At 38.4% G+C, this 65213-nt stretch overlaps 1 protein-coding gene and 1 non-coding gene across 2 annotated transcripts; one reads left to right on the forward strand and one right to left on the reverse strand.

The window, feature by feature from the left end:
• Nucleotides 1–22044: 22044 nt before the first annotated feature.
• cpox (coproporphyrinogen oxidase) lies at nt 22045–48642 on the reverse strand. The gene is made up of 7 exons (XM_028799724.2): nt 47984–48642; nt 45856–45999; nt 44822–44932; nt 32660–32801; nt 28077–28295; nt 24602–24706; nt 22045–22263 (listed from the first exon to the last, which is right to left on the reverse strand). Exons 1-7 carry the CDS (start codon nt 48483–48485, stop codon nt 22179–22181), a joined length of 1308 nt encoding a protein of 435 aa, XP_028655557.1. The 5' UTR covers nt 48486–48642; the 3' UTR covers nt 22045–22178.
• On the forward strand, nt 46572–46643 carry trnaq-cug (transfer RNA glutamine (anticodon CUG)). Its single transcript has one exon. It is a non-coding gene; the product is annotated as a tRNA-Gln (tRNA).
• Nucleotides 48643–65213: the final 16571 nt, after the last annotated feature.

Here is a 65213-nt window from a genome sequence, read left to right on the forward strand (position 1 = left end):
TTCTGCACATGTCCAAACCACCGCAATCTCACCTCTCTGACTTTGTCTCCCAATCGCCCAACTTGAGCTGACCCTCTAATGTACTCATTTCTAATCCTGTCCATCCTCGTCACACCCAATGCAAATCTTAGCATCTTTAACTCTGCTGCCTCCAGCTCTGTCTCCTGCTTTCTGGTCAGTGCCAGCGTCTCCAACCCATATAACATAGCTGGTCTCACTATTGTCCTTATGACCTTTCCTTTCACTCTTCCTGATACGTCTATCACAATCATTCCTGACATTCTTCTTCACCCATTCCACCCTGCCTGTACTCTCTTTTTCAACTCTCTTCCGCAATCCCTGTTGCTCTGAATTGTTCATCCCAAGAATTTAAACTCATCCACCAACTCTACTACCTGCATCTTCACCATTCCACTGACCTCCCTCTCATTCCCATACATGTATTCTGTCTTGTTCCTACTAACCTTCATTCCTCTCCTCTCTAGAGCAAACCTCTAACTCTCCAGGGTCTCCTCGACCTGCTCCCTACTCTCGCTACAGATCACAATGTCATCAGCAAACATCATAGTCCATGGGGACTCCTGTCTAATCTCGTACTAACATAATAATAATAATAATAACATAATGTAATAATAATAATAGTGAGAAACAAGAGTAGGTAAATGTTGCAATATAAATATGTAATTGTAAGGAGGAGGAGGTTGGGTGCATGCGCTGATACAGTGCATTGCCGCACCCACCACACCACAAGCCACCTGGATTGGGACCCCTAAGTTAGGCTATAAATTAGAACAAAAAGGTCTCTTTGTATTTTAAACATATGTAGACAATTAAGTACATAATGAGCTAACCAATCAAACTTGCCATGTAATCAGTCACATTGTTTAAAGTGGGAAGGTGAATCACTCCTTAGTAATGGCACTGGCACTAGCAGGCTATCCAGAGAATTGTGCAACTTCAACTGGAGATACCATTTGAGACAGCACTGTCCAAGAAGATAAGTCACTAGTGTAAATGCTTTTTTGTGGGTAGACATGAATCTCTTGGGCCAAATCAGTAAGTAGCATTTGATAGACAAATAAAAGCTGCCTTGGAGTGAAATAATGAGTCTACTTGGTCCAGGACAAATTGGAAAGAAGAACACTTTGGAATTTTACCCTCCGTCCCGCTGTGCATCTTCTGACAGCCCTCCGTTTTTATGCCACCAGAAGATTCCTGCAGACCATCACTGATGCACATGGCCTTGGCAAGGCTGCTGTGTCCAAACCTGTGTGTGCTGTGACCAGATTAGTATGGCACCATGCATGTAACTTCAGTTTCCAGCAGGAGGAGATCCCTTACATGAGACTAATGTTGGTAAATATTAATCCCTTTTCATACTCTCAGCCTGTTGTATCCCAGCTGCACCTGCCAAAAAGTGTTTTGGGTGCTAAATGTTTAGGTGATTTGCAACTATAATGGACTATTTCACAGAAATTATGACTAATTGGCCTTGAAGTACACATGATGATTATATCTGGTCCAAATCTGGAGTGTGTCAAATGTCAAGTCTGGTCCCTGGTTACCGTGAGACAGTGGGTATCCTTTATGGAAAATTTATTTTAATTCTCAAACCATGACTGAGTGGATGTACCCCACAGCACACCAAAAAACTTGCACTGTCATAGAGCGTACCCTGAGCATTTGCAAGATGCGATGTCAGTGCTTACACAAGTCCTCAGGGGGTCTATTATTCCCTCCTGAATGTTGCTGTGCTGCACAACATTGCAGAACATGTTGGCATTCCACTTCTTCAAGAGCAAGAAGACATTGAGAAGGCGGGGAGGACAATAACTAACTGGTGGAAGAGAGTAGGGAGGAACACCAAGCTGGATTGGAAGTCAGAGGACATATCATAAGAAATGTGTTTGCCTGATCTATTTTTTTAAATGTTTGCAGTGATTGTAATGTTTGATATTGTGAGTTTTTTGTGTTGCAACATCGGATGCACATACTGTATTCTAACAATTTAAACTTTGTCTTCATATTTAATGTGCAGAAAATACTACAAAAAGTGTCTGAAAGGATCAGTAAAATATGTAAATAAGACAAAAAAAAACACAGGGCCTGGTTGATCTGGTGCATGTGTATCTGCAAAGAGAGAACATAAATCATTGACACAGCCACAACATACATTTGTTTAATGGATGCTGAACTTGGTGTGACATCTTCACATGTTGTTCATTTCAATTTAAATGAATAACTTTCCTTCTCAGGGTAATATAATGGGAACTGGAATGGAGAGCCTGCATCATTGTGCCTCAGCCAGTGCATGCTGCTGATGATGTCCAGCTTTGATTTCTTGAGCAGGACTAGTTCCTGATGGTGCCTCCTCCTTTGCTGCAGCTCTTCCTTTTACTCTTTCCAGCCTAAGTCTGTCTTTCTTCAGTGCAATCAACTCCTAATTTCACCCACGTGTATTAAACTGAATGTTTGCAGGAACAGCCTTCTGAGGGCCCTGGAGATGGGAAAGCATTGAAGCAGGGAGAAGGATGCACTGGAGAGGCAGGTTGGGGTGAGGTGGATGCAAACACATTTCAGCACACATCCACCCCTCCAGGTATTCTTCCAGTCATAGTATACACAGGTCCTGCTCTTCTTCTAAAGTAAGAATAAACTGCCTGTGACCGCAGTTCTTGTTTACTCACCTCAAGCCTTTTCTTTTCTGAATTGTCAGATCTTCTTTGGGCACTACAAGCACTTATTCTTTTTGCAATCTTGTTCCATTTTTTTTCTTCTCAGTGTTGCTAAGGGATCCATGAGCCTTGGAAAATAAAATAGCTTTATTTTTTTCAACCTCTGCCATAAGTTGCTTCAATTCTTCTTCTGTGAACCATTGCTTCCTTTTCCTATTGCTGCTTGCTGTTCTTTTTTGCATGTAAGACTGGTCACATTTTGAGCCTATTAATAGATTTTTTTTTTATTTTTTATGTGCGCTTTTGCATGGTTTAATTGATTTTTATTACTTTTTTATATTTGCAAATCTGGTGTGACAATATATTATACTTAGTGAGCTGCCCATCTAAAATGGTTTTAAATCTAGGTAATCACTTTAGACCTTAGCAGTTGTAGTGCACTGTGCAAAGCATATGTCTCTGTTATATGCTATTTGGTATGGGATTCGTAAAAGCGGTGTAAATGTTTATAATGCACCATCTGTTGGAATGAAAGAGACATAGCAACCAGAAGGACATACAGACTGAAACACACTGTTTATTATGTAGATATTTGACAAGTGAAATATGTTGGGTCAATGTTCCTAGCGTTGACAATCTACTTTTATGATGTGGATGCTGGGGAGAAGCCAAACAAAGAAGTATTTTAAACTCATTACCAAAGAGTTGAGGAAACACTTGTAAAATTCACTTGTTCTTTACTTACATCATTCATTATTCACTAACATTGATCATTTTCAGGAAAAGCACCCTAAAACCCTTAATTGCCTATTTTAGTATAAAACAGATGTATGAAGATTTTAAAAGTTGCATGTTTTCTTAACCAGCCATCACGTAATAATGAGGCGCAAATCACAAAGAAACCACCAGCTCTCAAGCTAACATGCTTCCTTTTAAATCTGTGTATATTCACCATGAAGTATCTGTGTCAATACAATGTTTTGAGATAAATTGGAGAGAAGGAAAGGATCAAGAGGTGCAAATTTGTTCCAGAACACAAAACATATGGATAATGCTGTAAAAAGGGAAAGGTCTACAATGTTGTTAAGATTTGTCATGGAAGAATGAAAGCACTAACAAGCCATATAATTTAATTTAATCTTTCATTATCCGTTAGGCCTGACATCTAATTACAAAACTGGTTGCAACAAATACCTACAGCCACTGCAACCCTCCCAGACCCTGAGGACCCCCGACTTAAGGTATTTGACCCTTTAAGTAGCTTTTGTGTCTCAGGGCTACATAGATTGTTGGGGCCTTAGGACTTATTGAAAATATGTAAGTAGCCCCAGGCATGAGCGTAAAGAGTTTAAAGCCACTTTAAAAATCTCGGAGTGTGGAGTGGCTGTTTCAGATTTGTTGTTAGCTTTGTAATGCTCCAAACATCACAACACGGGTTTCATGGCTATTTTCTGTATCCGGTCTAAATATCTGCATTTCAGGAAAACCATATTTTGGTTGGACAACGTCTACCATCTGTGATGAAAGGTTTCAGACCAATGAATAAGTTTTGTTGCTGTTTCATACCCCCTTAACTGTCACCAGAATTATTTATTTATTTTGTTTTAAATGAAGTTAACTCTGCAGAGCTCTGCTATGGCCAGGTGGTGTTTTTCCTTTTAGTTAGTGGGCTGGATAAAATTTTACTCAATGTCCTAAACCACAATTAAACACCTCATTCAAAAGAGAGTTTTTAAAAGAAACTGGGTGGTGAGAAAAGGCATGTTCATGCAAAGTAACAACAATACATACCATGAACTTCTGAACATATTAAGGTTTAATAAATAATTGATTATTAAAGCAATGATGTTATTCTTAGTGCCATGTACTTTAGAATTAATTGTAGACTTGGACATATGCATTTTAACCTACATGGAAATATACTTGACTGAAGTCTTATTTCTCTCTTGCTTCAGCTAATTTAGATGACCTCCCTCCTGACAATCCCCCACCTGGGTATATTTCAATGCATCAGTCCATCTAATTGGTGCTCATAGTAATCCTCTTTCAAGAAGATGGTGGGGATAATGTTCATAACGGTATTGTTTACAGAGTATGTAATTAATAAAGTATCTATCTATCTATCTATAATTGCTCTTATGGGGAAAGATGAAGGGACCAAGTGAAAGAAATAACCGGCCAGATCTGAATCCACATGACAAATTGGTGTTGGATGTTAGAATCGTCCATTAAGCATACATACATGCATACATAACATAAATAAATACATTAAAAAAAACACTGAAACCCAGCCACAGGGTATGAACAAACCAGTGTGTTTCTTCGCGCCAGTCCCAAGCCTGGATGAATGGGGAGGGCTGCATCAGGAAGGACATCCGGTGTAAAATTTTGGCAGATCACTATGCGGACAACAATACAGATTTCTATACTGGATCAATCAAGGCTGGGGTGAACAACAGCAGCCACCAGTACTGTTAGCCAACAGGGTGCTGGTGGAAATTGGGCTACTTTTGGCCGAAGAAGAGGGAGGACGTGTCTGGAGGCAGAGGGAGAAGAAGGTAAAGAGAGTGGAAGTGAGGGTAGGAACTTTGAATGATGGCAGTATGACTGGTAAGGGGAGAGAGTTAGCCAATTTGATGGAGAGAAGGAAGGTTGATAAATAGTGTGTGCAAGAGACTAAATGGAAATGGAGTAAGGCCAGATGTATTGGAGGAGGGTTCAAATTATTCTACCATGGTGAGATTGGGATGAGAAATGGGGTAGGAGTTATTCTGAAGGAACAGTATGTCAAGAATGTTTTGGAGGTGAAAAGAGTGTTGGACAGAGTGATGATTATGAAGCTGGAAATTGAAGGTGGGTGGCACGGTGGCGCAGTGGGTAGCGCTGCTGCCTCGCAGTTGGGAGACCTGGGGACCCGGGTTCGCTTCCCGGGTCCTCCCTGCGTGGAGTTTGCATGTTCTCCCCGTGTCTGCGTGGGTTTCCTCCGGGCGCTCCGGTTTCCTCCCACAGTCCAAAGACATGCAGTTTAGGTGGATTGGCGATTCTAAATTGGCCCTAGTGTGTGCTTGGTGTGTGGGTGTGTTTGTGTGTGTCCTGCGGTGGGTTGGCACCCTGCCCAGGATTGTTTCCTGCCTTGTGCCCTGTGTTGTCTGGGATTGGCTCCAGCAGACCCCCGTGACCCTGTGTTCGGATTCAGCGGGTTGGAAAATGGATGGATGGATGGATGGATGAAATTGAAGGTGTGATGATGAATGTTGTTAGTGCAAATGCCCCACAAGCTGTGTGTGCAATGGATGAGAAAGAAGATATCTGGAGTGAGCTGGATGAAGTGATGCATAATGTACCCAAGGCAGAGACAGCTGTGATTGGAGCAAATTTCAATGGACATGTTGGTGAAGGGAACAGAGGAGATAAGGAGGTGATGGGTAGGTAAAGGTGTCAAGGAGAGGAATGCAGAAGGTCAGATGATAGTGGATTTTGCAAAAAGGATGGACATGGCTGTGGTGAATACATCTTTTAAGAAGAGGGAGGAACACAGGGTGACATAAAAAAGTGGAGGAAGATGCACACAGATAGATTACATCATATGCAGGAGGGTCAATCTGAAGGAGATTGGAGACTGCAAAGTGTTGGCAGGGGAAAGTGTAGTTAGGCAGCATAGGATGGTGGTCTGTAGGATAACATTGGATATCAAAGAGAGGAGAAGAGTGAGGGCAGAGCCAAGGATGAAATGGTGAAAGTTGAAAAAGGAAGACTGCAATGTTGAGTTCAGGGAGGAGATAAGACAGGCACTGGGTGGCAGTGAAGAATTACCACTTAACTGGGCAACTACAGCAGAAGTAGTAAGGGTGACAGCTAGATGGGTGACTGGTATGACATCTGGGTAGAGGAAGAAGGAAAAGGAAACCTGGTGGTGGAAAGGGGAAGTACAGGAGAGTATACAGAGAAAGAGGATGGTGAAGAAGTGGGATAATCAGAGAGATGCGGTAAGTAGACAGGAGGACAAGGAGATAAGGCATAAGGAGAAGAGAGGGGTGGTGAAGGCCTGTACCGATTGGCTAAACAGAGGGACCGTGCTGGGAAAGATGTGTAGCAGATTAGGGTGATAAAGGATAATGATGGTAATGCACTCACAAGTGAGGAGAGTGTGTTGAGCAGATGGAAAGAGTTGGATGATGGGGAGATAGTGAATCGGGAAGTGCAATGGATTAGTAAGGAGGAAGTAAGGACAGCTATGAAGAGGATGAAGAATGGAAAGGCCATTGGTCCAGATGACATGGAAGTGTTTAGGAGAGATGACAGTGGAGTTTTTAACCAGATTGTTTACTGCAATCTTGGAAAGTGAGAGGATGCCCGAGGAGTGGAGAAGTGTACTGGAACTAATTTTTAAGAATAAGGGGGATGTGCTGAACTGTAGTAACTTAAAAATTAAATTTAAAATTGATGACCCACAGAATAAAGTTATGGGAAAGAGTAATGGAAACTAGGTTAAGAAGGGAGGTGATGATTAGTGAGCAACAGTATGGGTTCATTCCAGGAAAGAGCACCACAGATGCGATGTTTGCTCTGAGGGTGTTGATGGAGAAGTATAGAGAAGGCCAGAAGGAGTTGCATTGCGTCTTTGTGGACTCAGAGAAGGCATATGACAGGGTGCCTAGAGAAGAGTTGTGGTACTGTATAAGGAAGCCGAGATTGGCAGAGAAGTATATAAGAGTTGTACAGGATATGTACGATGGAAGTGTGATAGTTGTGAGGTCTGCAGTAGGAGTGACGGATGCATTCAAGGTAGAGGTGGGATTACATCAGGGATCAGCACTGAGACCTTTTTTATTTGCAATGGTGATGGACAGGTTGACAGACAAGATTTGACTAGAATCCCCATGGACTATGATGTTTGTGAATGACATTGTGAACTGTAGCAAGAGTAGGGAGCAGGTTGAGGAGACCATGGAGAGGTGGAGATATGCTCTAGAGAGGAGAGGAATGAAGGTCAGTAGAGAAGGTGAGGATGCAGAGAGTAGAGTTGGCAAAAGTGGGTGAGTTTAAATACTTGGGATCAACAGAGTAATGGGGAGTTTGGAAGAGAGGTGAAAAAGAGAGTGCAGGCAGGGTGGAGTGTGTTGGAAACAGTGGCACTGACCAAAAAACACGAGACAGAGCTGGAGGTGACAGAGTTAAAGATGTTAAGATTTGCATTGGGTGTGACAAGGATGGACAAGATTAGAAATAAGTACATTAGAGGGTCGGGTTAGGTTAGACGGTTGGGTGACAAAGTCAGAGAGGCGAGATTGTGTTGGTTTGGACATATACAGAGAAGAGATGCTGGGTATATTGGGAAAAGGATGTAAAGGATAGAGCAGCCAGGGAAGAGGAAGGCCTAAGAGAAGGTTTATGGATGTGGTGAGAGAAGAGCATGATGCAGAGGAAAGGAAAATATGGATAAAGTGGATCCACAGTGTCTACTCCTAATGGGAACAGCCAAAAGAAGAAGAATATAAAAAAACACTGAGCCCAAAGCACCTCAGGTCAAAAGTAAAATGCTTAATTGTGTTGTAGACATGTGGCATTCATTTGGCTCGGATGACTGTGGTGACAGACATGGGGCACAGGCTTCATGCGTGGTAGCATAGTTGTAATTGATACCACCAATCTTTGTGGCATATCCAAAACACCAAGTGGCAGACTAGCGGTAAGGAAAGCCTTCGATGTGCTGTTAGAAAGGGGGTCACTGGAGTTGACCACAAAGCTGAGTGGTTTACAGCTCTTACATTTTTTTACCAATAGCTATGGCATTTTATATTTGTGTCATTAATACAATTCCACCATATAAAACAAACTACTTCACTTTTATTCTCTGGCACATGGAAAGGTTACTGAACACTGTGAAAATGTGTCCGCTAACGGTACCTTTATAAGATTCAAACAGTTCGCTCAAAAATTGCAACATGTCAAAAAGGTTTTATACTGTATATCACCTGTAACTTTGCTTATTACACAATACCTCAGTTTCTAATTATGCCATCCTCAACAAAAACACAGGCTGCTATAAAAACAAAATCATTAATTAAGGACAAACCTTAACTCTTAATTAGTACTTGCAAATCAAAACAGAAAAACACAATGAGCAATGCCTTGGCCAGAGTCTTATGTAATGGGCTATAAACCAGTGTTTTAAAGAAAAGGCAGAATTTCTGGAAAATTCTGCTACAGGTTATTGCTGATGGCTATCTACAGGACACAAATATTTTACCTGTCTTGCTAAAGAGTCACCAGCTTTGAATAGTCAGACTGCTTTGATTTAGTATCTTATCTACACACAATGTGTAGATACAGAACTGTCTGCTTCCTTGGAAAATTAATGAGTTCTGGGGACATTGGTTTCTAATCAAGTACTCAAAGTAAATGTGTTTACACTATTTGTTATACAGAGTAAATTGGCTTGCACCATTGTTTTCACTGATTACCATGTTCATCTATGCAGAAATTGAAGCATATATATATTTCTGGGAAAAGGAGAATAAAGACAGAAGAGAACAGAGAAGTATGGTCTGAGACTTGGGACTGCTGTCCATTTCTTTTATGCTTTGCACCATATTGCTGTGGCTACACCCTGTAGCAACAGTGACTTGTACCTGGCCCAGGTTCCCCTAGGCCTGAGGTCGGTAACAATTGGGGGCTCGTCCGGGATCAGCACCCTGCCGTGGAGACAGTCATCAATACACCTGGGAATTCCTGTTGTGAAGCTTCAGGGAGGACTCTTTTCAGTGTGCCATCCAGAGAGCCTAGCTTCAGGTACGGAAGGAAGATGGCAACATCTGGACCACACAAGATGCTGATCTGGGATATCCGTAAGAAATCAATATAATAATAATAATAATACATTTTATTTATATAGCGCCTTTCCCATGCTCAAGGCACTTACAGAATATAATAAAGAACGGCAGAATATACAGTATATAGCATTGTACAAACCAGATAAATAAATAAAGAAGATTAAGACAGTAAATTCTGAAAAAAAAACAGACAACATAATTGATGGTCTAGCACACACACATACAGGTTACATGAGCATCTTGACAGAGAAGTAAACTGAGAGAAGGGTAATAAAGTCAAGTAGAGCTAAAAGCCTTCCTGAACAGATGAGTTTTGAGTTGTTTTTTAAAAGAATTCATGGAGTCAGCTGACCTGATTAATTTTGGTAGGTCATTCCAGAGTCTGGGCGCTATACAGCTGAAGGCCCTGTCACCCATAGAGTGTAGATTAGTGAGGGGCACAACAAGATTACCAGAATCAGAGGACCTTAGTGGGCGGGCAGGCACATAGTGATGGAGAAGGTCACTGATGTAGTTTGGCAAGAGGTTATTTAAGGCTTTGTAGGTTATTAGTAGGATTTTATATTCGATTCTGTAGGACACAGGGAGCCAGTGAAGACGGAGCAGGGTGGGTGTGATGTGCTCGCTGCTGCTGGTTCGAGTAAGGACTCTTGCAGCTGAGTTTTGAATAAGATGGAGCTGTGATATAAGATTAGAAGGGGCACCTGCCAGTAGGGAATTACAATAATCGATGCGGGATGTGATAAAAGCATGGACAAGTTTCTCAGCATTAGAGAAGGAGAGGAAGGAGCGAACACGGGATATGTTACGGAGGTGAAAGTAAGAAAGTTTCTTAATGTGATTTATATGGGCAAAATAAGTGAGGGAGGAATCAAAAATGACATCAAGATTTTTTACAGTAGAGGCAGATCTGATGAGATCACTGCCAAGATGGACTGGGAAGGAGCTCATTTTATTAAGTTGCATTTTAGTCCCAATTTGCAGGAGTTCAGTTTTATTGCAATTTAATTTTAAAGTTCTGCTCCATCCAGGTTTTAATTTCACTAAGGCAGGTTGTGAGCTGAGAAAGCTCTGATGAAGTTCCACTTTTAACATTGAAGTAGAGCTGAGTATCATCTGCATAAAAATGATAACCCAATCCATAACTACGGATAATATGGCCAAGGGGAAGCATATAAATACAGAAAAGCAGAGGACCGAGGATAGAGCCCTGAGGGACTCCTTGTGTGACTGGCACGGAGTTGGATCTACTGCTGCCAAGACTAACAAACTCTTGCCTATCAGTCAGATAGGACTTGAACCACTGGAGGGCAGTGCCAGAGATACCCAGCATGTTCTCCATTCTGGACAGTAGGATGTCATGTCTAACAGTGTCAAATGCTGCACTGAGGTCTAACAGAATTAATATTGCTGGATTACAATCAACTCAGCATTCTGGCTGCAAGTATAGGAGATGAAGGAGGAGATGAAACTGTAGAATTCTCACAACTAGGTGAACAAGAACTTTATTATTTCCTTTTTGATTATATTAAGAGTGAAAAGTTGAGAAATTTGGAGGACGAAGGCATGTCACACTTACTTCACTTCCAGGATATGATTTCACAACTCCTAACCAGAAAGGATTTCAACCCTGCGAGGAGTAAGGATTGTACAGGTGTTATCACAACAGGACTGGATGAAGATACTCAATCGAGCCAAGCTCAACATCTTGGCACAAACCTGGAAAATAGGAGGAACTCTGGGGACTTGGAGAAAGGATGCTTTCCTTATATGACGTTAGATCAAGTGGTAAGACTCACTGATGTTACTGCTTTTCTGCCTCGTAGGGAGTTCAAAGTCCATGGTGGGCAAATCTATGATGGGGGTTCTGAAATTTCATACAGTAACCTTTGCAAACAAATAGATGTAGGACTACATGAGGGATTTACTGAGTCTGAAATTGTTAAGTCTGTACTAAAAGTTGTTAAACCAGGCATCTTCAAAAATTTTCTCATGAGTTGAGATGATCTCACATTAGAAGAACTCAAAGGATTTCTTAGGCTACACATTAGGGATAAAAGCAGCACAGAACTGTTTCAGGAACTAAACAATACAAAGCAACAAGATAGGGAAACACCCGAACAATTTGTATATAGAATAATGGATCTTCGACAGTGTGTGCTGCTGGCATCAAAGCAGCATGGAGCTTAATTCAACTATGATAAAAAATTGGCACAGGGCATATTCCTTCATACCCTTTATCAAGGGTTGAATGAAAAAAATAACAAATCAGACAAGACATAAAACCATTTCTTACTGACTTGAAGGTGACTGAGGATATAATTCTAGAAAAGATAACTAAATCTACCAGGGAGGAAGCAGAGAGAATAAAGCGTCTTCACACTCCGAGTAAACATAGGTCAGTTTCTGTAAATTCAGTAGAACCAAAGGGCAGTTCACAGGCTGGTCAGACTGAACTGAGCCAAACAAATGATAGGATGCAAGTTGACAGTGCAGCAATCATGCAATTAACCACTAAAGTGTCCAAACTAGCAAAGAAATTTGACAAGATTGTGAACCAAAATGATAATGAAAATTTGAAAGCTGCCTGCGCACCTCAAGCTCATAATACAACCATTGAGCAGCTGACAGCTCAAGTGTCTAAACTAGAAAAAAATTTTGAAAAGATCACAAAGCATACTGGTAACAGTACTCGGACAGATGTCCATGCACTTCCACAATTGAGCACTCAGGTCTCAAGAGGCAATCCTAAAAGAAGATGTCGAGAGTGTACCCAGCAGGGAAAAGAATGGTGTACTCACTGTTTTCGCTGTGGGTTGATGGGACACAGAGCTGTTGGCTGTACTAAGAGGTGGGAATCGGGGAAACTGGGGACGGTCACTGGAGGGGGACGACCAGTGACTGACAGAAGTAACAGGTCCCCCCAGAATGAGGCCCTCACACTGCAAAACACTTATCTACAGCCCCCTAAAAGAAAACGTGCTGCCCAACTAATTGGGAGTTGCTGTATGGTTACGTGTGTAATTAATGGAATTCAAACACAGATGCTGTTAGACACAGAGGCACAGATTAGCATAGTGGGGAGAGAGTGGGTAAGGAAGGTGTTGCCTGATCTTAAGATTCAGTCAATTGAAAGTTTATTAACAGGAAGTCCACTCTGTATTACTGCAGCCAATGGCACTGAGATTCCATTTGACGGGTGGGTTGAAGTTTCACTTCAGATACTGAGCCCCAGGCATGGGCAAATAACCATTGATGTTCCTTTGTTAGTAAGTCAAAGTCATGTTAACTGTCCTCTATTAGGCTTCAATGTTATAGAGGAACTGATCCGAGAGAACTGTAATCAGACCGACACCACCATTCTTAGCGCACTGCTGAGTGAGGCATTAAATCTGAAAGGTGACACAGCAGATAATATTATCTCTGCTGTAAGAGTAAAACCTGTGGAAGCAATATCACCAGGTATTACAGTAAGGATGGGGAAAAAGGGGCTTGTGATCCCAGCTGGTCAAATATGTCAAGTAAGATGTAAAATTAGGGCTTTGCCTAGAGGAGTCACAATGTCTTTTGAGCCACTAGCATAGAATCATTGCCCAGAGGGCATTGAATTACTCCCGGCCATTGTTGACAGTCCAACTGGTACTTCAAAACTAATTATCATACCCCTCCAAAATTACACCTTACATGATATCTACCTTCCTAGTGGAACAATATTAGGCACTCCAGAAGAAATTATTGATATCTGGCCAGTCCTTCCCCCACCATCTGACCCACTAATACTCAGCCAGCTAATTGATGGCCAAGTCAATGCTGCACACCCAGAGTACAGTAGAGTTAAACAGGAAAACAACAAATACAAAGTTACTGCTAGAGAGAAATGGAACCCACCAGTAGATTTGTCCCACTTAAAAGAGGAAGAACAAGAGGTAGTCAAGTGCATGTATATGAAGAATCAGATGTATTTTCACGTGAAGATGGTGAAATTGGTTGCATTCCAGATTTGAAGCTAAAAATCCACTTGAAGGATGATACTCCTGTGCAGAAAAGGTGCAATACTATTCCAAAGCCCTTATACAAAGAGGTGAAAGAATACATCCAGAATCTTTTGGACTATGATTGGATAAAGAAGTCCACTTCGGCTTACTCTTCTCCAGTTGTCTGTGTCAGGAAAAAGGACTTAAGTTTACGTCTTTGTGTGGATTTTAGAGAGCTAAACTGTAAAACCATCCCTGACAAACACCCCCTGCCACACATTCAAGACCTACTGGATAACCTTGGGGGCTACTCATGGTTTTCAATCCTGGATCAAGGAAGTGCATATCATCAAGGTTTCATGGATGAGGACTCAAGATCTGTCACTGCTTTCAGTACACCATGGGGCTATATGAGTGGGTACGCATTCCTTTTGGCTTGAGCAACGCTCCTGTAGCATTTCAAAGATGCTTGGAAGGGGTACTGGAACAATTGAGAGATGAATGTTGCACTCCATATTTGGATGATGTACTTTGCTTTTCCAAAACATTTCATGACCATGTGGAAGACTTGAGACGGGTACTGTGTCGAATGAGAGAGCACGGAATAAAATTACGACCAGAGAAATGTGAGTTATTCAGTCAACAAATCCGGTACGTAGGTCGTCTAGCATCAGAAGAGGGGGTGCAGATTGACCCTAAGGATTTGGAAGCAGTCCCGACAGTTAGTGGAAAAGGAACCCAGAACAGTTGGAGAAGTCAGATCATTGCTGGGCTTCCTTAGTTATTACCGCTCCTTCATACAGGACTTTTCCAGGTTGGCATAACCTTTCTTTTGAACTTTTAAACGGTACTATTGGAAATACTGGAAAATCCAGCTTGGTGACTACAGCAAGAGGGAGGATAAAATCCAATGTACAGCTGCCTTCAAGGACACCAGTTCAATGGACTAATGAACATCGTACAGTCATTTCTAAATTTGTGGATATACTCACCAATCCACCCATACTGGCTTTTCCAAATTTTGAATTGCCCTTTGTTTTGCACACTGATGCATCAAACGAAGGACTAGGAGCAGTACTTTACCAACAGCAGGATGGTAAACTACGTGTAATTGGCTACGGATCGAGAACACTCACCCCAGCTGAAAGAAATTACCATCTCCACTCTGGCAAGTTAGAATTTTTGGCCCTGAAGTGGGCAATCTGTGAAAAATTTAGAGACTATCTATATTATGCACCCACCTTCACTGTATATACTGACAATAACCCTCTGACATATGTTCTGAGTACAGCAAAATTGAATGCAGTGGGTCATCGCTGGGTTGGAGAATTAACAGACTTTAACTTTGACATCAAATACCGCCCTGGGAAAGCAAATACAGATGCTGATACACTGTCCCGCTTCCCTTTAGACTTACAGGCCACTATCACTGAGTATAAGGAATCAATATCTCCAGAACTCCTCTCAGCTGTCTGGCAGGGGGACAAAGCAGCTAAAGATAAAGAAGTGCCATGGGTGGCTGCTCTACAGTTCACCTCAATGGATGATGGTGTGTTGCCAGGAAGTACCGATACAGTCACATTAAATGATATTAGGGTCACACAGCAAGAAGATGCTACCATCAGTGAAGTGATTAACCTCAAAAGCAGAGGATGGGGTCCAAATAAGAAGGACAAGGAACAAATGGGAATTGAAACAAAGAGACTAATACATAAATGGAACAAACTCACCATTTACAAGGGAGTACTGTACAGGCAAGTAGGAACAAGAAAGCAACTTGTTTTGCCACATAAGTTGAAACCAGTTGTCCTTAAAAGCCTCCATGATGATATGGGACATATCGGATCTGACAAGGTGATTCATTTGGCCAGAGAAAGATTTTATTGGCCTTACATGCAGCGAGAGATTGAAGATTATGTAATTCGACAATGCGCCTGCATCACACGGAAGCACCCTAGTAACCCAGACAGAGCACCTATGGGCACTATTACTACAAGCGAACCTTTTGAACTGCTCTCTGTGGACTTTCTGCATCTTGAGCCAAGTAAAGGAGGTTATGAATAGGTTCTGGTTCTGATGGATCACTTCGCTCGCTTTGCACAAGCATATGCAACCAAAAACAAATTTGGAAAAACCGCAGCTGAGAAGATTTTCCAAGACTTTATCCCTCGTTTTGGCTACCCTGCAAAGCTGCACCATGACCAGGGGCGTGAGTTTGAAAATAACTTATTTCAGAGGCTCCAACAACTATCTGGCATAACTCACTCCCTCACCACCCCCTATCATCCACAGGGGAATCCAGTAGAACGATTCAATCGAACTCTGCTTCAGATGCTCCGAACCTTGGAAGAAGAGAAAAAGTCAAAGTGGAAAGATTACCTACCACAAATTGTGCATGCATATAATTGTACAAGATACGAATCAACTGGCTATTCACCATTTTTCCTCTTATATGGCAGAGCTCCAAGATTACCTATCGATTTGTTGTTTAATCTTACAACTGACAATGAGGAAACAGACAGCCAGGACTTTGTGCAAAAATGGGCAACCAAGATGAAAGAAGCTTACCAGATTGTTGCAGATAACAGTCGGAAAGCATCGGCCAAGGGTAAGCAGTATTATGACCGTACAGTGAGGGGCGCCATTCTTCAACCAGGTGACAGAGTCTTAGTCAGAAACCTATCTGAGAGAGGAGGCTCAGGAAAACTCCGTGACGACTGGGAAAAAGAGGTATGTCGTATTGTGGAGAGAATTAAAGACAGCCTAGTGTACAAGGTACAGCCAGAAGTTGGTAGCAGAACACCCCGGATACTACACCGCAACCTCCTGCTCCCTGTCAATGACTTACCTCTTGAAAAAGACACTAAATTGAACACAGTGAAAAGGAAAATGCAAAGACCAGCAAAAACAAATAGTGAGACACCAGACTCAGCGTCTGATCACTCCGATGAGGAAGCAGAAACCTCATATGGCCCCCGTCGCTTGCCATGCTTTCCTGCACATGTCAAATCTGGGGTCATAAAATCTGAGTCACGCTCCAGGCTCAGAGCCAAGGTCCGAGAGGTCTACCCTGAACCACGACAACCTGACAGAAATCCTTTGCAAGGAACTTCAAGGGAATTAGGACTGGAAATGGAGACCAGTGTTGCTGAACCCCAGGTGGGGAATATTGATGAAGCAATGGAACCCACAAATGGTCAAGAAGACCTAGGAACAGAACACCTGAGTGACAGAGAAGGGGACACTTTAAGAAAATCGGCTCGCAGTCAGACCCAGAGAAGTATTTACATACCACAGACTGGGGCAGCCCTCATACCAGCCTTGGAATCCTGGTGTCCATGCAGTTCTACAGAATCCTAGGTATCTGTTACCAAGCCCCACAATGATGTATCCAGCATACCCAGGATTTGATTATTACCTAAGACCACTGGTTGAAACACAATAGACACTGAACTAAAGGCCGAGCCTTTGGAGCAAGATGTCAGGAGACATCTCAAAAAAAAAATTGGGGAGAGTGTAATGGGCTATAAACCATTGTTTTAAAGAAAAGGCAGAATTTCTGGAAAATTCTGCTACAGGTTATTGCTGATGGCTATCTACAGGACACAAATATTTACCTGTCTTGCTAAAGAGTCACCTGCTTTGAATAGTCAAGACTGCTTTGATTTAGTATCTTATCTACACTGTCTGCTTCCTTGGAAAATTAACGAGTTCTGGGGACATTGGTTTCTAATCAAGTACTCAAAGTAAATGTGTTTACACTATTTGTTATACAGAGTAAATTGGCTTGCACCACTGTTTTCACTGATTACCATGTTCATCTATGCAGAAATTGAAGCATATATATATTTCTGGGAAAAGGAGAATAAAGACAGAAGAGAACAGAGAAGTATGGTCTGAGACTTGGGACTGCTGTCTGTTTTTTTTTATGCTTTACACCATATTGCTGTGGCTACACCCTGTAGCAACAGTGACTTGTACCTGGCCCAGGTTCCCCTAGGCCTGAGGTCGGTAACACTTACAGTACATTTACAATCAGTTAAACAGAGATTTGAAAGCAGTTCTTCAAAAGAATAAAATCCTCTTCAATTTGTGCCAAGCATGGGTCAGGGCAACTGTGCATTGTATTCTCATTGCCAATCAAACAAGAACCCCAGATTTAAAACCAGTCCAAAAGAGATGAATCCAGGCACCAGTTTGCTTCATCAACATTTTGGCCTTGCTGTCTCACACAGCTAATTGAATTTCTATTTTTACTCTGATGCAGGGTAATTTTTTTCACTAGATTCTTGCAGTATTTCCTGAAGGATTGGAGTTCAAATAAAACTGGCCACAATTAGTTTCCTTTTGCAGAACCTCACAGTCGTGCCATTGCTTCCTTGGATTCAGATGAAGAATTTAATAAGAAGTGCCCTAGTGCACATCATTAGGATGTGTATGAGGTTGAACTCACTCAGGAAGACACAGATTAGCAAAAATGTGGTACAGAATCTGATTCTGACATTTGTAATATTCACATCTTATTACAATTTAAATGAGAACTGACCAGTATAAATTAGAATCACAATTTATAAAAATTACACTGCTCAAAAAAATTAAGGGAACACTTAATCATCTCAGTGTAACACCAAGTCAATTAAGTTTCAATAATATCACGTGACAGACGTGAACCATTTGCCATTTTGAACATTATATAGCCTGCAACATCATTCGGTATGACCGGTTTGATGGTGGGTCAGTGATGATCTGGGAAGGCATATCCTTGGAGGGTCACACAGACCCTCTGCATGTTACGTAATCAGGTACTGGGATGAAGTCCTCAGAGCCATTGTCAGACCTGGTGCCGTGTGCTCTGGGTTCTTCCTGGTGGAGGACAATGCCTTGCCTTATGTGGCCAAAGTGTGTAGGCAGTTCCTGGATGATGAAAGCATTGATGCCATTGAGTGGCCTGCACATTCCCCAGACCTGAATCCAAATGAGAACCTCTGGGACATCATGTATCAGTGCATCTGATGCTGCCAAGAAGCGACACAGTCTGTCTAGGAGCTCACTGATGTCCTGATCCAGGACACCATCCGCAGTCTCATCAGAGGCTCTCAGGAATATATACCCACATATGGGGGCCAAGCAAATCTCTGATTCACATTATGAGTTGCTGTGATGAAATTCACACAAGTTGGATCAGTCGGTGACTTCTATTTTTGAGTTTTATTATCGGTGTGATGTTGAATCCAGTCCTCTGTGGGTTGGTGATTTTGGTTTCCGTAGGGTGTTATCCGCTGTGGCAACCCCTAATGGGACCAGCCGAAAGAAGAAGAAGAGGCGGCTGTTGTTGCATCACTTTGTTCTCAAAGAATTACCCAGCATTATTCAGTAAAGATTCTCCACTTGTTTTTTTCAGCAGTGTATATAAAACTTACTAAATAGTACATAAACTGTTTTTCCTTCTTTAATTTTAACATGTACAGTAAAAAAATAAATAAATCAAGTACACAAAATGTGTACAAATTAGAGGTGAAAGTACAGCTTTTTTTAACCTAAAGTTTGGATTTGATATGTATCACAAGTTGACTTGAAAATGAAAAGCAAAACATTTACAGTAGACCCTTGACTTACAACCAGCCCTTGCGAACGAATTGAGTTCGTAAGTCAAGACTATTTTGCCCATAAGAAATAATGGAAATGCCCTTAATGTGTTCCGAACCTCCCACAGCAACACTTAACTTTTTTTTAATAAAAAAGGGTTGTATAATGTGCATAATTTACCAAAAACACCAATAATTTTTCTAATGTACTAACCAAAAAGTTATAAAAAGTGCCTAGCCTACCAGAAACAACAATTTCATATTGTACTCACCATTAAAGTTGACATCTTTGGATTGCAGGAAGGAAGGAGGAGGAGAATGAAATGGGAGGTGGTTATTGTTTGGAAGGAGCTTCCTTATACAAACCTTTTCTTTGTAAAATTGTCGAGATGGTGGATTTCGACATGCTGTACATATTAGCGAGATCGGTCACACGAACGCCACTCTCATATTTCCACACAATTTCCTTATTCGTTTCGATTGTGATCGCTTTCTTTACCTTCTCTTCCTTCCTTAACAATTATCGAAATAAATTATATAAATCACTGCACTGACCGAAATTATGTCCACAAACACATGTATCTGGGCTCCGACTGACGCTTTCAAACGCTCTTGGCAGTTTGTTTACAATTGCACAAGTGGATACACGTGACCGCATTCGGGTCGTAACGCAAGACGTTGGTCATAATTCAATACAAAACTTTTGGTTGTAAACTAAGCTGTTCGCATGTCAGGCCGGTCGTATATCAAGGGTCGACTGTAGAACAAAAGCAATGGTTCAATTTGCATGAGAATTAGGATATTAAATGACTATACAGGTAATTCAATTACAGGAACAGTTATGCTCAATATTACCATTAGAGGGCTTGGGAATCAGGGTCATCATTAGATAGATAGATAGATAGATAGATAGATGGATAGATATACTTTATTAATCCCAAGGGGAAATTCACATACTCCAGCAGCAAAAAATATTAAAGAGTAATAAAAAATGCAGGTAAAAAAAACAGACAATAACCTGAATAATGTTCAACGTTTACCCCCTCTGGTGGAATTGAAGAGACGCATAGTTTGGGGGAGGAATGATCTTCTCAGTCTGTCAGTGGACAAGGTAGACTAGAGCTACTTGCTTTACCACTACAGTATACCAAGAATTGATAAGTGCACCAGTTGCATGAACAACTAATTTTGAAAGGAACAATAGTGTTGGCCTTTATCTAGTCAGGTGGTCAGATCAATGCACACAATGTTCACATCACTTTGAGTGTTGTAAACTTCAGTGCCAGAATCCTACAAGAAAATGTTTGTGTAAGCTGGGACTGGCTTTTAACATATTTTAACATCAATAGAAATATGGCACATGCCTTGGGTTGGCAGTGATTAATTTTACAATATGGACTGTCACTTTGCAGAAGAGAAAGTCTATTTTACTGCATTCATTTCAATACCTCCCTGTGACTACTCACCAAAACCAGCTCCATCAAGAAACGTTGCATGGCTTTATCAACTTATCCCACAATTAAATTTTACTTAGTATTGAGTTCTGCTTCTCCAATGGACCCGATGACTAGTGGATGTGCATTGAAGGAAAACGTACAATAATGCAATCTGGAAAAATACCAACAGAACTGTGGGTATCACTGATTATTATAGTCCTTCATTTGTGCTGCTTGTTAAGAGTGGCCTGATGATGTGACATACCATCAAAGTCATCCTGTCACAAATAAAAATCGCAGCACCACTTCCAAAAACGATTATACCTGACTATGGAAAACTTCCATCTCCCTGGAATCCCTCAAACAGGAAATCATTTAAAAAGTAAGTCAAAATTCAGAGGGGCCTGTATTGCCAAGATGTAGGGATTTTACGTGATAGCAATAACTTTGAATTTCAGTCCTGCTCACAAGGAACATATTTTTTCTATTGCTAAAATGAACCACTGATTTTAAGTGATAACTGATGAGAAGTGCATTTTGTCACCTATGACTATGTATATGTAACAGTTTTAGTTTTCTCTAGTTAATGCTGAAATTGTCAATCTGTTTAATTTGTCACTACATTATAAGTTTAAGCAGTGCAAATGAAATTACAATATACAATATTTTTAAGAACATTGTATATTTTACAAAATTGCTTTTCGTAAAAATCTGTCAAATGTAATATATATGATAGAAAAGATGGAAAATACAAATTTAAGAGATAGCCTTGATGAAACAAACTAGTAGTTCTTTCTGCAGACACAAAATAAACACTTCAATATGTCAGACACTAACAAAAAAAGCAGTCTACGTAACTATCAAATTACTTAATTTAAATGTTTGGTTTTCAAATAACAATGAGCTGCAGATTTAGTGTGGGGATACAGCCAAATTCCAATCTAAAACTCGTTTGATTTTAAAAAATAATTTAGAACAACAGGAAGAAAAAAAAAAAAAAAAAACGGAGAAAAAAGCAAGGTAAGTAGGCAGGTTTTGTAATTTGTGTAAACCTACAAACACATATTTGGATAACTATACTTTTTATTACAAAGGTTTTTCCTTCTCAGAATTCCAATTACAGACAGTCTTTGCTCTGCCCTGGACTAATGTTCTATAAGAATTATATTAACTAATCATGGATCTGACATGCTATAGTAGTCTCATACATACAAAACAACAGGAATCAATGTAGTTTAAGATTAGAAAAAGAGGGCCATGTTTTGAACCAAACTTTGAACAGTTATGTTTGTTTTAAACTGTTACATCTGTACATTTTGCAAAAGTATAGAAAAAAAATAAATGTACTTCAGATTATCCAAATCAAGAGCATCATTAATGGTCACTCATACTTGATATTTTAAAATATAGTATCTAAAATATAACCCTTAACATTAAAATGTGTACAAAAATGTACACAAAAAGGCACACACACAGAATGTGAGGTCCTTAGATAAACCCAACAAACCTGAATACATTTTAGCAAGAAGTACAGTACAACATTGTTTCCAAAAAAGTTAGAATAATTCATTTTGTGTAAAGCAATAAAAACCCAAACTTTTGCATAGACACCCAGTGCAAGTTTTCTTCATAAGGGGTAGTGGCTCAGAAAAAGATGAGTACATTCTCCTCTTGATTAGACCCAATCTTTGGGGTTTCGTAGGATATCCAGGATTTCAGCTTCCTTTGTGCCTTTGTGAGGTTCATGCATATATTCCCATCTAGTTAAAACCAGAAAATAAACAAGCATGAAAAGACAAATATAGGAAAAACTTTTAAAGTGTTTTGTAGCCTAAGTTAATATACTTCTCCTTCAGACTGTCAGCTTCCATGATGCAGTATATACTATTCTACAAAAGTGATCATGACAAAATGATTAACAACATAAGTTCTGTTTCTCTGTTAAAGAAGCTTTTTTCCTTTTACCCTTTGAGCAAATTTGCTTCAAAAGCACCATTTCATTCCACAAGAATGTGATCCTCAACTTAGTGTGAACAGATCACCACCAGTTGCCACAACCAGTGACAGGCTATGTCCACACTGCCATGTTTTCATTTAAAAAATAGAGTTTTTAAACAAAAATCATCCCCAGGCATGCTATACTTTTTGCATTTCTACAAAAACATCTCTCTCCATACTGAAATGCCCAAAAACACATATGACATAGACCTTTGCCTACACTTGGCATGTGTGCATCCACGAAAACTCTGCAAAAGAGATACTGAAAAATTAACAGCATCATGAAAATTAGATTGCCATGTATTTTATGCGCTTTCAAAAGTATCAATGCATGCAAGACTCTGATAGTACATTCACTACACAGAAAAAAGATATTCTTGCAAATTTGATTCATGTCATGTTAATGCACTGATTACAGTTGAAAGTAACAGTCTCCACAAACAGCAACGGTTGTCTTGTAATTAAATAAAAGCAGTGCAAATGTTAATGTGACACAAAAAAGTTTACTTCTATGTTCATTTGAGAACACAGAGAAACAGCAAAGCAACAACTCCACATGACATAAACATCACCATTAAAGATTTGGTATCGTAAAACTATTTATGTGTACCAAGATAAATTAGAACTCTAAATAGCAAATTAACAGCCAACATCTCTGTGCTACCAGTATATATTTGTCTGTATAGTCTGTCTGTGTCCTGTCTTATATATCCAGTTATACTTCTATAATCCTTGTGTTTATCAATAAATTGCATTATTCTGTTTTTTCAAACGAGTATGCTTCATAACCTTGATAGACGTCTAAAGGCCAGAAACCTGACTCCTAAGGTAAATAAAATAGGACCATGCCAAATTATTTGATTATATACCAGTATTACCAAAGGCAAAAGTGATAATTTACCATGTTAAAATTCATCTTTCCAGTTCTTACATTTATTGTTGTCCCTCCAGGTGGGCACGATAAATCATTCTCTTTCCAAAATTTATTGGCATCCCTCTGGGTGTGTTATTGATTATTAATTACTAGCTGTGTGTGGTCTTCGGGACAAAAAAACAACCCAAAGACTCCCTAGCAATTTAACTATATTGGTGAACTTGCAGAGGCATCAGCTAAGTGGGCAGGTTGGACCTTGCCTGAGGCGGATGTGTAGTCAAGTGTAGCTGTGGCACAAATTGAGCAGGACAGGCTGGAACCTGTCTCAGGCAAATGTATGGGAACTCATTGTGTGAACATACAATATGCACGTACCACAAAGCTGAGTCTGTTTGCTTGGGTTAAATAAGAAGGGAGGTACATGCAAGTGCCAAAATGTCTAAAAGTGCAAGTATGTGCCATCTCACCAAGTGCAAGTCACACTTGTATAAGCTTCTACATCTTCTGTAGAATTCACACCAACTGCCATGACACACACACACACACACACACCCATGCACATGTCTTTCGTAGTGAGAACTGAGGTGCATGCAAGTATCAAAACAATTTAAAAGTGCATGCATGCACCATCTAGTGGCTGTGGTTGAGCATCAGCAGAGTAGACTGTTCCATACACCCAACCAACCCACCCAGGGCTTTTGTTTATATATGTCTAAATCTGTTCCTACACTATACAATGAGAAAGACACTGAGCACAAAATTGGAATTCAGGTAAGTTATGCAAGGCAGAAACCTCTGCAAATTTGAAACAAGCCCTGATGTTACTCTTGGAAAGCCAATAAATATCTGGATGATCCCCAAGCCTTTTGGGAAAATGTTCTGCAGAGAGACCGTCAAAAGTAGAACTCTCTGGATGACATATATCCAATTAGGTCTAGAATATAGCTAATACAGTTTATGACAGTAAGAACATCATACCTACAATAAAACAGGAGTGTAGTGTGATGTGGTGAGGATTCATTGTTGCCAGTTTTTCATATATAGCACATTGTATTTCTTTTATCAAAGTCACTGGCAAAAAAAATGGGGGTCCGAATATGGTTAAATAGCAGAGTGAATAATTGTTATGAAGTAGGTAGTATGAGAAGTACATACCCATCGATTTCATAAATATTTAAAGAAATATTAAACAGAGATATTTCTAATCATTTAAGAAATGGACTCACCTGGCAGTAAGTGGCAGGGACATTAAAATACTTTCAATCCTAGATCCAGGAGTAGCGAGACCAAATTTTGTTCCTCGGTCATATATAAGATTAAATTCAACATACCTATAATACATAAAAATAAACTAAAAAGTTTGTTCAACAGAAAAAAAAGAAAAAAAAAAAAGTTGAAAACTTCAATTTTTGACAACATGAAATTTTGCTATATACTAGTTTAAATATATATACAGCATGTGTTTCTCATTTACATTTGATAGTGCTGACGTTTAAAATTTGATGCATTCTCATTCTGCAGAAGTAGCAATTTGACTATTAAGTAACTAAGTTAGTAAGATGGACTTAAGAGTCTAGTTTTTTTTACTCATGCATTTGCCATTGCTAATAATACCAATGTTCCTGGTGTATTCTGAAAATTTTCAATAAAAGATTTTTTCTTAAAAATCTCAATGAGATAAATATTCTGAAGGTATGTTCTGCAAAGAATGTTACAAATATATTTATAACATGCCACGCATTTTTTTTTAATGTTAACTGTTTTAAGAAATACTAATGACAAAGTTCTTTTTCGCATGGGGAAAACTCATTTCTAATATCCTTAGATATTTTCTGATTTACCAGCATCAAATATTTTATTGTCTATGCATGTCTAGAACAGTAAAGGTCTGATGAGCTAAGCAAGTACTTACAAGTAATTTGTTTATTAAATAAAATTTACATTAGTACAAGAAAGTCTGTAACAGCCATGAACAAAAGATGGCATCTTCTGTGTATAAAAGTAACCGAAAAACAGAATTGTTTTCTTTGACAATGAATAAAGCAGTGCACACACCAAATGTGCAAAAAGCTGGAATAACTGGAGTGTGCTTGACAATTAGAAACTTTTTTTCAAAAAAATACACATAATGTACCACTTTATTACAATGGATTAATAAAATTCATTTTGGCAAGTGAAGAGTAGGTTAGCCATAACTGTTACTAAAAGATGTTTGAAGAAAAAGAAAAAAAATGTCAAATTGCAGACAGCATGCAGTTTGCAAAGAATTAAAAAATTGCTAATTAAATAACATAGCATTAACTAAGTCTTCCTAAAATGTTACAAAACTACAGTCTCAATCGATTATGTGACGGCAAGAAAAGTTGTTTTAAAGTGAACTAAGGTGATTTACTAGTACAGCTGCAGTGTTCCTTCCTTTTGACAAGCTGAACCAAATTCATTTTTTACTTTGTTATGTAGTACTAATTATAAAATATGCATTAATTACTATGTTACAATACTTTTAAATGATTAAAACTATCATAATGCACTTACTGTAATAGACTAAGTAAGCTATTCTGCAGTTAGCAAAACTAGTCCTAATCATCAAGTAAATAAAGGTATTCTTGAAGAATCTGTATAGTATTTTTGAAACCAAAATTATTTTATCACAACTGTGGCAAACATTTATTTGCCCTGGGAATCGGTGTCAAGTTAAACTTTATAATGATACCACCTGTGTTACCTGGCTTCACCTGGGAAATTTAAGACAATGGTTAAAGTAGCATAACATTAATATATATTAAAACATTTTTTTTTTTAAATCTCCAATTTTCTTTTTTCTGTAATATCTCCAAATTTCAATCAAATCCATTAAGGTATTTTTGAGATTTTAGAGTAGTTTCTCATTGGTTTACCCCTAAATAAGGTATATCAAACTGTCCTCTCACAGAGCATAACTAGTGCCTTAGATGTTAGTTTCCATTTCTGCCAAATTTCAGCTTTTTAACTAAACAGGAAATAGTGTTTTTTGTTGAAGAGTGAGTTTGAACTTTGTTGCATATATAAAAATAAAACATACATACACACAAACGGTGTCCCAAAAATGTATTTATAATCATTTAGAGTGTTTATATAATGTTTATTAAGACAACATTGCAACTGGTGCTGTTTATATGAGGGAGGTGTTTGAGGACAAGGATATGGTTTCTTTCCAGCAGGACGGAACACCTCCCCACTACCATCATAATGCGAGAGCCTATCTTGACAAAAATCTACTACACAAATGGATTGGGCAAAGAGGTAGCCCTCACATTCACCAAACCTCATGGCATTTTTTTTTTTTTTTATAAAATGGGGTCATGTCAAAGATGAGGTGTATCTCACAAAACCACAACAATCCATAAATTGAAAACAGTCAATGAAAGAGAATGTGTCCAATTATCACATGAAAAGATCTGTGATGTTTACAAATCCATTGGTCCATATTATCAGCAGTGCCTGGACCAGAGCAGCCAGTAGTTTGAACGCACTCACACACACACACACACAATATTATATATATAGTGTGTGTATATAATATATACTGTATATACAGGTATGTGGATAGAATGATAGTGTGTGAGAGAGAGAGAGAGAGAGAGAGAGAGAGAGAGAGAGAGAGAGAGAGAGATACATAATAGACCACAGAAAAGGTTAAGCAAATCCTTAAATTACAAAAGAATATGCTGACATCTGAAAAAAGAATGTTCCAAAGTACTGATTCATGTCTCAAGATGATACAAATATCAAAACGTGTATAATATTGTTTTTAATATTTTAATGCTCTACCATGCATTCAGTATCTACACATTCTTTTTACTGACAAAACTGAATTTCAGTAAAATTTAAAAATACCCTGAATTATTGTTATTATTATTATTATTAATTGCAAGTTTACAGGTGGTGAAAGAAAAAAAAATAGAATGTAATAAATTATAATCAAGATTGTTTTCATAATTCAAAACAAAAATGAATGTTACGTCTACTTAGATATACAGTAGGTAATACAAAGGAATTAACAGATGGAATGCTTCCATCTGAACTAAAACAGCTACATGTTTGAGGAAAAAAGACTAATGAACTTCTAAATGAAAATCAAAGTAAACTTAAGTACATCTCTAGGACAAAGAGGTTTAACCTCTTTATTCTCAAGTAGAAAAAAAAAAAAAGAATACCTGTGGAACTAATTCAAGGATTTTAATTTCTCAAAGGCAAAAATATCTAGCAAGGAGCTTTCCCATAGTATATTCAAGAAAGCTTGGAATCATTTCTTCACACAGTGTCATGGAAATAAAGAATAAAATACTGACCTAAGATCCTGATAATTAAAAAGGACAAGCTATTGGAACAGCTTTGCCATTAGGTTAAAAAAAAAAAAAAAAAAAAAGTTTAATGGATTGAATGGTCTCTGCTTGTTTGTTAAATTTGTTACATAAAGCTAAGCAGTTCTACCAAGTGATACCCTTTCTTTTTGCAAATCTTGGTTTAAAAAATAAACTGCTTCTGTTACTTTAAAGCACCAACAAGTAGGTTAGCTTTCCTAATGTGAACTATGAATAATGTCTGAATGCTTTTCTAGAACACACCTCTGGGTTTAAATAAAAACCACACTAAAACAATTTTTATGTTTTTAATCCTTAAGTACTTTTGAAGAATGCTGTCAAGATATTCTGAATTTACCTGCCCCGTCGAAGCTGTTGCCAATGTTTCTCTTCAGAAGTAAAAGAATCATTGACATGTTTTTTCACAATAGGAATATAACAAGGCACAACCGCTTTGGCACAACTCTTCACAAACTCAAACACTTCTGCCTTAGAAGGCGACTCCAGATCGTCAAAAAAGATGCCTCCAATTCCTCTCCTTTCTCCACGGTGTTTAATAAAGAAGTACTTGTCACACCTGAAATAAAGAAATAAAAATATATTTATATCTATCTCTCTCTCATATTATATATATATATATTTATCATATATAGAGAAAACAGCAGGGAATATTTAAGAAAAAAAACTTATGATGACCTTTCCATGCCTCTATATAAAATTTCTCATCTCTCAGCTATTATTCCAGTTTCTTGCTCACTTAACCTAATAATTTCATGCACTAACATAATGATAAAGACTACATGTAATGCCTCAAAAATAGGAGAATACTAAAAACAAAATATTATACCTTAAATCTTCTCTACAGCTACAGCATCAGTATTATTCAATTAATTGAAAAATATACTTTGTCACCCAAAACAGATGCACGATGTTACCAATTTAAGGTTCCAGCCAAAGTAACCATGTTCATAATTAATTAATATGCAGCTCAATGACACAGTAGTACAGAAGCATTGCCGTCTTGTACTAATAAGTGTGGAGTTTGTCCCCAAACAACTGCACACTGCGTGGAGCTTGCATGTGGGTCCACATGGGTTTGCCACAGTTGCCTTCCAAGATCCAAATGCAGCTGGGCATATCTGTGATTTCAAAACTGGCTAATCTGGGGTTGTTCCTGCCTGTGCCCATTTGCTGGGATAGGTTCCAGCTGCTTAGTGACCATGCCCTGGATAAGCAGGTTTAGAAAATGGATGGATCAAACACACACTATAATTTGTCCTGACCTAAGCGATTCTCTCTCTTGCATATCACCTATCCTTAAAAAGACAAAGAAACATTCTGGACAATTTCAGCTACATCATAGTTTACCATTTCAAATCTAGTTTGAGAGAAGTTATTTCAACATATATTTTATACAGAGTATGTTACTCTTTCACACGTCTAATAGCCACTGCTTTAGGCAAAACAGATCCTCAGCCGTCAGACTAAACAAATGAAACTGTAATGCACATGTACCACATATGCCTGCCTGTACAAACAGCAACGTCTGTCTCAGTAAATCTCTTTCATATATAATTTTACCCTGTTACAAAATATTTAAAAAACAAAAATATATATTTCTTTTAACATAAGGTATATTATGCCTATAAAGAAGAAAATTATTTTTCAACTTTTCATAAGATAATTTCAGAACTACATCGAATCCCCTTCCATTAGTAATCTTTTTTAGAGTATCACAGTATGTTGATAAAGAAGGATGGTTAGAATGTTATATTTTATGCTTAAAAATAAATAATTGGCTTACTAAATTAAAAAAATGTCTGTTGTATTTATATATTAAAAGATTATCATATTAGCTAAACTTCACTTTGATTTTTTAATTTACAGTATGAAAGCACTTACCACAGTTTTTCAAGCAGCACAAGCTTAAATATAAACTTGTAGACTATCTTTAATTCTATAAAACTACCGTAGATACTCACGTATAAGTCGAAACATTTATGCCTTAAAATTCATTCAAAAAAACAGGATCGACTTATCCGTGGGGCAACACAATTGTCCATAGAATTTGGGTAATGACATTGTACACTCAACGCTTCACAGTGTTAAGTCACCGGTCATCTGCCGTTTCCCATGGTCTTTGAAATAATTATAAGCCAGCAATACTATTGCTAATTAGCTAGTTTTTTTCTAATTTCATTAAATACTTCTTTAAAATGTGAAATACTTTAATTTGAGCATTAGCTTTTGCAGGTTTTGGATAACAAACATACCATTAGCTGCCACGTGCAACCAGATTTGGAATCAAAAGAACCAAGGCAACGCACACTATCAATGCGATGCAAGTGCAGCCTGCGATTCAAAAAGTTTCTCTGCCTACCTGTTTTTCTCGTCTGACAGTAGCTGAAAAGCAGGATCAGGAGAGAGCATCCTGAAGTAGTCCAGCAGCGGGTGATCTGTCGTGTCCAACAGCAAGCCATGCTGTCTTGTGAATTCAGTAGCCAGTTCGGCTCCCACGGATCAATGTCTGGGTATTCCTCCCACGCGAAACTTGCCGTAGCTGCATCAGCTGCGCGAACGCGTTCAGCTGGCAGCCGATCAGCTGATGCCGGCTTCTCATTCTCTTGCTCAATTCCTGATCACTGTCAATAAAATCCGATTCTGAAAAATCAGAGTCCGGCTCAACGATAATGTGCAAAACATCATCTGCCGAGTGTTTTCTTTTCTGCATTTGCTTCGCTCCCTTGTGACATATCGACGCCATCTTGCCTTTGTTTACATTTCGCAACTCACGCACATGCAAGGATTAGTTGCCGAGTCAATGAGTCTAGCATTTCTCCAAGCACAGAGGGAATGCCTGTGACGTGACAGTGAGTTTTGTCGCCATTAACAGCTGATTGTCTCCCTCTATCTCTGATAGCTGTCAAGTTTTACCCTCGACTTATACGCGGGTAATAACAAATTTCGTAATTTTCGGCTTAAACAATACACGCAACTTATCTGCGAGATCGACTGATATGCGAGTATCTATGGTAGGTTGATGAAAAAAATTAAGTTGCGCATTTCTACATGACAATTCTGATTAACTATGACATTGCAATTTCAAAGAAATGAAATAGCGGGGCATAAAACTTTTTTTTTTTTTTTTTTAAACCGCTACCATCCATGTACTGTATCTCTAATATAGCAAACAAATTGTAGAAAATATTTCTATACTGTAATATATTGTATAGTAATTAAAATAAATTTAGTATACACATGAAAATCATAATATTAATGCAGAAAACTATAAATACTGTATGTCACAACAGCTATTCATCTAATTAACTAAAAATTACAGTCGACCCTCGTTTATCGTGGTTAATCAGTTCCAGACTCTACCGCGATAAATGAATTTCCGCGAAGTAGGATTCTTTATTTATAAATCGAATATTTTCACAGAGCATAGAAAATCTGTTTTCGACCTTCTATATAAGTTTTTTAACAGTATTAGAGCCCTCTAGACATGAAATAACACCCTTGTAGAGACAGGGACTTTTAAACACTGCAAACAAATATTTGTCTCTTTTTCAAAAGTTTAATCTTTGCTCCATGACAAGGCAGAGATGACAGTTCCGTCTCACAATTAAAAGAATGCAAACATATCTTCCTCTTCAAAGGAGTGCGCTTCAGGAGCAGATAATGTCAGAGAGAGAGAGAAAAGCAAACAATCAAAAATCAATAGGTTCTGTTTGGCATTTAAGTATGCGAAGCACCACCAGACAAAGCAGCCATAAGGAAGGGAGCAATGTGAAGGTAGTCAGCATTTTTTAGAGGAGCGTCTGTATCCTCTAGGCCAGTGTGTGAACAGCCTCTCTGCTCACACCCTCTCCGTCAGGAGCAGAGAATGTCAGAGAGAGAGAGAGAGAGAGAGAGAGAGAACGAGAGAGAAAGAGAGAGAGAGAGAGAGAGGCAGGCAAACAATCAAAAATCAATAGGTGCTATTCGGGCTTTTAAGTATGAGAAGCATCGAGTGGGAAGCATATCATATATCATTGAGGAGTTTAACACATAATACGTGCTCTGATTGGGTAGCTTCTCAGCCATCCGCCAATAGCGTCCCTTGTATGAAATAAACTGGGTAAACCAACTGAGGAAACATGCACTATAAATTAAAAGACCCAATGTCCGCAGAAATCCACGAACTAGCGAAAAATCCGTGATATATATTTAGATATGCTTACATATAAAATCCGTGATGGAGTGAAGCCGCAAAAGTCGAAGCACGATATAGCGAGGGATCACTGTAAACTAATCTCTTACTGAAATTGAAAAATGTGCAAAACTGGAAAATAATGTTGAGTACACTAAGATTCTATTTTTGTTTGCTTCTACCATAGGATGTTTTCTTTCTTACTTGTTAATAGTTGCTAGCACTATACTTTACAGGAAAGAAGAAACAGAGCTCCTGTTAATGAAAAGCTACATTAGCATGCATCATCAAAAGTAAAATACAGTATGTAAAGGGTTATTTTCATAATGAAAAAAATAGGATTACAAAAATAAATTACGACTTTGTGCAAGATGTTCATGCAGAAAGTTTGTGACACTAAGGGCTTTTTTCTCTTCTCTTTTTTATTATTGAAATAATCCCTACCTATTTTTTCCTTTTGAGTGCAGCATGCAACATGCTTCATTCAACACGTTAACAACCCTTACATTTTACTTTTGCAGTGTGTCTGATACGACATTCCAAGGAACAGAGGCTATTAATAAGTGTTACACATTTCATGCTAGGACATAAAGCACTTTCAGTAACTGGAGATATTCAGCCTTTCCAAGTTAACTTGTGTCCTGAGAATAATCTACCAAGAGCGGAATGAAGAAATTAAAATTAAATTTGCATAGCAACAATATGACCTTAAAACAAAGAAAACAGTGTATAGTGTTTAGATTTTTTACCATTTTTTGAAATCAGGATATAGCTTAGGGTTGTGCTGGTCACAGGCATCTTTCAAGGTTTTGTGAAAATGTGCAGCATCTGCCTTATCAAGGTATGTTGGAGTCAAGTCTGTGCCTCCTCCAAACCACCACAGTTTTGTACCTTCAGGAAATAAAAAGGTTATTACTTTTAACCATTTAAAATGTGATTATAATTTTGCTGTATGTTTATCCAATCTACAAGACTGTTTTGACTGCAATATACTTTTTTTTTTTTCTTAAATCAATAGCACGAAGAACAAAGGGACACTGAACTTTACCAATCCTTATTCAAATTTTCATTTTACTACTGGAATTTAGTAATTTAAATGATGCTATTACAACAATATATCCATCTATCTTTCTAACCCACTAATATGATCTTGAAGTATGTACTTTCTACCTAAAATAAAATGCAATTATGCATATTGCTTAAAGTACAAGCTTTGCCATCATGTACTTTAAATGTCTGGTTAATATGGGTTATCTAGCACTATTGTATACAACAGTTTCAGACTAATAAAATCAGTTCTAAACATGCTATATGATACTGCCTCTTCTTTTATATTTTACTGTGACTTATTGTTATAGAGAAATGTATACAATTCAACTTAAGCACATCGGTAAAGCTGCTAAAAAAATAAGACTGTTTTGAAAGCAGTTATTCACTTTGGAATGTTGGGGAAAAAAAATTCAAAGCGTGCAAAGCCATCATTATTTATTAAACATTAATTAGAAATAGTGAAATTACTGTGAAAATGAAAAATCACTTATATTACACTAGTTACTGGTTTTATTGCCACAGTCTGCAATTTTTCACATGTCAATGATGAATGAGTGAAAAAGCTACTTATAAATGCTGCTCAGGAGGCAAATTATTAACATTAACACTGTAAAACACTTTGCTAAAGAGCTTTAAACAAAACATTTGCTGGTCTTTTCTATGTGGCAAAAAAAAAAAAAAATCACAGTTCTCCATTGGTTGTTACTTCTGGCAAACAGACTGACATTCACTACCACTGGCCCTCTAGCACTAAAGCAGATATTTAAACTTTAACAGCCCAAGATTCAAATAATAAAGTGCTAAAACCAGAAGTTGCCCAATGTATGCAGATCGATGACAGACCAAATTCCTCAATACTGGCTAACCCAAAGTTAAGGTAATATGATGCATCTATACACACAGCAAACCAATTTTTACCATGTTTGTTTTCGCTACAAATACAAATTATAAAATCAAGAGGAAAAAAATGATGACTTTACTAAAAACTCTTTAATTGCAGTATGTTTATGTGTACATAGTATATTTCTGACAGACATCACTTGTTTAGCATGGAAAACCTATGTATATCTCCCTCTCTTTCTATATATATTTTTTTTTCACAAATTCGATAATATATATAAAATAATTTTGAATTTGTATTTTGGTAAGGATTTTAAGCAGTACTTTCCAGTTTATGCAAAGAAAATGTCAGAATAAATTATAACCTTAGAATGTGCACAAGGTAAGATAAGTCAGGTACTCCATGGTAATATCATTCCTTACAAATCTTGTGGTGGATATACTGTATAAGTATATTAAAGCTGTTACTACTGTATTATAGTTTATACTCTATTACAGAGAAAAACAGAAAATAAAAAGCAGTTGATTGAGAAACATGTTTCCAACTGAAGACAGAACTCTTAACCAACTAATGGAGAGAGGCAGGTCTTTAAGTAAAATTCTAGAGAAGGCAGTCATTATACAGTTAAATGAGCACCTCAATAAACATGCTATTCTTGATAAATTTCAGTCAGGTTTTAGAAAAAATCACAGCACAGAAACTGCACTCGTTAAAGTAGTAAATGACTTGCGGGTAAATGCAGACAGAGGCCATTTATCTGTTGTCATCCTCTTAGATCTGAGTGCCGCATTTGACACCATTGATCATAATATTCTTAAGAATCGCCTTAGTCAATGGGTGGGCCTCTCTGGCAGTGTCTTAAATTGGTTTGAATCCTACCTGGCAGGGAGAAAATTCTTTGTTAGTTGTGGTAATTATAACTCAAAGACACATGATATTCTATATGGTGTTCCACAAGGCTCTATCCTGGGTCCGCTGCTCTTCTCAATCTACATGCTTCCATTAGGTCAGATTATCTCGGGACATAACGTGAGCTACCACAGCTATGCTGATGACACACAGCTGTATGTATCAATAGCACCTGATGACCCCAAATCTCTTGATTCGCTAACACAATGTCTAACCTGTATCTCAGAATGGATGAATAGTAACTTTCTCAAATTAAATAAAGAAAAAACCGAAATCTTAGTGATTGGCAATAATGGATACAATGAGGCTATTAGAAATAAACTGGATGCATTAGGATTAAAAGTCAAATCGGAAGATAAAAAGCTTAGGGGTAACCGTTGATTGTAATCTGAATTTTAAAATCGCATATTAATCAGATCACTAGGACAGCATTTTTTCACCTAAGAAACATAGCAAAAGTTAGACCTCTTATATCATCGAAAGATGCAGAGAAATTAGTTCATGTGTTTGTTTTCAGTCGGCTAGATTACTGTAACGCACTCTTCTCAGGACTACCCAAAAAAGACATCAATCGTTTGCAATTAGTGCAGAATGCAGCTGCTTGAATCCTTACCAGGAAAAGAAAATCCGAACACATTTCTCCAGTTTTGATGTCACTACACTGGTTACCTGTGTCATTCAGAATTGACTTTAAAATTCTGCTTATGGTTTATAAAGCTTTAAATAATCTCGCCCCGTCTTATATATTGGAATGTCTGACACCTTATATTCCAAATCGTAACCTCAGATCCTCAACTGAGTGTCTCCTTAGAATTCCAAGAGCAAAACTTAAAAGAAGTGGTGAGGCGGCCTTCTGCTGTTATGCACCTAAAATCTGGAATAGCCTGCCAGTAGGAATTCGCCAGGCTAATACAGTGGAGCACTTTAAAAAAACTACTGAAAACACATTATTTTAACACGGCCTTCTCATAACTTCACTGTAATTTAATCCTGCTACTCTGTATATCCAATTCATTATAATAACTATTCATTCAAAATCTGTACTAACCCCTACTCTCTCTTCTGTTTCCTTTTCCGGTGTCCTGTTGGTGGTGGCGTGCGCCACCACCATCTACCCAAAGCACCATGATGATCCAGCAATGATGGATGGATTAAAAGCCAGAAGTCTGTATGACCATCAGCATCAAGTGACTCTGTGAAAACCCGAACTACAAAGAGGACTATTTCATTTATGTTAGGTAGAATGCCAAGAGGGGATTGGGCGGTCTCATGGCCTGGAACCCCTACAGATTTTATTTTTTTCTCCAGCCTTCTGGAGTTTTTTTTTTGTTTTTTCTGTCCACCCTGGCCATCGGACCTTACTCCTTTCTATGTTAACTAATGTTGTCTTATTTTAATTTCTTATTTGTCTTTTATTTTTCTTTTCTTCATTATGTAAAGCACTTTGAGCTACTTTTTGTATGAAAATGTGCTATATAAATAAATGTTGTTGTTGTTCAATTCAAAAAGTCTCTCATGATGCTTTAGTTCATTGTTTATTCTGGAAGTAACTATCTCTTTAATATATATATATATTTCTCTTCTGGTTCGTCTTGCTTCCACTTCAAAACCGGTCCCGCCCACACGCAGCCGACACGGCATTTCTCAATTCCTATTCGTCCTCTTCCAAACCCTTCCCCACGCTGCCTGTGGCTCCTCTTCAAAACCGGTCCCGCCCACACGCTGCCGACACAGCATTTCTCGATTCCTATTCGCCCTCTTCCAAACCCTTCCCCGCGCTGCCTGGACAGTTGTATGTTTTTGACACTGTGCAAGCTACTGAAGTACGCTTACAAAATAAAGCAAACTCTGCATACAGCAAAAATTAACTTCTCCAGCTAGATTCCATGCTCAGAACCATCAACCCCTTTGCTAAATCATACATTATCTTCTGGTTCGTCCTGCTTCCACTTCAAAACCGGTCCCACCCACATGCAGCCGACACGGCACTTCTCGATTCCTATTCGTCAAATTCCAAACCCTTCCCCACACTGCCTGTGGCTTCTCTTCAAAACCGGTCCCGTCCACACGCAGCCAACACGGCATTTCTCGATTCCCATTCGTCCTCTTCCAAACCCTTCCCCACACTGCCTGGACAGTTGTATGTTTTTGACACAGCACAAGCTACTGAAGTATGCCTACAAAATAAAGCAAACTGCATGCAGCGAAAATTTACTTCTCCAGCTAGATTCCATGATCAGAACCATCAACCCTTTCGCTAAATTATACAAACACATGCATGAAATCGCTCAGTCCAATCCAACAGCATCTGTACGAATGGTTTTCAAGGAAAACCCTAGGCAGGATTTATGACGATACAATGCCCCGACATGTCACACCGATGTTGCAGCGATTTTGGTCGGAGAAGATGGCAAATCGCCTGCCGAAAGGGACATTTGCATCTATCCCATAGGCAACTCCTGTAAACAGATTTCCACGCTCAATATAAATTGCGATCCTGTGGTTTACCCACTTTCATTCCCTTATGGAGACATTGGCTGGCACAAAGATTTAAAACATGTTCCCGATAAAAGAACCGTCAAGCGAATAAGGCTTACTCAATGCCAAGATTAGCAATGAGGAATGCATTTAGTATTTTGCACTCCAGCGGCAAACTATTCCAACAGTCGTTAGATGCGTATGTTAAAACAGAGGGCGCGCGTCTCAACTATCTCTAATTACATCAACAAGATCTGTGCGTAGAACAATACAAAGGACTAGCAGACGCACTGCAAGCAAACGCTGAAAATAACAACATACGTGTAGGCAAAATGATCATATTACAGTCCACATTTCCAGGAAGTCCAAGATACATGCAACAAAACTATCAGGATGCCATGGCCATAGTATGTAAATTCGGAAAGCCTGATTTATTTATCACTTTCACGTGTAATCCTGCTTAGCCGGAAATTCTGCATGCACTGTTGGATACCCAAAGACCAGAGCACAGACCTGATATTGTAGTACAAGTCTTTTGCATTAAGCTTAAGGAATTACTTAGAGACATTCTATAACAACATCTTTTTGGGTTGTTATTGTTTTCTAGAGTTAGATCTTTCGACTCATTATCTGTCGTCTCCACCAAAACACCTATTCACAATTGCGTCTTTCAAAAAGTATTTATTTCTTCTTGATTTCTGAATTCCTTTCTCACCGTTTTCCGTTCCTATTCTTACACCGCCGTATGTTACGGCGGGCGTCAGCTAGCTTAACAATATTTTATCAAAAAAGCAAGGTTTGGCATGTTTTGAGCATGCGACTGGATAACTGACATGTGGCTTATGTGACACAAGGAACGTAGCTTCCCCCCCCCCCTTTTTTCCCCCATGGATATTTTTCCCAGCATTGATCATTACTCGGTCAAGTTAATCAGAAACATTATGTCCTTTCTCCATGAAAACATGACAATAATAGTTTTTCTTAGCCAACACTACAAAATACATGGGGGTAAGTAATACTGGACAAGTGATTGATGGTCACAGGTGTTCTGAGCTCTTCATCCCAAAGGCCTCTGGAACCTTCTTGTTAAACATTACAAGTCTGGGAAGGTTCAAAAAGGCATTTGGAGGCTTCCAGGGCATTTTAAATACAGACTCACAGATAATGAGAGAACATAAATGGACAGTACACGATACTGGACGACGTTCCAGGACAATAAATGACTGTAATACCCTGTCAAGTTTATATTACTGTTTCTGTAACATTAAATGGACCGGTCTGTATTGCTCATTGTATGTAATGTAAGTTGAGGACAAAATAGTTTCTTCCCAAGAACTGAGGAACAGATATGATGACATTTGGGCTTTCAGGTCAAACACCATTACTCCAATACAATTTGAATTTATTTAAAAAGGACTTATTCAAAGGCAAAAGCTGACCTTCGATTGTAAAAGAACAATTGGTTTTACCTGCACTAATTTTGGCATTGAATTACTCCAGATGCGCCACCACTAATCTTTTGCCTATTTTGCGCTAAAAACACTGCTACTTATCCCCTCAAACCTGTCACACAACTCTCCCTAGTGAAGGTGCCCTGCACACTCACAAAAAGTGCTTCCCCTGGGCTCCATCCAGATTCTGCTCGTCATTCCCCACAGCAGTCTATGCAGCAGCAAGACATCAGAATAAGTTTGTAGAGCAAGACTACAAATGGGACCTATGCAGCACTATCATAAGTGTTACATGCTTTGTAGGCACACCATGAGTATATATATAAAAAAAAAAAAAAAAGTAAAAATAATATTATTATTATTATTATTATTATTAATGTGACAAAAGATGGTACCAGTACACATGGCCCGTAATGATTAAACCCTTTTTTTATGGCTGATTTTATGTCTTAGTGTTTTGACAAAGTACTAGCTGAAAACAAGAGGGCAGTGCCGATGCTTCACTTTTACAGTTCACCTGCTCAGGACTTTAATAGCTCTTATATTTAAATAACAGCTAGGGAAGTATGGCAAGGATTTATTTTTACTGTTGGTGTTAGTTCTCACTGTAGCGACCACTGTGATCCTTACCATGATAATATAAGAAAACATGTCATGCCCACAATTGTTAGCCTAAGTTCAAATATATTTGAATGATTACTAATGTTTAATTTTGGTACTAGAATCTTATTTTTTGGCTAATTTGACAGCCCCAAGTTGTCCTGAGGTGGCACACACAACTCAGGTAAAGAATAAAAAAGTTAGAGGTACTAAAAATCCCAATAGGAACTCTTTAATCAGTTGTTGTAAAATGGTGGGGAAAATACAAATATAAAGAATGTTCAAACAAGTCATCTCCTAAACATCAGCCCCATTTGTAAGTGCTATGTGTGGCAAAAATGACCATAGCTCAACACTTACAGGACAGCACCTGACAGTGGCAATAATATTAGGTGGTCATTTTTCGTCTGCAAGGACTGAAAGACTTGAGAAAATACATGATGACATGAATAGAGAAAAAAAATGAGATGCCAGTGGAAATCCTTTAAGAGATACAAAAAGATGAAACTGGAACACAACAGCAATTAATATTTCAACAAGACAAGCACAACAACAAACCTACTGTCAAATGGCTTAAAAAGAAGATGCAACATCTTGAGTGGCTTAGTCAAAGTTCTGATTTTAATCTTAAATTATCCTTATTGTTAATCACATCATAAAGGATTATGAATCAATTCCAACACAGAGTTTAAGGATTAACTGATGGATCATTTTCTTCTGTAATCTATCAGTTTTTTTGCGAAAAAATGAAACGGTAAGGAAGTTAAACCAAAGCAAATCACTTACTAAGTGATGTTTTGTTTATTATTATGTGTCACAAATAAAAATATGTACAATGTCACCAAAACCTACTGTTCCCATTATAATTCACACTAGATTTTAACTGGTGATGACCATATCACATTTCCATATTTCAAGATTACTAGAACACTAGGTTAATGTTTACAGCCTACACCCACTATAGAAAATAAAGACAGGCTTTAACAAATAAGCTGGTGTAGTTAATAAAAATAAATTTCAAAACTATTCCTAACAGGAAAATCAAGACTGTCAACAATAACTAAACTACAATGACAATTATTTTTAAATATATGCAAATTAAATGTTTTCTTACTGCAGAATACGAATACTAATCTGGCTTTTGGCTCCGGGGCGATCACGCCTGAAATTACCAAGCGTTACTGTTTGTGGCTGTGTATTGGAACCTCCAACTCCTGCTACCTCCTCCTGCTATGCTTTCTGCTGCTTGCTATGGCTGCTCACCTACGCTACCACACCCGCCTGTCCTACCGGTTCCGCTGTGCTGTGCTGCTTCTCCACTGCTATTCACATAAGTATTGCCCAGTATCATGCTAAAATACTCTCATGACAAACTCCTTCTTATTAAACAGTTTGTCCAGAGCAAATGGTCTGACTGCAACATCCTAAAGGAGCCGGTATTTTGCAGCGCCCGAAATATATACATCACGGGTCAGGTCGCCGCCACCGCCGGGCTGCGAATGAAAAGACCACCGGCAGCATTTGCTCAGGAATATGCCACCCTTCTCATGACCCTGGAAATAGAATTGTCGGTGTGCCAAATTTGCATTATGTGGAAATAAACCCTGATTGCGGTTCTGTGCAAAAAGAAGCCTCATTATCTAATATTGCACGGTTTAACTCGAGGTCTCTTAATGCAAAGCATTGGTGCTGTCAGAACTCATCACTGACACCAAACTTGATATTCTGTGTCTAACGGAGACTTGGCAAAAACCAAACGAATTTGCGTCTCTCACAGAGGCGACTCCAATTGGTTTCACTTTCCACTCACAGCTCAAGACAAGGCGGCGGGCTTGCAGTAATTATCAGAGAAGACTTAAACATTAAAAGAATCCCAATTGACTGTCCATTGTCTTTTGAGTGCCTGGCTCTTAAACTAATAACGAAATCAGGTCCTGTCTCATTGTTCTTTATCGTCCCCCAAAATACAATGCATCCTTCTTATCCGATCTGATTCAACTTTTGACCCACCTAAGCTCTTACTCTCAGAGAATTATCCTTCTTGGTGATTTCAACATCCATATTGACACCCCCACATCTAAACTGAGAAATGAATTCCTGTCCTTACTGGACTGTTTTGACTTGATGCAACATGTTTATTTTCCAACCCATTCTGGCGGTCATATATTGGACCTGATCTGCACTTCTGGACTATCTGTTGCCAACATTTACAGCACTGATTTGGGACTCTCTGACCATAAAGCAGTGTTTTTCACTGTCTCATTACCTCTCCCACCTCTTACCTGTAAACGACAAATTTCTTACAGAAACCTTAAAAATATCTGTCTCTCTATCCTTTCTGGATCCATTTCTGATCTTTTACTGTCTGCACCTATTCCATCAACACTAGATAGTTTTGTTGACCACTATAACTCAGCCCTTCACTCAGCATTAGATAAAACAGCTCCTTTAAAACATAAGGAGGTTTCCTTTAAACGCTCAGCTCCTTGGTATAACTCAGAATTGCGATCTATGAAAGCAGAGAGAATGTCACGTAAGACTGGCCTCACCGTGCACATCCAGGCTTTCTCTAACCACCAAAGAGCTTACAGAGAAGCACTAACTTCTGCCAAGAACACCCATTATGGCAGAATAATAGAAAGTAGCCATGATAACCCAAGGGTTTTGTTCTCTGTAGTTAATAAACTACTCGAACCCGCATCTGGTCCAACTACCTCTTCTACTGAAGTCTGTGAGGAATTCCTCCACTTTTTCCGTAACAAAATTAAAGATCTAAATAATTCAACTAACATAAATATATCATCTGTTTATATCTCTCCCTGTTTTCCCACTACATCCAGCTCCTTCTCTAAGTTCTCACAAGTCACTTCTGCGTTTGTTAATAACCTGCTTTGTAAGATGAGGCCGACTACTGGTGTACTGGACCCCATCCCCACCACACTACTTAAATCCTGCCTTCATGCCATAATCCCGACTGTTACAACAATAATAAACTCATCCCTTGGCACTGGCTCCGTGCCGCTCACTTTTAAAATTGCTTCTGTAACCCCAATGTTAAAAAAGTCTGGCCTTGATGCCGACAATCTTAACAATTTCCGGCCTATTTCCCACTTACCTTTCCTGTCAAAAGTTCTTGAGCGTGTTGTAGCTTCCCAACTCACCAATTACCTAACCTCTAATAATTTGATGGAACCCTTTCAGTTTGGTTTCAGGGTGCGGCACAGCTGTGAAACTGCTCTGCTACGGGTAACCAATGATTTGCTTATGGCAGGAGACTCTGGACAAACTAGCATATTAATTTTGTTAGACCTCAGTGCAGCATTTGACACTGTTAGACATGACATCCTACTGTCCAGAATGGAGAACATGCTGGGTATCTCTGGCACTGCCCTCAAGTGGTTCAAGTCCTATCTGACTGATAGGCAAGAGTTTGTTAGTCTTGGCAACAGCAGATCCAACTCCGTGCCAGCCACACAAGGAGTCCCTCAGGGCTCTGTCCTCGGTCCTCTGCTTTTCTGTATTTATATGCTTCCCCTTGGCCATATTATCCGTAGTTATGGATTGGGTTATCATTTTTATGCAGATGATACTCAGCTCTACTTCAATGTTAAAAGTGGAACTTCATCAGAGCTTTATCAGCTCACAACCTGCCTTAGTGAAATTAAAACCTGGATGGAGCAGAACTCTTTAAAATTAAATTGCAATAAAACTGAACTCCTGCAAATTGGGACTAAAATGCAACTTAATAAAATGAGCTCCTTCCCAGTCCATCTTGGCAGTGATCTCATTAGACTTGCCTCTACTGTAAAAAATCTTGGTGTCATATTTGATTCCTCCCTCACTTATTCTGCCCACATAAATCACATTAAGAAACTTTCTTACTTTCACCTCCATAACATATCCCGTGTTCGCTCCTTCCTCTCCTTCTCTAATGCTGAGAAACTTGTCCATGCTTTTATCACATCCCGCATCGATTATTGTAATTCCCTACTGGCAGGTGCCCCTTCTAATCTTATATCACAGCTCCAGCTTATTCAAAACTCAGCTGCAAGAGTCCTTACTCGAACCAGCAGCAGCGAGCACATCACACCCATCCTGCTCTGTCTTCACTGGCTCCCTGTGTCCTACAGAATCGAATATAAAATCCTACTAATAACCTACAAAGCTTTAAATAACCTCGCACCAAACTACATCAGTGACCTTCTCCATCACTATGTGCCTGTCCGCCCACTAAGGTCCTCTGATTCTGGTAATCTTGTTGTGCCCCACACTAATCTACACTCCATGGGTGACAGGGCCTTCAGCTGTATAGCGCTCAGACTCTGGAATGACCTACCAAAATTAATCAGGTCAGCTGACTCCATGAATTCTTTTAAAAAACAACTCAAAACTCATCTGTTCAGGAAGGCTTTTAGCTCTACTTGACTTTATTACCTTTCTCTCAGTTTACTTCTCTGTCAAGATGCTCATGTAACCTGTATGTGTGTGTGCTAGACCATCAATTATGTTGTCTGTTTTTTTTTCAGAATTTACTGTCTTAATCTTCTTTATTTATCTGGTTTGTACAATGCTATATACTGTATATTCTGCCGTTCTTTATTATATTATGTAATTGCCTTGAGCATGGGAAAGGCGCTATACATTTTATTTATATTATTATTAATTACATAACTGCCTGTTAAAACGTTGTATCAGTTAGTAAGAAAAATCGAAATATTCTGAATTGTCAGTTTTTATTTGTTACTGACATTTGCCTGTAATTGCTTCACATTTTATCTTAAAAAATGTTAATTTGCAAATCTTTTGTCTCCTTTTTTACTTTGTTAAAAAGGGATGTTAAAATGATAAATTTTACTCTTGAAACAGAAACAGCAATTCATGTTCCAGTTTTCTATAGTTCCTGGAATAGCCTTCAATCAAATACATTTTTCTTCATCATATCATATTAACATACCACACTGAAAATGAATGTCTGTTTTAGAAAAGCTAAATGTTTTTGTTTGAAAAGCATGCAGTGTATACTTGATGCTGCAATATGCAGTTAACCTGAATTCAGGAGATGGAGAGTGAAGCTGGGCTTCTATAGTTTATAAACATAATGCAACATGAAAACTAGGTACTTGCAATTACTACCAACCACAAACTCCTTAATCAATTTATACTTAGCACACTTAATCTCATGCATCTATTTTTTTTAACCTACACATCCAGTTTACAGTCAGGAGGAGCCAAATGATGCATTGTTCATTTGTTTTTTTATGGTTAAAATGTGAACAACTTAAAATATGCAGTCATGTCAGTTTATAGTCCTCTTAACAGTCTATACAAATAAAACTCATAAAAATTTAAAGTGTCAGGCTACATTAAAACAATAGACTTACCTAACTGTAAATGCTGCCTAGTTTTAGTCATGCTTATAGTCTGAGATGTCATAAAATACAACTAAAGTCACAATACACATTTTCTTTCATTTCTAAAGAGACATCTCTACATCCATTGTGCAGCCCCTTCAAAAACTAGAATCCTGTAAAAGATAAATAAAACAGCTAACAAAGAAAATTCATAAATATATATATTCTCACCATCTTCTTCTTCAATTTCAAAGTATCTGTAATTGAAGTGTATTGTAGGAATATGTGGATTTTTAGGATGGATAACAGAGCTCACTCCCATGGCACAAAAAGGTAGTTTTCCTATAGACAAAAACAGGTAACTAATTTTTATGGAAACTTGCTTATCTGTACACAAAAATGATAATACACAAAAAAAGTCAGATTCAGTTTAAACTGTTGCACAAAATGCCTTCTTCTGAAATTAACATTACATGACGTACACATTTAAATCTGAAATTAAATATTAACTGGTAGAAAAAATTATTGCTGTAATACAATTAGTATAGTGAATAAACTTCTAATTACAGTTATATGATGCATATTGACTAGCACATGCAGGTAATGCATGAAATAGTGTACTCTGTACATGTGGCTATAATGACACTACAAATCTATAAACCTATAATTATATCTAATCATCTATATAATTTTTTTATCAAACTGTTGGAAGATCCCTTGGAAATCACACACAAAAGAACATTGCCATGGAATGAATAAGTAATACACTACTTTAAATACTTTATTTGCACCAAAACAAGTATAAAACAACGATTCACGCTTAAAAAGCAAATATTCAACACAGGTAGACTAGCTAAAATGTATTAATAACAAAAATAAACTTTTACAATGTAACTTAAGTAGAGGTGCTTTACATTGTATTGAAATATTTCTGATTTTCAAAATGCACTTTACACTCTAGTTACAAAACACTTTAAAAAGACATTTCTATATATACATACAGTATGGTTGCAGAAAAATCTATCACAGTTGAGTATGAAACACGCAAGTACTGAAAAATGTTACGCCTACATTATTATTTTTGAAAAACTAAGCATACATTAAATAATATGCTGTTTACAGTACCGGTGACTTTAAGGAAATCAGGTAGGATAACAACTGAAAAATGAGAGGGCCATACAAAACAATTCCAAACTTTTCAACATGTATTATTATACTGTTTTTTTTTTTTACTCCTTGCTGCCATGTATAAAGGAGAATCTTACCATCCTTTCCTTTTAGGGGTTTGCCTCTGCTTCTCATCTGCTGGGCAGCTTCTTCAGAAAGATAGCCAGACACCACTGATACGTTTACCCCAGCTTTCTCAAACACATTACCATCTTGTAAGACACAGCTGATGCCTCCTCCTCCTACAAAAGAAGAGTTTATTATATATTAACTACTACTAGTCTGACAGGGCACAAATTTTATTTTATTGTTTTTCTTGTTTTACTCATTTCTGAAACCTGCTTTTATTTTAGTAAGGGTCTTAGTTGTGGACGAAAAATTAATTAACCTGGGAAAAATCTGGGATACTGCATCAAGTCTTTGTAGAACACTTTAATTCATACTCATTGATAAGTGGCCAAAACAAAACAAGTGGTCATCAGTCAAGCCTTCACATTTCTGGGATCGGTATTCTTGTGTTATAACCCTGCCACTCGACCCAGATAGCGCTTCACCATTCACTCATGTGTAGAACGGCGATGACCCTTTAGGTGTTATACTGAACAAAATTTGAAACTTCACGACTGAAATAATGTTTCAAAAGGAAGTAATGTTTTAAACATAATTAAAAATCAAATTTTACATATTCTTGGTTTTGTTTTGTAAATGAATGTAAAAACCAATAAAGGTGTTTTCTTGCCTGTGGTGGGGTTATAACGAGAGTACCCTTGGATCTGAGAAGAAACCAGAAAATTATTGTAGAAACTAATACAGTGGTTCCATGGTGTAATGGTTAGCACTCTGGACTCTGAATCCAGCGATCCGAGTTCAAATCTCGGTGGAACCTGAGGGTGTATTTTTATGGGGTGGAGTGGTGGCTCTGAGGCTAAGGATCTGCACTGGTATCCTGAAGGTTGCCGGTTCGAATCCCAGTCACTGCCAAAAGAGATCCTACACTGCTGGGCCCTTGAGCAAGACCCTTAACCTGTAATTGCTCCAGGGGCGCTGTACAATGGCTGACCCTGTGCTCTGACCCCAAGGGGTATGCGAAAACTAACAAATTTCTAATACGAGAAATTGTATAAGACGAAATAAACAGACACATACAGAACCTGCCAAATCTACACAGACTGCACTCGGGCTGGAATTTGAACTCATGGCTCTGGACCATTGGGGCAAAAGTGCAATACTGCCAAGAATTGTGAATTTTAAAATAATACATAATATCTATAAAATAGACTGCAAGTAAATTGTGTTTCCTGTGGGGATCAATTGCTAGGGGCTTAATCAAAATTAAGTAAGTAGAAATACTGTAGCCAACTAACTCTTTAAACTGGTTATCACAAAATATGAAAAGCAGTCAGATTTCTATTGCTGCTATGTAGTATAGGAAGAAAACTGAAGTACTTAGTAAAAATCTCACAAAGCCCACAAAGACAATGCTTAGGCTAGGATTCCACCCCAGGACTGAGGAATTCTGAATCTGTAGTACAGCCCACTTTGCAACTCGGATAGGTGCAGAGTTGAATTCATACCCTTCAACAGCAGACTAAAATTGCTATTGAAGCATAACTACATCTTATAAACTGTGGCACAGTTCGCCTGCTAACTCACTAATGTAATGCATTACTAACAAAAACTTAGATTTTCACATTATCAACGTAGCGGTGCAGCAGATTTACTTAGAGAGCAAATTTCCCGCAGTAGTAGTAGTTCGATGCCTGCTTCTGCTTTCTGTCCAAAGTAGCTGATATACACATAAAGGAAACATATTTACATAAACGAAAACTGGGCATGCATGCATACACATTCATAACTTCCATGAGCCTGTTGCAAAATTGTCTTATTAAGGATGAGCGTTTAGCTAATCGAATGTTAATGAGGTCCACAAGACAATGGACACATTTGTGTTATTCTGTGTCCAGGATAAATGAAATGACGTAAGGGTTATGAACGCCTGCATTTCTTTTAACACTTAATGAATGGCTTTAAGCAGGAGCTAAAACGTATCCAAATGTTCACATGATTAATATTTGCAGTTGCGAAACTGGAAGTGCCACCGAACGTGAGCACCAGCACGTACACTACCCTCTCATGAATGTGTACATACGATACTTCCTCTGCATACATACCGTCCCACCCCAACCCAACCCAACCCAACCCAACCCAAGCAGCCAACACTCGAACCTTCTTTCCTGTGCCATCGATCAACTTTAAACGCGCTTCCGTCCACTTCTGCCAGGGCCCTGCAAACCTCTGCCTGCGTCTCCATTATTAGCAGCTCCATTTTCGATTTTATGTCTTCTTTATTCTTCTGTAAGGTTCCTACGTCCGTCACGGGGGCTGACATAAAAGTCCTGCATTTTTCCAAGACGTCATTTTCTACTTCGTTTGACCTCGACTGAGGAGTTGCCGATTTCATTTCAGCCTTCTGAAATTGACTAAAGCTTGCGACGACTCCAGCGATAACAGCGGCGCCGGCTGCAAACAGTGCCCGCCTGCCATACGAGCTGCCCCTGGTATGCTCGCCTGTAGCGCCGGTCAAGCAGCGTACGCTAAACTTGCTCGAACTCTTGTGACACAGCGAGTAAAGCTCTGGACTCACAACAGTATACCTGCCGCCACCGTTACGTATTAGCAGTCTACCTGCAGACAGACCAGTTCTACTGAGGAAAAGTAAAGAAGACATAGCAGTTATAAAAACAGCCTTGCCCCCACAACAAAAACAACAATCTTGCAAAGAGTAAAATTAAACGAGAGCGCCCTTTCCTCGTGCACGGACTGAACGCGATACTTCACGTGCAAGATTGTTTCAAGAGTTCTGGGGATTGTAGTTCATACTAAGCGTAATAACTAACTGGCATGTCAAGCCCCAGGATGCAGTGCGCTAGTTAAGAGGGCGGGATCTGGTGGGGCCAACGCCTGCATAATAACTGATGCCGCACGGTAAATGCAGATAGCAAAAACTAAAGGCGTCATCCTTGAGAGATAGCTGGGTGTAGATACTAACGGAATAAAAGAGTGCTTTAGCTTAGCACGTATAGTCTCGGGTATCAGTCTTGAGAATGTTAGTAAAAAATAATTTAAAAGCGAATGTCATTGAGGTCTCAAACCACCATGCAGTCCCTAAACTGGTGGATTGAAGGCCAGATATCCAAATGACTATCATCATCTAATTTTTCCATTTGATGCCTGAAAACCATGAGGACTGGTTTAGGTCATTTATGTTAGGTAGAATTCCAAGTGGGTGCTGGGTGGTGTCGTGGCCTCGGAACCCCTGCAGATTTAGTTTTTTATCTAGCCCTCTGGAGTTTTTTTTTTTTTTGTTCTTTTTTTCTGTTCTCCCGGCCATCAGACCTTACTTTATTCTTTGTTATTTAATATTGCCTAATCTTATTTTTATATATTTTTTTTATAAACTTTTCTTTTTTCATCTTGTTAGGCACTTTGAGCTACATCATTTGTATGAAAATGAGCTATATAAGTAATTGTTGTCTCTCTTTTGCCAAACATTGTCTGGTAAATGTCCAACAGTGTTTCATAATTGTAATTCTTTTTAAGTAAGAAAAACATACCTGTGAACGAATCCTACTGTTTCAAAAAAAGTCAATGTAACAGAAAAAGAAAATTTCACAAAACTTGTATTTTTAAGCATAACAATGTTAAGCTCATTCTAAAATGATCATAGTAGTCTAGAAACTAGAAAAATGAAAAGAGCTGGTAAGCATTTTACAGTAATGTTTCCATGCAGTATACTGTATATTAGAAAGAATGTGATGTAAAACATTAATAATTTTAATTCTGATTACTTTGTTTTTAGTTAAATATGTAATAAGCAGTAGATGCAGTAGCTTTGCTGCTTCAGAGAGCTCAAATCCCACTTTGACAACTTTGTAGAATGTGCATCATCTCCCTTGTGTTCATGCAGCTTCCTGCCGCAATCCAAGTGTATGCAGTTAGTCTGAGGCATACATTTAAATTAGACCAATATGAGTCATTGTTTTAAATGATGGAATAGTGTCCTATCCAGAGCTGGTTCCTTCATTGCATAGACTTCAACTAATTTGCAATACACTTATATGATGGGTACAATTAAAACAGCATGTCAATAATAGGTAGGGGATATTTATTAATTTCTAAAGAGAATTGGTGGTGCACGCATTATTGATATTTATAGTACATTTTCCCTGAACATTATTACATCTGAAATATTTCTGAGAGGTGGGGTTCTTTAAAAGCAATTGTGTTTATTCAAAAGGCATTGACCAACATTGTTATTGCTTTTCATTTTTCCTGCCATTTAGTCCTCCACTTCCAATGCTCATTTAGTTCTTGACTTCCTTTCGAACCATGACATAATCAGTCACAACAAATAATGTAGTCAAATACTTTATGTACACAGCCCAGCATGACTGCTCAAAACCCTTTCAGTGCTACAATACTAACAAAAACTACAATACATTATTATATTATAAACAGCATCTGCTATTACATTAAATTAAAAAAAAATGAATTCTTCTGTAACCAATGGTGCATTGCTCACAACTCTTAACTTTATATGAGTACTGTAGTGTGTTGGTATACATGGATTTAGGGTGGCTAAGCAATCAGTGTTTTCTTGTTAGTGCCATTAGTGAAGAGGTAGAAGTAATAGAAAGCATTACCACATCTGGTAATCTGGTATGACAAATGTGTTGTCAGATTTTTCAGGTAAGAAATTTTGAGTTAAGAAAGTAATTTCAAAGGAGGGAAGACAGAAATTTCAAGATAAGGTAGTTCTACTCACTAATCATGGTACTAGAGACTGTTGATATTTTACATGTTCATTAGCATATTCAAGTAGCAATTTCATTGTGCTCTGTGTGTTGACAAATAATGACCTTCTAAATCTAAAAACTCAGAAGTTCTAAACCGTAGGTTTACTAAAGCTTGTTGAAATATAGATGTTATCTTTGACACAGGTCCATCTTGTTCTTATACCAGTAAGCCCGCGATTCTCGAAAGAATCGCAAATCCAAGAATGGCAATCACTTTCTGTTCCCTCCGGTATGTGGAGGGATGCAATATCATGGAGGGTGGGAGCGTCCTGGGACATTTTTCATTTAATTAAATAAACATATTTGTACCAAAGCGGTTTCTTTTGGAGCCGTGACTCATCTGGTTGTGGTGTTTCAGAAGCGCGTTGTAGGCGCCTTCGTTTATTGTTTTTATCCATGCAGTGTCTTTTTTGTTTTTCTATGGCTGTGTCGTCAGCTAGAAGTCGTTTGCTGACAGCGGCGGATTCGCGTGCTGAAGTGACCATGGCGGCAGATCCGGGCATGGAGGGCAACATTACTAAATGAAGGTGGCATATGCGGTGGTGTGGGCGGTCGTCTGTGGTTGTGTCGTTAGGTAGAAGTCGTTTACTGTTAGGAATCATAATCCAACTTACTTTTAATACTGAATTACCATCATGTGATTCAAATATGCCACACAGACTGCTGGCACAGTGGATTAGAGCAAGTTTAGTTTACAGGTTGTGTTGTTTGGGCACCACCTACTGACTCTGGGAAGCCGCTTTATCCATGCAGTCTCGTCTTTGTTGTTCTGTGGCTGTGTCGTTAGGTAGAAGTCGTTTACTGTTAGGAATCATAATCCAACTTACTTTTAATACTGAATTACTGTTATGTGATTCAAATATGTGTTATTTGGGCGCCACCTACTGACCCTGGGAAGCCACTGGGTTTGACTCTGGGGCGCTGAGGCGCAGTGCCCATGCATGTCGGTGTGTCCGCCGTCCGTGTATTCTTATATGACCTTAGTGATGACAGTTTGTTTTCTCCAGATTAGAAAAATAAGAATATTAAGGAAATGTTTTACTATTTACAATAAATAAAAGCAAATACTTTGTTCATTTATTCACACCAAGCTGAAGTTTTTATTATAATGAATAATATAAGGCAGCACAAGACATTCTTCTTCCACTCAATAATTAAAAATGCAGCAGCAAGGAATACACCAAGGACTATAAATCTTGGTTACATCATTATTTTTTGTCTATTCATTATCTACGAGCTAGGTGTAGAAGTCCTACTTTTTATTTATAAATCTATGAATAGTGTAGCTGTTTTATACATTCCTGAGATCATTAAGATTTAAAGTACACTGCTTTCTCTGGCTCTTAAGGCAAAACGAGTCTAGGCAGTAGCATCTTTAACAATGGGAACCTTAAAATTCTGAAATTATCTACAAGCATGGGTGATCACCTGCCTCCCATTCCTAGCATTTAAAAAGGCTGACAAACATGTATTTTAGTATACAGTATTCTCTACTCCCAGAAGTTTAGGTGTGATGCTTATATGGCATTTCCTGACATATTTTTTACTTTACCACAGATATGGTAAATATATCTACCATCTGTTAATAAAATCTTCATTCATCTTCATACAAATGATCTACCTTTCTTTGAGCACCAGCTTGGGAAAGATCAATGGTCAGCAATACCATAAATAACACATCTATGAAAATTGCTTGGGCAACCTTGTCTATACATGATTTTTGACATTTCCACAAGTACCACAGAAACCCCAACATTTATTTTCTGCAGGGGTTTATTATATATATTGTTTTTCCACACTGTTGGTGCCATCTGGATTCAAACATTTTAACCATGAGACATTGAATGATAGCACAATTTACTGGGTACCCACATCTAATTGTGAATTGACCTCAATTTTTAGAGTAGCAAGGAGTACTCGAAGATTTAAAAAAATGCAGCACAGGGATACAGAGTCATGTTGACTCCAGAGTGTCTCTTGGTTATTATGAATTTCTAAAAAAGGGAAGAGCAGGCTCTTTTTCCTTAGCAGTCTGTGTTCCTTTAATGTGAGAAGTGACATTCTTCATATCTTCTATAACTCTGCAATGGCCTGTGCAGTTTTCTACAAGATAGGCACACAGTCAACAAACTAATTAAAAAGGAAGCTTAGTTATAGGAGTACTCTTAACTCCTGGGGTTAGTATCAAAGGAGAAAGCTAAAATGACCAGTGCTGCACATCCTCTGGCTGACACGCTAACACTAATACTTTCACCCAACAATTTATAAGTTGAAGTGCTTTAAGAAACACTACTGGGGCTCATTTTTACCAACACTAATATGTCTACATAATATCTCACTGTAACTGTGACAGCCAAGTAAGAAGTTTTCTTTCTTCTTTATTTTCTGCTTTAATCAGACCAAAGTGCGTGTATTTCAATTTATTTATTTACTTATGTACCTATTTATGTATTTATTTTTAAAGAGCTTCTGTAAAAAACCTAATTTTCCCTTGGGGACAAATAAAGATCTATCTATCTATCTATCTATCTATCTATCTATCTATCTATCTATCTATCTATCTATCTATCTATCTATCTATCTATCTATCTATCTATCTATCTATCTATCTATCTGTCTATCTATCATCATGTTTGTAGTGTACATAGAGTTGCTTTGTGGGGGATATAGTATTTACAGATAATATGCTTTTCTGCCACACACATTCCATTGTTTAGAAAGGCTGCTAAATCAAGCTTAGATCACTGTAATCCTAGGACTTTCATCGATGTGTGGTCTGGAGTGTTGTCAAGTTGAAATGAATGTCAATTTACAAACGGACACACTACTACCATGAATGGGTGCACTTGACCAATGATAAGTCACTTGTTTTTCATAGACAGGATTGGAACTCATGAATGTGTTGTAATTTGCCTCAGCATCACTGTTGTATTTACCTGTTAGATAGTTTGATGTTAAAGCAATTACTCTATACAAATGGTATCAGTTTATTTCAGACCCTGTCATTGCCAGTCTATTTACAGTTATAAGAATGGTGTCCCATCCTCATCCTTGTTACATTTTTAATAGAACTGTATGTGAAAATCCTTTAGGGTTGCTGCTGCCACTGAGTGAGCAGTGAGCAAATCAGGAAGTACAAATATACCTCATAAAGTGACCTTTAATATATTCCAGTCTCTGCTGGTTTACATTTGCTAAACTGAGTAAGGTAATAAAAAAAAAATCAAACAAAAATGAATTTACATTTAATCACAAAATAGGAGAATCCTCCAAGAAAACCCATACCTGCTACTACTCTCAAAGACTTATCGTTTTCACTTCTGATTTACAGGATGCAGCATATAAAGGATTGTATTATGAATCATTATATAGCCTGTAACTCTTACTGCCCTGAAATGAAAAATAGCCTTGTGCAAGACCTTTTTTCAGGTTGAAAAAATAGAGGAAAAACTCATATAAATGAACCAGAAGTCCATTATTTAAACCTTGCTCACATCCATTTTCATTTTATGCAATCCATCCTCCAGAACAATCTTCAAATTTGACATCAGTTAGGCTCTGTCAGCTATGAAATATTTCATTCAGAATAAAGGTTTAAATATTCTTTCTATATTTATTAATTAATATCATCTGAACTATTTAATCAGCATTTGAAGTACTGTAGTACATATTTGTCACATTTTCAGCAAACTTATCACTGTCAAGTATCATATCAGTAATAGCGATACAGAAGACCAAAAGAATAGAATTACTAGAGAACCGAATATTATGGATGGTTAGTAGTGCATTTGTTTGTATACAAAATAAAAGGCACAATATAAGCAGAGTTTTTTCTTTATGATAGAGCAAGTACTTTCAACTTAGTCTAATGCAGTTTTTAATTGAAATGGGCCATATTGGTATGAAATTTGTAAAATGGTAAACACGACTATTAACAGAAGTGAACACGGGTGTTCTGAACACAAAAAACTGCAAAAAAATTTTATGTGATTAAGTAGCTGAAAGCAGCCTCCAGCAGTAGGAGTTAGTGTATAAATCTAATTGGAGCCCTTTTTAATAAGATAAGAATATTAACATTCTTTGAACATTCCTTGATTTTGTACAGTTTAGGGACCCAATGAAAATGTCATTAAAGAGGAATGTTTAATTTGTTTTCTTAGAACAGTCAAAAAAAAGATCTACTTCATTGTTTTGAGCCCTTTGTGTTACAGATATGCCCCTATGCTTTTTTGGATGTTGCATTAAAAACTAGGTGAGACTCAATGTCATCTGGCCGGCTGTTTAAACTTGTTTATTGATTCAGGGTGCAGTGACAGACAAAGCTATCTCCTGGTAAGCTCTTTTGTTTTAATGTGACACTTAATCCGCATCACATGCCACACATGCACGCACACTCACACACACACATACTTATAATCTTGAGACCCAATGAATGGAAGATAAAAGGGGCCATGCAATTGATGTACTGTAGCTGAGACATGAATAAGGGCAAAAGTTCACTGCAGTGGGAAACCATGTGGTGTTGTCAGATCATTAGAGAAAGAGTATTAAAGGACTGTGGTTTTACAGGCATTTGAAGACAAACATGTGGATGGGCGAACTCACTGATAGAGAGGCAACACCTGCTAAGCTAGATCTGGTGGAGCAGATAATAATTTGTTCAGCATTTACTTTGTGTTTTTATTTTTCAGCAATGTGACCCATCTGAGGTATTTCATGATTACTAAGATACATACTACAGTATTATTATTCCAAATATCGACTTAATTTAAATGTAAAAAATGTAGTGTTTTCGAATCATGGAAATGTCCCATTGCAGGTCTTTCAAGAACAGTGTCGTTAAATGAACAATAAGTAGGGGAAATTTGTAATGTCATTGACTGATGAAAACAACACCTTCTGGCAGCTTTTGAATTACCTAGTAATGGTATTAGTTTACAATGCTGTGAATTACAAATGCACTGTTGAATTGAAGATATGATGGATCCTGTTGACAGGAAATACAATTAAATGCATTATGGAAACTTAGAGAGTCTCCCTGCACTGTGTTTCTCTTTCAGCCAAATCATAACACTTACTTGTGCTTGTCCTTATTTTGCTTTTGAAAGTAGGTGGGTTTTCAGTCAATTAATCTGGCATTTTGATGTTGTGAGTACATAGTTCTGTAACTTGCCAAATAATTTGCTCTTTCATAGCATGTACAAGTACCTGACAAAAATAAAAGCACTTCATCCATCCATCCATTTTCCAACCCGCTGAATCCGAACACAGGGTCACGGGGGTCTGCTGGAGCCAATCCCAGCCAACACAGGGCACAAGGCAGGGAACCAATCCCAGGCAGGGTGCCAACCCACCACAGGACACACACAAACACACCCACACACCAAGCACACACTAGGGCCAATTTAGAATCGCCAATCCACCTAACCTGCATGTCTTTGGACTGAACTATACAGAAAGCAGTAAAATGATTAAGGAGTCAACATCCCATCATGCTTAAGACCATGTTTAAAAATGTCGAAAAGGCCCATAGGTTCATTATATTGGCTGCCTTGACTTGATAGATAGATAGATAGATAGATAGATAGATAGATAGATAGATAGATAGATAGATAGATAGATAGATAGATAGATAGATAGATAGATAGATAGATAGATAGATAGATAGATAGATAGATACTTTATTAATCCCAGGGGGAAATTCACATATTCCAGTAGCAAAAATATTAAATTAAAGAGTAATAAAAAATGTAGATAAAAAAACAGACAATAACTTGAATAATGTTCAACGTTTACCCCCTCTGGTGGAATTGAAGAGTCGCATAGTTTGGGGGAGGAATGATCTTCTCAGTCTGTCAGTGGAGCAGGACAGTGACAGCAGTCTGTCACTGAAACTGCTCCTCTGTCTGGAGATGACACTGTTTAATGGATGTAGTGGATTCTCCATAATTGATAGGAGCCTGCTGAGTGCCCGTTGCTCTGCTACGGATGTCAGACCGTCCAGCTCTATGCCAACAATAGAGCCTGCCTTCCTCACCAGTTTGTCCAGGCGTGAGGCATCCTTCTTCTTAATGCTGCCTCCCCAGCACACCACTGCGTAGAAGAGGGCACTCGCCACAACCATCTGATAGAACATCTGCAGCATCTTACTGCAGATGTTGAAGGATGCCAGTCTTCTAAGGAAGTACAGGCGGCTCTGTCCTTTCTTGCACAGAGAATCGGTATTGGCAGTCCAGTCTAATTTATCGTCCAGCTGCACTCCTAGGTATTTATAGGTCTGCACCCTCTGCACACAGTCACCTCTGATGATCACGGGGTCCATGAGGGGCCTGGGTCTCCTAAAATCCACCACCAGTTCCTTGGTTTTGCTGGTGTCCAGTTGTAGGTGGTTTAAGTCGCACCATTTAACAAAGTCCTTGATGAGGTTTCTATACTCCTCCTCCTGCCCACTCCTGATGCAGCCTACGAGGAGGAGATTTCAGCGATTTTTGAGATAGGAAATATAATTGAGGCAAAAGACTGCTGAACTTGGAAGTGTTTCTTAATAGCATGAATGTCAATGGGAAAGATATCATTAGCTTGGAGTATATAGGAACAAAAGTACAAATTCCATAATCATAATAATGTCCATGAAATGCAAGGAAAAAAATAATATGGAACTGTACATCATTTTCCTGCAAATAACAACCAAAAGTAAATAAAGGAAGTTTTATGTATGACTACTCTGTAGAAAACTTTACAGAGAGGGGTACCACAATCAAGGTTGTGTATATAAAACTCTTATTACATATGAAAATATATTAATTCCGACGCCCATGTAAATGAGGAGCTCACAAAACTGGAACAGCCCATAAAGTGGAGACAAAACTAATGGGGCCCCATTGACAAGTAAATAGCTCTGCTGCTGAATTTTGTGATTGTATATGGCTAATCAGTTTATTTTTGGGACAAAAATTAAATTTATATGTATGTTTTTTGGAGATGCTTTGTTAAGATTATGATTGTGGGGTCACAATCATAGTAAGGTACCTCTTTATTTGGTGGGTTAAATATAAAGCTGACTTTTTAAATTTGGTCATATTGCTACTTAATTCTGATTTTTTACACTTATGTGACACAAATTTGATTTTTTTTAAGAAAAACTTAAAATAAAAAAAAAAAAAGCCAGAAACTGCCGACCACAGTTGGCACATTGGTGATGTTAGGGGAAGTTTTGCTGTAAACATGGCAATGACTCCATGTAGTGTTAATGCTCTTCCGGATAATGCTCAACATCCTTACTGGTAGTTTGTTTGTTAATCAAGTATGGCCAAGTGCTAGGTTTCATTTTGGGGTTTTAATCTTTTTGATTTTGATTTTTTTGCTTTCCCCAGTAAAGTTTCTTTTTGATCTTTTGGTTTTAAACCTGCCTAGATTATCTTTATTTCTTGTCTCACATTATCATCTCTTGGTCCTTTTCTTTCACTTGCAGTAATTCATGGAGACCTTTGCTGCAATAAACCAAGTAATACAATTTATTCATAATATAAGGATAACAGATGATTGATATATGCAACTATACTCTATATAGATACAGCATATATTTATATAGTGTGGCTGGGAGCAGGACTGACAGGTCTAAGAGGTGAAGAATATTTGGGTCACTAACTGAGTTGTTCCATTAAATGCATTAGTCCAACAAAAATAGAGCTTTCCTGGTGTTAATAATCAGCCCTTTTGGGGGACATTAAACTGCACAATTACTCCGGAACTTTGCCATTTGTAGTCAGGTTGCTTTCAGAGAAACTCAGTCTAGCAGTCAGCTCTGCTCATCAAAAGATGCCTCCTTCCAGGTGGCCGGGCTTCTTATGTTATGCGGACCAGAAGGGGTGGGGCTAAGTTCATTGACTGGGTGGTTTCTTGGTGCTGTGGAGAGAGAAGGAGAAAAAACTGTTAGCAACAGTACCCCCTCTTGCTCTTGCTGGTTACCACATACCTCAAATGAGCCCATGAGGAGATCCTTAGAAGCACAGACATGACAACAGATATATAGGTGAAAGACAATAACAAACAACACAAAACATAAATTTATGCTGGCTTGATTAAACTTTTTCCCTCCTGTCGAAAAAGGTACAAAACTTGTGAGTTCTATCTCTCGGCTTAAAGAGATAGATCTTTTTTTCTGTTATAGAAAAATGCACATTACTTATCCATGGCAAACAAGTGGCTTTTACGTTCAGCCTTCTCTTGCTATGTGCACCTTTCTACACTTTAGCAAGGCTTGAACTAGTGGCACTCTCATCTAACTGCAAATACAAATGGTCTTCCACACTTCCAGTCCTGCATCAGATTACCCTGCCCTAAAAGTGATTGTTCCAGCCCTTTTTATGGTCACACACTAGGCAATGGAGTCCCAGCTATGAGCAGATGTTACAGCCAGACAGAGAGCATTGAGCATGTAGTGCATGCAGTGGGTTATAAAGGAAGGTGTGGATGTTTTGCCATTGGTTTCTTGGATGCACATTAGTCCAACCTTTTGGTTGACAATTGGTGCAAACTTTTGTCCATCAGGATTGCCAGTCATTGAGTTATGAATCTTTATTCACTGACCAAATAAATGATGCACCAAGGAGACATCTCTGGATATTACTTTTTCTTCAATTGACCATTTACCAGAGAATGCTCAGAGACTGCATTGCAAAAAGACCTAGTGGAGATAGACCCAACACTTGAGCTAAAGTTAAGAGTGTCTAGCAGTTTCTTTTTAAGCAAAAGATCTGCATGCCAAAGCATACAGTAGCAAAATGGGTAATGCCAGTTTGTCCTACAACATGTCCGATTTGAATCACAGGCAAAAGCAATTGGAACAGTCAAATTAAAATGGGATATGAGCCAAAAGTGAGAACTGAATCACTTTCAACTGCAGTCTGAAATGGCCTTTATATCCTATAGCAACATATAGACACAAACACAGCAGGTATGAATACATAAGTTATATATTTTATTAATGCCATTTTTCTCTTTCATCTGTTCAGGATTAGGGTAGCATTGACCCCATATTTATAGTTGTTCAGATTTCTGCATTTATGTGATCCATGTATTTATTTGGATTTATATGAACTTTACTAGGGGGCTCCACACCCTGCTCGCTTCGCTCTCCCACCCCCAGGTTTGGTTTACCGGATATACAATTTAAAGAGATTGTTATTTTCATGGGAATTGTTACATATGCATTATTTTCACTTTGAAAACATTTGTGAAAACAATAGTTGTCCTTTATTTCCGGCCCTGGACGTGGTTACATCTCTTTCTCGCAGGACGTATAACATTGCTCGCCTTGTGAAGGGGGTGCGGCTGAATGCACGCTAAGGAGATGCTGTTGGATCATCTGCTGTCTTTCTGCTGCTGGCGAGCTGCCTGTTCTGCTTGTCTCGCTGCCGATCATTTCAAAGCCTGTACACTAGCTCTCCTTTTGCCACTTCGTGTCTCTGCCACTCGCATTGTGATGGGGGGGGGGGGGGGTTAGGGTGGCTGAACGCACGCTAAGGAGAAGCGATTGGATCATCTGCTGGCTTTCTGCTGCTGGCAAGCTGCGTGTTTTACTTGTCGCTTGTCGTTGTTTTAAGAGCTGGGAGCAAGTTAAAGTACCTCTCACGGGACGTCAAATTGTCTTCAAGTGATGTTAAAGTGTCTCTCTCGGGATTTCAAATTGTCTTCCGAGAAGATCATGTCTCATCTCCCTAGTCTCCCTCCCAGAGATTATTACATTTTACATTCTCCTTGGCTATTTAAGGCCAGTGAGAAGGAAGCTCAGGTTGTGGTTGCTACTGTAAGAGCCACTCCACAGAGCAATGGGCCAGACCACAAGTACCAAACTGCTATGGCTGTTTTGAGGGTACCCACACCCCTGACTTCCAAAGCAACTAAGACCCGCCAGCGCATGAAATGGACAAAAGATATTAACACATTCATCATACATATCATACAATTACAGAATTAGAAATATACACAACATATTACTGACGCAAATTACACATAGCCTTTACACAGAAATACATGAACATACAAATCACAGAACAAGGAATCAAAGATCAGCAATGAACTATTCTCACACATAACCTCATCCTACAAACAAGACTCAAAAAAATAAAACAGGACATTGCTGCTAAGCTATAGAAACAAACAGTAAATACCAACAACACAGTCTCATGCAACACAAGGGCAAATGACACATTTAACAATGCCCACCCCAGAACAGTGAACACTACAGTACTGTTACTGATGAATCCACCAAGACATTCTCCATCAAAGATTATATACTACTACAAAAACTGACAGAGAACATTGACAAAACATTCATACAATACACAGGGACAGGCAGCAGTCAACATCCTCTTATACCAAAACTACTAAACACAAAAACTGTCACTAAAAAATGCCTCATTAACAAAAATATACTTCTACTAGGGGGCTCCGCCCCCTGCTCGCTTCGCTCGCCAACCCCTGGTGTTGGGAATGACAAAGAGCGTGATGTATGAATGAGATATAGAATAGTGTGACGGTGTAGATGATGCAAATAGAAAGCAAACAATAAAGTGTGTGGCACAGTGTAAAGGTTTATTTGAAAATTTCTTTGTACACGCCGTTTAAGTGTAAAAGGTAATTCCAGCTCAGAACTTGTAAGGTCATTTAAGATGGTTATTGTTGTGATCAGAGTCAAGTTTGTCAGAGCTTAGAAAGAGTTGTGTCTCTCCAGGAAGTAATGGAATGACTTGGGTATTTATGTTTTCCACATTAATATTTTTTGGACATAATATAGTGCATTGTGTTAAAAGGGGCATTTGGTCTAATGAGATTGCTGTTGCAAATCTCTCTGTAACTAAGTCGTCGCAGATAAAGGCTTGAGGAATTGTAATAATATGTGGCTGAAGTCCATCTGTATTGGTGAGTGTACCATCTCTCAGTTGTAATAAGCAATTGTTATGATCTGGTTCTGGACATCGTATCTTTTTTACTAACTGTATCTTTTGAAAGCAATGCCAATTGTCTGCGTATTTTAAGGTGCACTGAACAATAGCTGAGTGCATGGCATCTGGAAGAATAGCTAATCACTGTCTAAAATCTCCTCCTCATAAAAGTACCTTTCCTCCAAATCGAATATTATTATTCATAAACGTTTGTAGAAGTTTATGAATGGTGTTGAGTAAGTGACTTCATGCCATTGAACATTCATCAATAAACAACATTTTTTCAAGACGGATGTCACGTGCAGTGCCACCGTTAATGTTCATAGTGGATACCGATTTGTAGGATCTAATGTAGTTGATAAAGATTTCACTTTCAGGTACATCGTCAGTTATAAGCTTCTGTAGATATTCAGTATATGAATGTAAAGAAGGCAGTCTAATTTGACCCTTTTGACAACAACGTGTAAATGTATAACTTGTATTGCCAGTTGTTTCTTCAGGGAAGTGAACTGAATGACAATGATTGCAAATGACATTCATTAATCCGAATGAATTTTCCTGGTGTATGTTTTGCTTGTGCCGTTTGAGAGGCGCGTTGTTGCATGTGTAGTATTTGGGACGTGTTGTTTTGGAGCTGTAATCGATTTGACTGTGCTGTGTGAGAAGCCCGTTGTAGCCTTCGCTGCCATTAATGTATGTCTGAGACGGGAGGTGTTTCGTTTTGAATCCGTGCCTGTTGCGATGCAGCACTTTGATTGATAGTTTGCGTCATGTGGATCTAGGATGTAGATTTGTGCATATTTGCGTTGTGGATTTGTTTCAGGGTGCACTGTTCCAATGCAATGCAGTATTTGTGCACATATGCGAAAGCAGTATGGGCCATTGCCTTTTGGTGGCCTGATATTTACTCTGGTAGATGCAAAAGCAAATGAACTATTGTAGGATCTAATGCAGTTCATAAAGTTTTTACTTTTAGGTACATCGTTAGTTAGAAGCTTTAGTTGAGCTTTGCGTTTTTGGAGTCGAGACATTTTTTCTTTTAGAAATATGGATAAGTAATAAGGAGTATTGCACTCACTGTTAATATGGAGCCTTTTCTGCGGTTGAACGGTTAATAGTGCCTTATTGTAATGAGATCCACCTATGCTGCATAGCCGTCTATTTTGTTGTTTCTTTCATGTTCGTGTGTTTGTTCCTGTTATCCTTTCCTTTTCGTTTTGTACCCGTGACCGTGTATTCATGACTTGTTTCTTTCTCAGCATGCGAAATATGGATAAGTAATAAGGAGGATCGCAGTCACTGTTAATATGTTTCCTTTTCTGCAGTTGAACGGTTAATAGTGCTTTATTGTAAGGAGATCCACCAATGCTGACACCTATGCTGTCTAGTGTGAAGGTGTTGATGTTCACTTTAGAATATGTGGCTTTGGGTGTCACTTCTTATGGATGTGTGTGTGTGTGGGGGGGGGGGGGGTGAGGATTGTTGTCGCGTGAGCGTCTTCTTTCTTTTTGTGTTCCTGTGTCTTGTTGAATCCCCCTCTTTGTGTGTGTCCCGTCCCTTGCTTGTAGGGTCTGTGGGGTGGTTTTGTGTTCTTTTTTTTGTGTTCCATGGGCTTGTTGAATCCCTCTCTTGGTGTTTGTCCCGTCCGGTGCCTGTAGGGGGGGGGGGGGTGCCTTGCTGTTGTGCGCGAGCCTCTTTTTTTTTTTTTTTTGGGTCTAGTTTCGTGTGCAATGTGTTTCGTGCTTTGCCTGCGTTTGACTACTTTTTTATGTGCCTTTTCCTTTTTTCGGTGCTCGTTGCACCTCATTTCTCCATTTTTCCTGTGCTCACTCCTTTTTTCTGTGGTCTTGTCCGCCTCTCGCAGCCCCTCATCCGCCTCTCTCGCCCTCTTTTGTCTGCCTTTCTCGGCTCCTCAGCCGACTCTCGCGGACTCTTTTTGCGCCTGCGCAGTATGTCTTTTTGCAGCTACGGCCCATTGCCGGATGTGCCTGCGTCCATCATCCGGTTTAGCATTCTCGGTTAGTAATATGGACAATACATGTATACACTTAAAACACCAATGTGATGGTGATGATTGCAGACGTACATACACTATTATAGACACCTGCAATCATCCCCATCACCCACAGTGTACATACACTATTATAGGCATCTGCAATCATCACCATCACCCATAGTGGAATGAAAACAAAAATTTACATCACATCTTTCAAAAATAATCAAAACATTCCTTCATACACATCACACAAACAAAGCCATCAATACATATGCCATATCAATACTATATATTGGTCACAAACAGAATTACAAACAGCTCCAAAGTAAAATACAAGCAACTCAGAAAACACAAACAACACCACCCCAAAGCAACCATAGAAAAATCACTCATCCACATGCTAAGGAAGAAAGGGATCTAATAGTTATAATTAATTTACACAAAATATAGATAAATAATTTAATAACACTCTTAAAACACATCCATCAACAATACACAAAGCAATAAGAAACTAGAGAAAATATATAGTATTTTTGTATGCTAACATTACAGACACTACATGGAGACACGCTACAAGGGACAAGAAACAACCCAACATATCATATAGGTTGTAAACTACTGACACAGACTACTCACGTAGACACAATCAAGCATAGACAGAATCAGATCGCAAACATTAAGACTACACACATTATTGACATTGCCGTACCAAACACACAGATTACAAAATACACACACAAGTAAAATACAAGTAAACTACAAAGAAATGACAAAAGAGATATGTTGCTTAATGGACAAGGTGATTGTTGTGCCTGTTGTTGCTTCCACCATTGGTAACATCCCACATACACTACACAAAAGCCTACAGATGTTACATATAAACGAATACACATACATAAAACTACAGAAAGCAGCTAGTTTAAATACAGTACATGTTACATAGTGAGGAAATTCCTTAAATTAAACACAGTTCCCTAAAACATATACATGTATACTCTCCAACATAAAACTGTTCCTAGTGTTGGCCTACACACTTAAAAAGAAAGTTGCCAAAGTGGTTCTTCAGAGTGATGCCATAGGGGAAGTATTTTTGGTTCCCAAAAGAACCATCTGCATGAAGGTTTCAGAAAGAACTATTATTTATTTAAAACTATAACAAGTTCTATCAAAAACCATCAATAAATGATAACAGATCTGTAACATAGTAGGTTTATGTTTTTAAAAGAACTCTTGCTATAATCACAAAGGCCAAGTTTTAGTTTACTTTATCTGTTATTCTAGGTCACCTACTATGCATTAAAGCTTTCTGTTTTGTCCGATTTTACGAGGAACCACACCACCCAGTATAATGCCATTGAAGAACTGTTATTTTTTAGAGTGCTGGGTTGAATAGGCAGTATTGATGGGCCTGACGCAGAAAATACTTTGAATAATAATAATAATAATAATGTAACAAAAATGTATTATACTTCAGGCTCCAACCACTGTTTTTAATGATAATTTGAATGCAGCAATTACATGTTTGGCTGACCAATAATTAGGGTGTGAGAGGGGATACATACTTTACCAAATAAAAGGTGCGTGTAAAGGCTGGCATAAAATGTCATTTTCTTCCCGAGCTTGTCACAAGAATCAAAAAAAAAAATGAAATGAGCAGC

This window comes from Erpetoichthys calabaricus, chromosome 4 (genome assembly GCF_900747795.2).
Source record: "Erpetoichthys calabaricus chromosome 4, fErpCal1.3, whole genome shotgun sequence".
NCBI classification, from domain to species: Eukaryota; Metazoa; Chordata; class Cladistia; order Polypteriformes; family Polypteridae; genus Erpetoichthys; species Erpetoichthys calabaricus.

Bases quoted from the DNA above. Each gene is read 5' to 3' on its own strand.
- cpox (XM_028799724.2), bottom strand. From the start codon at position 48,485: ATGTCTTCTTTACTTTTCCTCAGTAGAACTGGTCTGTCTGCAGGTAGA. The intron at 44,933-45,855 runs GTAAGATTCTCC...TTTTGTCTATAG, and splicing joins ACCCCTAAAAGGAAAGGATG to GAAAACTACCTTTTTGTGCC. The intron at 32,802-44,821 runs GTGAGAATATAT...TATTTCCTGAAG, and splicing joins TGAAATTGAAGAAGAAGATG to GTACAAAACTGTGGTGGTTT.